At 43.3% G+C, this 72,089-nt stretch overlaps 1 protein-coding gene across 1 annotated transcript; it reads right to left on the bottom strand.

The window, feature by feature from the left end:
- Window positions 1–13,016: 13,016 nt before the first annotated feature.
- LOC137361855 (scavenger receptor cysteine-rich domain-containing group B protein-like) lies at window positions 13,017–38,895 on the bottom strand. The gene is made up of 6 exons (XM_068026457.1): window positions 38,850–38,895; window positions 28,854–28,886; window positions 27,717–28,031; window positions 20,595–20,909; window positions 13,416–13,618; window positions 13,017–13,112 (listed from the first exon to the last, which is right to left on the bottom strand). The coding sequence occupies exons 1-5, from the start codon at window positions 38,893–38,895 to the stop codon at window positions 13,455–13,457; spliced, it is 873 nt and encodes a 290-aa protein (XP_067882558.1). The 3' UTR covers window positions 13,017–13,112; window positions 13,416–13,454.
- Window positions 38,896–72,089: the final 33,194 nt, after the last annotated feature.

The raw sequence follows: 72,089 nt of genomic DNA, 5'->3' as shown, positions 1-72,089 counted from the left end.
GGGAGGACGTCCAAGGCAAGGGAATATACAATGGATGGTAGGACCCGAGGGAGTTCAGAGTGTCTCAGGGACCTTGGTGGACTTGTTGTTAAATCGCTGAAGGCGCAGGGAGATACGGTGGTTCGGAAGGACATATGGGATACTTGCCTTTATTAGCCGAGGCATAGCATATATGAGCAGGAAGGTTATGATCAAGCTGTATAAAACGCTAGTTAGGCCACAGCTGGAGTACTGTTTACAGTTCCGGGCAACACACTATAGGAAGGATGTGATTGCACGGGAGAGGGTGCAGAGGAGATTCACCAGGATGTTGTAAGGGCTGGATTATTTCAGCTATGTCGAGAGGCTGGATAGGCTAGGGTTGTTTTCTTCAGAGCAGAAAAGGCTGAGGGGGTCCTGACTGAGGGATACAAAATTATGAAGGGCATTGATAGGACAGATAGGAAGAAACGGTTTCCATTAGCGGAGGGTTCCGTTACCGGGGGGCATGGATTTAACATTAGGGGCAGAAAGTTTAGAGGGGATTTGAGGAAAAAAAATATTCACCCAGAGGATGGTTGGAGTCTGGAACACACTGCCTGAACAGATGGTTGAGGCAGGAACCCTCACAACATTTAAGGTGTTTAGATGAGCACGCAAAACACCATAGTGTAGAAGGCTAAGAGCCAAGTGCTGGAAAATGAGATCAGCATAGATAGGTGCTTGATTGTTGGCACAGACACCATGGGCTAGAGGGCCTGTTTATGTGCTGTATAACTCTATTACTCGATGACTCTATGACCTGATCTCGTGCTTTTTATCATTTGTAAACTACTGCTAGTCTAGTGAGGTTACAAAGCTTGATCTTATCCGCTTTAGGACTGTCTTGTTTCAGAACCTGTTCTGGTTCGGTCCTTGGCAGAGATACCAGGCCTATGCTGTCCTAGCTACAGAATCTTTCTTCATAAGAGAGAGAGAGTGCTATTTCTATAAAAACTCTATATTATTATGAATCATCATGAAAAAACATGAATAGGATGGGAATAGAGGAGTATGGTCCTCGTAAGCGCAGAAGGTTGTAATTTAGACAGGCATCAAGATCGGCCCAGGCTTGCAGGGCTGAATGACCTGTTCCTGTGCTTTACTGTTCTTTGTTCTTTGTTGTTCCAAAAGTGTTTTTTATTAAGAGGCCCATTACTTATAATAAATCAGGAGTGAGTAGGATGGGTGAAATATGACTGGAAGCGTTGTTTTGGATGCAGAAGGTCCTATACAAGTATCACCTGTCAAAATAACAGACAGACCCGGTTAGACAGCTCGTGATTGGATGCCCACAGCCAGAATCTGAAGGGATGGAACTGCTGCCCGATGGATGAAGGAAGATTAACAGTCAAATAAATAGCTTGAATGCACAGCCCTAGAATGTCAATTAAACTTCCTGATCCATTGTTACAAGAAGTAAACTCTTCCAAAGTTTCATGTATTATGTGCTCTACTCTTCAGTGAATGTAGACACTTCAAATCACTCTCCCTTTTAAATGTCAGATTTTACTAATTCCGCAGCACATTGAATGGAGAAAGTCAGCAAAAAACAGAAAGAAATACAATGTATTTCCAAGAAGGCCACTTGACAGTCCACAGAAAGCTGCAGTGGACATAGAGTTTTGCAAGTATATGACACAATATCTGGGATTTTGTGTTGGATCCGCGGTAAGATATAAGCCTCACCTCTTCTGATTGACGTTTTCTGTATAATCACCATCAGTGAGATCAACACACAGATTAGCAGAACTCCGAAGAAGACCGCAACTAGGATGGAAGTAGTTTTATATCCCTGTTCTTAATGACAACAATACAGAAAGGTTTAACACAGACACAGTCTGGCTTGCATGATACAGTATTTACAGTACGTATTTAATAATTATATCCATTGCGTCTGGGCAATGAGTCGGGCTGAAGATTCCCCAGTATGTGTGTTGTACATTGCACAAGAGGAAAGTGTGAGCCAACCTAAATTACAGAGACAGTGCCCCCATGTTTCTGATGAGTACAGGGCAGTTCAGGTACAGCCAGAGACTGGGATTAGCGGAATTTCAAACAGACCATTTGAAATATGCGGTGAGGAAAAAAAATGTTCCGGTCAGTGAGAACGTGCTCATTGTATCTTCAGACAGTGACAACAATAGCAATTCAACGAATGCAAACCCTAACACTAGCTGGAATAGTAATAATGGTAAGTACCTGCAGATGTGGATGGGAAAGCATTTGGAGGCACATCGAGCCCTGTGGAATATATTGTACAAAACGTTCAGGAAGATGAAATTTCAGCACTTTCCATTTAAACGATAAATACTGTTCTTAATTTCCCGAATTAATGAGTCAATTTAGCCATACAAGGAACCCTAACCCCACTCTCCAAACCCTGCCACCCTCACCAGAACAAATCACACTGGCATCTTCCTTATGATCACAGTCAGATTGAACCGGCGATGAGGAAGGACAGTCGGCCAGAGAAGATTCGCTTCCAGTGCACTTCACCTCATCCAGCCAGATAACACCGTCACCCTGGGAAAAAGTAGCCCCTATTGGCGCCAATAGAGCGTGACCACAATCCAGCTGTCTGCAGACAACATTGGCATCGGCCATGTTCCAGGAGTCATCACACACCGTGCCCCAGCTGTTATTGCACAATATCTCCACTCTCCCGGAGCAGTTGGTGTTACCTCCAAACAGGCGCAACCATTGTCCCGAATCTGTCAAAGAGAATCAATTATTATTATTGATGTAGTATAAGACAGGAGTACAAGTCAGATAGTTGGTATAATAAAGAGGAAGTAGCACCTGGTGAAAGCACACGTTTACAATCATATTCTCGAATGCAGTCCTTTGCTTTGTGGGGCTGCTCCTTAGTTACTTTTGCTTCTGTTGAGAAGAGAAACATGCTGACTGTATCAGACACAAATGTTTTAAATGACACTGGCACATTGAGAGGTTTGTTGTGTTACCTGAACAAACAATGCCAGCATCCTCCCTGTGTTCACAGTTGTGTTTACCCCACGGTTTTGTTTGACAGTGCCAAAGGAACGATTCGTGTGAAATACACTCGATTCGATCGAGCCAAATGGGTCCGGATCCTGCTCCGAATGACTGAGCGGAATAATCGATAGAACTGAGGGGACCGCACTCTAACTGTTTACAGATCACTTCTGCATCAGCTCTATCAAGTGTATCCGAGCACACTGTTCCCCAGGTGCCATTGTAGAACACTTCCACTCTCCCCTCACAGCGATGCTTCCCATTCACCAGCCGCAGCTCTTTGTGCTCTGTCAATGACACAAGAAATATCCCGTTGTTTAGATTGATAACTCGTTGTTTGTTTATACTGCACAACTCAACACATGCTGCACCGGTTGTGTTCACTGATTGCCGGTACGTATTTCAGAAAAGTGACAGAAATACACTGACAGCCCATAATGTAATAAAGAATAATCAACATAGATTTCGCAACAGAAGGACAAACAAGGTTATTGAATGCTTTGAAGTAATTACAGAAAGATAATGGTGATAATTCAGTCGACGCAATATGCATGTTCTTTTTTTTTCCAAAAGGCCTCTGACAAGGTAGCATATAGTCAGATCATGACTGGAGACAGAGCATTTGGAGTCAAGAGATCAGTGGAAGAATGGTAGAAAACTCGCTGCAAAGCACACTGTCATTGTTAAAGCTGGGAACCCAGAATGGCGGAAGGTGGGAAGTGGTGTTACACAGGGCTGGGATTATTGCTGCTTAATATTTACATGAAAGATTTGGATTTAGACAAGGGAGACATCATTTCAAAATTTAAGATGACAGCAATTTGGGGATTTAGTTAACACTAAGTAAGACAGACAAAATATGGGAATACGTTAATAAGCAGGTCGAATGGGCATACAATTGCCAAATGAGTTGAATACAGATAAGTCTAAGGTGGTCAGTGTTGATAGGAAGAATAAAGAGGCCACGTACGTCTTGTAAAATAAGAGTGAAAATTATGTAGAGCAGCAAAGAGATCTCGGGATAAGAGACACTAATCACTAGTTAACTGACAGAGATCGAAGCTAGTGATCATAAATATAGGATAATCATGAATACATCTAATAAGAAATTCAGGAGAACTTTTTTATTTTTACCCAGGGAGTGGTTTGAATTTTGAATTCCGAACACATGCAATTGTTGAGGTGATTAGCAGTGATGCCTTTCAGGTAAAGCTGTATCGGTACATGACGGAAAAAGAAGTATGTGGATATGCAAAGAGGGTTAGATGCAGTAATTTGAGAACAAAGAGAACAAAGATAATTACAGCACAGGAACAGGCCCTTCGGCCCTCCAAGCCTGCGCCGATCCAGATCCTCTCTCTAAACATGTCGCCTATTTTCTAAGGTTCTGTATCTCTTTTCTTCCTGCCCATTCATGTATCTGTCTAGATACATCTTAAAAGACTCCATCGTGCCCGCATCTACCACCTCCGCTGGCAATGCGTTCCAGGTGCCCACCACCCTCTGCGTAAAGAACTTTCCACGCATATCCCCCCTAAACTTTTCCCCTTTCACTTTGACCTCGTGTCCTCTAGTAATTGAAACCCCCACTCTGGGAAAAAGCCTCTTGCTATCCACCCTGTCTATACCTCTCATGATTTTGTACACCTCAATCAGGTCCCCCCTCAACCTCCGTCTTTCTAATGAAAATAATCCTAATCTGCTCAACCTCTCTTCATAGCTAGCGCCCTCCATACCAGGCAACATCCTGGTGAACCTCCTCTGCACCCTCTCCAAAGCATCCACATCCTTTTGATAATGTGGCGACCAGAACTGTACGCAGTATTCCAAATGTGGCCGAACCAAAGTCCTATACAACTGTAACATGACCTGCCAACTCTTGTACTCAATGCCCCGTCCGATGAAGGAAAGCATGCCGTATGCCTTCTTGACCACTCTATTTACCTGCGTTGCCACCTTCAGGGAACAGTGGACCTGAACACCCAAATCTCTCTGGACATCAATTTTCCCCAGGACTTTTCCATTTACTGTATAAGTATACTGTATAATGTGGGGTGATACTCGTGGGCAACATAAACACCACATTGACCAGTTATGCCGAATGGCCAGATTCTGTGCTGTCCATTGCATGTCGTTCGATGTAATATCTTCCCTGTGAAGCCACGTGCACAACACTACGGAAAATGGGCACATGGAAGCACCGTTACCTGAACACATGATCCTCACATCTTCTTTATGAGAACAGTCGTGGTTACCCCACGATGCTGAGGGACATTCCCAGAGAAATGATTCGTTACCGGAACACTTCAGTTCATCCAACCAAACTGGCCCTGAGCCTGGTCCACAAGATGTAGGAAGTGCCATGTCCAATGCCTTTCCACAACCCAGCTGTTTGCAAACCACGTCAGCGTCCGCCAGATCCCAGGAATCATCGCAAACTGAGCCCCATGTCCCATTGTAATAAATCTCCACTCGGCCAGTACATGGGCTTCCACCGTCAGACAGCCTTAACTGCGCGTGTTCTGTTGGACAATAGTACAGGAGGATTATACTTTCAATACACATTCACCTCATCACTCAATACAACTCATTGTACCATCACCAGCTGAAAAAAAGAACTCGTTAAATGTGCCGTTGACAGGTAAATAAAACTTTTCAACTGAATTGTTTACACTACTTCTTACATTGATTGTAAAGAACAGAAATGGTTCAGTTAACCTTCTACATCTGACTTTGACAAGTTATGGTCTCCAGTTCCCCTTTTATGTTTTAAACATTATGTGCGTTGTTGTACAGGCATTCACTCACATGATTAACAGTCAATTTATACTCATGTACTGTTACTGTATCTGTTCCTTGTCCATGTATGTTGCCCTTATTTGGTACCTTGGACGGACATTTACTGCCATCTCCTATTTCCTTGATTTCGAATAACAAGTGAATTGCATTTATCTAGCGCCGTTAATGTGATAAAACATCTCAAGGCACGATACAGGAGTGATGTCAAAGACATTTTAACATGGAACACCTAAGAATATATTTAATATATATAAGATGACCAAAAGCTAAGTCAAAGAGTTAGTTTTTATGGGGCGTCTTAACGCAGGAAAGAGTGGTTGCCAGGCAGAGAGATTTAAGGAATTAATTCTACAGCGTATGACCTCCGCAGCTAGAGACACGGCCGAAGATGCTGTGCTATTAAACTCAGGAATGCTCAAGAAGCCAGAACTAAGAGCTGTCAGACTGGAACCGATGGCAAAGACAGGAGCTGTGAGGTCAAGAAGGGAATTGAAAATAGGGATGAGAATTTTAAAATCGCGCATTGCAGAACAATGTAGGTCAGTCAGCACAGGGCAGATGGCTAAGTGGCACTTGGTCGAGACAGCAGATTTTGCAGAGGTTGTAACTAGGGAAGCCAGCCAGGAGTGCATTAGAATCATCGAGCTTAGAGGGAACAAAGCAATCGACAATACTAGATAAGGGCAAAGTAGGGTGATGTTATGGAGGTGAAAATAGACAGTGTTAATCATTGTTTGGATATGTGATAGAGAACTCACCTCGGGGTCAAATATAATACAAAGGTCACAAGCAGTCTGGCTGAGTAGCACACTGTTGGTATGGAAAGGAATGGAGTTTGTGGCAAGGGAAGAGATGCGATGGGGACTGATGGCTTGTATCTTTTCAATACTGAGTTTGAGGAATTTTTTGCTAATGCAGTACTGAAAGCCAGACAGGAATTCTGACAGTGTACAGGCTGTGGAGGGATCACGAGAGTTGGATGTGAGGTCGAGTTGGATACTGTGAGCTACATGTGGAAACTGAGGCTGTGTTTGCGGATGTCACTGAAAGGCAGCACGTAAATGAGAAATGAGTTGTCGAAGGATAGATCCTTTGGTGACACGATAGGCGACTTTGCAGGAGCGGGAAGAGAAGCCATTGCAGATAAATTTCTGACTATGACCGTATAGATAAGACTGGAACCAGCTGGGTGTTAATGGAAAGGGCTTGGAGCAGAATTCCATGATCACTCATATCAAAAGCTGTATGCAAGTCAAGAATGATCAGAAGGCACCGGTTACATTTGTTACAATCACTTAGGAGGTCATTTGAGAAATTAAAACATGCAACTCCATAAAAGATGAGCATGGATTTGGGTGGCGTCAACACATTCAAAGACTTTGGCGAGGTATGAACAGTTGGAGCCGGGGCAGTAATTTGCATGGACAGGTGGTCAATGGCTCCTTTTTGAGGAGAGGTTGATGACTGCTGATTTGAAGGACATGGGGCTGAGCATGAAGAGAGAGAAAGAGAGAGAGCGAGAGAGCGAGAGAGCGAGAGAGAGAGAGAGAGAATCGTTAATATTGTCAGCTAACATGGGGACCAGGAAGTGAATGTGTGTGTTCGGCAGTTTAGTAGAAATAAGGTGCAGGCAGCAATATGTGGATTTCATCAACAGCACAGGTACAGAGAGAGCGTGGGGAATTCTTGGAGAGAAACAAGAAATGCCAAATCAGGGTGATGGTATGGGGTGGGGGTGGGGAATTGATAGGAAGTTAGGCCTGGTGGGTTGGGGAAGAAAGGGAAGCAGTGGAAGGCGACTGAACTGACATTTTTGAACTTTGTAACAAAAAATCCACGAGCTCCTCTCACTTACTTTTGGATTTGAGGGTGGACGAGGCAGGGGAGTGGTTCAGGAGGAAGATTTGGGATGGAGAAGATATGCTTTGCATTTTCTTTGCCTTCCTGGATGATATTTGACTAACGTGTGGTTTTAGTGAAGAACAGTTGGACCCGATGATGCTTTATGCAATTGATCCATTCAGTATTATATTACCAGATAGTTCACCAGATGTCACCGTGCCTTTCTGGTTTTTTATTTGATTCTTTCAGGGGATGTGGGTGCCACTGGCAAGGCCAGAATTTGTTTAATCCACCCTACATATTTCTTTCACTTCATACTGGAGAATGTAACGTCTACAAGTTCTACCCTTGAACATCAGCCTTACAATATGCAGTATCTTCGTGTAGAACTATGTTCTAGGGTTGCGTTGATTATAAAATTATCATAAATCAATTTGATATTAATTGCATAAAAGAATCACTTACTTTTGCAAGGATGGGAATCTGCCTTTGACAATGAAGATATTTGTGTAATTTGAGAAACGTAAACCGCATGTCTGAACAGAGAATATGCAGACCTCTCTGTCCAGACAGGCTGGTGCTATTATTTTCAATGAGCAAACAAAACTTGTGAGGCACATTAGCAATTGCTATTGTCTGTAAAAGATCAATGTACTAAACTACTAATTATGTCAATATATGACTGTTGGACCGGACCAAAGAGGATAGAAAACAAGATCTCTCTGCAAAATACTGGACAGGATCAGGAAATGTCCTCTGGACAATTGAAATCCAGATGTGTAGACCTTCTGGTTGAGCAGCAAACCAGTATTTAAACTGGCGTGGAGAAAAATGATTGGACTAATTGCGTCAGGCACTTTGGAGAATAAAAATCAGCGATGTGACCCATCAGACAGAGAAGTAGAAGACAAGGAGAAGACACATGGCTTCTGTAGGTGGACATAAATGCTGGGTGGAGCTGAACATCTACCTAACTGAAGAACAAGATGAAATACTCCACTGTGTCCAGTGACTGAGTGTGTAATAACCATTCAGCACTGTAAACCTCTGACGTGAAACGCTGGAATACATTGATTTCCGCTGTGTCCGAAGCAAATACTTACTGTAAACAAACGGTATCAAATCTGAATCATTAACTGTCTCATATGTTGTAAGTTCCACTCTGTCATTGGTAAATAAATGTTCGTTGGAACCACCCCAAAGCATATGTCCATACTTACATTCAGCATAATGCAACATCCCTGGAACATATGCCCGCATTGACATGCTGCACAATGGAACTTTCAAGCATCGAGTCTGAAACATCTGTCTACTTTTATACACAGCCTAATGAAACTTACACCAGCTCAAATCCCACACAGCTACCTCCACTTATATACTGTACAATGGAACTGATTGCAAGCTCGGCGCCGGATTTGATACCAGAGCTGAGATTCCAATTCCATATTCTATTTATCACAAGGGCGTTATCTTTCACCTCTATCATCCTTCAGCTCCATTCCTGCCTCAGCCCATCTGCTGCTGAAATGCTCACCCATGCTTTGTTGCCTGCAGAACCGACTATTTTAATGTTCTCCTGGGCCATCACCCGTCCTGCACCCTCCATAAACATCAGCTCATCCGAAGCATTGTTGCCTGTCCTACATGAAGCCTCTCTCAGGAGCGCCACTGTACTCACTGATGTAGACTGGTTTCCCTGCCACCAATGCCTCGAGTTTTCAATTATGATCTTCATGTTTAGACCCTTCATGCTCTCCCCCTGCCATCAGTATAACCTCCTCCAGCCTGAATCATTTCAAGAGCTCTGCTTTTCTCCAAATCCAGCTTCTTGTCCATCACCCACTTCCATCTCCACAACTTTCAGTCTTGCCTTTAACCATCTAACCCACCAGGTCAGAATTTCCACCCGACATATCTCTGTGTCTCCGGCTCTTCAAATCCAACCTTCTGCCAAAGAATTTAGTCACTCACTCCAACATCTCTTTGTTTGGCTCTGTGTCAGTTTTCTGTCCGATTACACTCCTGATAAACTCTTTGTAATGTAGGTGTTTACTGAAAGTTCTGTCATAAAAAGTTCTTGTTGCTTAATTGTGCCCGTGTCCTCTCTCTCTCTGCACACCACCCCCATCCAGCCCCAGATCCCCCAGCGCCCACCATCCTCACCCCCACTACCTGAATGAAATTACTGGTTTGAGACACCCAGGAACAAATGACCTATATTACGAATTTTCTGAGCAGATTAGACATTTCACTTTTATGTTTTTGTAAAAACGGTGAAGAATTTGTTCACCTGCACACAGGACCCCGACATCCATACTGTCAGTCAGAGACGAATTCAATGTGAATAAGCTGCAGTTCTGGAGCTGCAATTCGTTTCCTTCACATTGGACATCATTCACCCAGACGGGTCCTTCACTCTTTCCATCCTTTGAATAGTTATAACTGGCTGTCGCTTCACCGCAGCCCAGCTGTGTACAGACCACGTTGGCATCATTCAGGGTCCAGTGTCTATCCTGCAATCTCCCCCAGCTGCCGGTGTAGTAAATCTCCACTCGCCCATCACAATGGCTTGCCCCGTTAGTCAGCCTCAGTGACCAATTTTCATCTACGATATGAAACACATTGAGAATGATGAAACTGAAGCAAAACATCTCATAACTTACTGCCACCAGAAACGTTATTAATTTGAATGGTTACTGTTTCTGTCATCATTGTTCAGACGGCTTGTCAGAAGATCTTCTTCACCATTACGTTTTCTCAGTAAATACATTTTAATGACATATCTTGCACTGACTAAATTGAGCAAAAAAGGTAAAATGAACTGTGGTTGAGCGTGGCAAATACCGCCTATTGATAAGTGATGAGACCGAAGGGAGGAGCAGGGGCTCTAAATGGCTCCTGACAGATGACAGTTCCTTTTCTTCCATATGGAGAGAAACAGACAAGTTTAAGTTGACATAATGCATCCGATGAAGTCTCAAATTACCTCACAAGCAATGAAACACTTTTGATTTGTAGTCACTAATGCTGACAGGTGACTGACACGAGGGACTGAAGGTCGTTCCCCTCTCCACATGTACTGATATTTCCTGCTCTCGCCTGGACCTGAAAATATCATCAACGATTCTTCCAATTTCGCCTCCTTATCTTCACATGGTTCATCTTCAACTCTTCCATTCCCTTCCTCAACATCACTGTCTCTGATTTTGGGGATAGGCTATTAACCAGTATAAAGAGTTACTCCAGTGACCCTCACAGTTACCTTGTCTATGATTCCACACACCCCGATTCCTCTAATGACTCGATCACATTCTTCCACTTTCTCCATCTGCATTGTATCTGTCTGGTGATGCAACCGATCATACCAGTGCTTCCAGATATGTCTTCCTTTTTCCTCAAACAAGGACTCTCCTCACCTCATCATCCACCCACCATGGTTGATTGGGCCCTCAAGCACGTCCATTCCATTTTCCATACTTCTGCTTTCACCCTTTCCCCCTCCCAGAACCATGATAGGATTCTGCTTCTCCTCACCTTCCATTCCACCAGCTTCCATACTCAATAGATGATCTTCCACCATTTCCACCACCTTGAATGTGATGCCACGAGCAAGCACATCTTCCCCTTCCCTCCACTTTTAACATTCTGAAGGGACCATTCGCTCTGTGGTACCCTGATGCACTCTTCAATCATGCTCAACACCCTTTCCCACAGGAACATTCCATGAAAGCGCAGGAGATGCTGCCACTGCCCTGTTACCTCTACCTTTCTTACCATCCAAGCCTCCAAGCACCTCTTCCAAGTGAAACAGCGATTACATGTACTTTCACTGCATTTACTGTATTGACAGATCATAATGCTGTCTCCTGTACATCGGGAGACCAAACACAGTTGAGTGATTACTTTGAAAAACACCTTTGTTCAGTCTGCAATCTTTACCTTCAGCTTCTGGTTGCCTGTCATTTTCATTCTTTATTCCACTCCCACTCTGAACTCTCCCTCCGCTTTCTCCTACACAATTCCAATGAAGGTTAACATAAGTTTGAGAAACAGCCCTTCATCTTCCCACGAGCTTCTTTACAGCGTTTGGATTCAACACTGTGTTCAGCAGTTTCAGGTCTGATTCCCTCCCCCTTTTCCTTCTTTTGGGACGATATTTTGCCTTCCAATGTAGACCACCTCTATAAATGTGCTTTTTACTTGACCCATTCCATATCTTTTTGCCTTGCATTGTCCCTTTTGCCATTTAATCTCTCCTGTCTTATTCCATATCACAGACGGTTCCTTTCGTTCTTTCCTTGTTTTCCCCTTTCATTATAAACATGTTAAATCTCTATGTTCCGATGGAAGATCCGCAAACTGAAAGATCGATACTGTTTCTCTCAACATACATGCTGCCAGATCTGCTGAATATTTCCAGCACTTACTGTTTTTATTACCTATGTTTTAAATTGTGAAACGTGGGAGAACGTTTGTGTTGAGCAATGTCCCACGTACAGTGATCTAATAACTGAACAGATAATCTGTTATATGAGGAAGCTGATTGATGGATAAATGTAATCCTGGAAACTGGGAGAATTGTAATTTACATCAAGTTTGTTAAATAATCAAAGAAATAACACATTGGTGAAATAACGAGTTACTTCACTCACTATCATTTTATTGCACTTGGTGTAATAGAAATTCAAATTTATCTCACTACTTATCTGGAAACAAGTTCACAGTGTTTTCTATTGTACAGCTGATCTTTGCAGAGAATTCCATGATAATTCATATTTTAACTGCCAACATTAATAACAGTTTCAATGCTCGAGCAACATCTCCATTCTATGGCAGTGGTGCTGAGAGCAAATTGCTGATTCTATAGCCCTTGAATAATGCCCCAGATTTACCCGGAAAGAGATATTATATGACGAGAATTACTAAGAACAGGACATTGTATGTATTCAATGTTTATTGGACTGAAACTCTTGGATTCATTTGTAATTTCTAATAAACCCACAAACACGTCTTTGGATCTTAGTGTCAAAGGAAGCATGCGATCAGAAAAACTAGTGAATCAGCGACCTGTGGAAATAGTCAATGATGCTTGACAGCAGAACAGTTGGTGTATTTCAGTTCAATTGACTGAGATGACTCACCAGTACAGATGACACTGGCATCATTTTCATGTGAGCAGCTAAACTGTTCCCAGGATGAAACAGGACAATCCCACAATCGTGTCTCGTTCCCCCGACACCTGTAATTTTCCTTCCACACTGGACCGGTTCCCTTTCCAAAGTGAGATCCTCTCGGGATTGAGTTTACTGCCCCACACTGAAGGTGCTCACAGACCACGTTGGCGTCTTCCATATCAAAGTAAAGGTCACACAGCGTCCACCACTGGTCTCCATGTAGCACCTCCACCCGGCCAGAGCATCTGTTCATCCCATCAACCAATCGAGGTCCATATTTCCCTGTATTGGAAACAAATCCAGATCCAAGTAATTTATAAATCATTCTCCACATAGAAACAGCAAAATAGAGAATGGGTAAAAAAGTTGAATCTTATCTACCACGATCATCTATCCATACTTTACACAAATTATCTATTCAAAACAATTAAAATTACCACAGCAGATCAAAAGCAAAATACTACGGATGTTGGAAATCTGAAATAAAACAGAAAATGCTGGAAATACTGAGCAGGGCTAGCAGTATCTGTGGAGAGAGCAAGAGAGTTATGTTTCAGGTTTGTGTCCTTTCATCGCAATACTTACTACAGGGCCTCGTGAAGAAGTTGGCTGAACACTCAACAATTAACAGGTCTTCTTGCAAACGCTAATCGATTGTTGGTCTCTATCTCTTTTGTCTTGGAATATAAAACTCAGAAGGATGTGATGTTTCTGTTGTATCTGTTGTCGCTTTTGGGCACCGCACTTCACAAAACCATTGGCTTTGGAGGTGGTGCAGGATAGAGTCACTAGAATGACAACAATGCTTAAAGCGTTACATTCTGAAGGCAAGTTGCATAAACTTTGTTTGTCGCAGATTGAGTTTAGAAGAAGTACAGCTTATCTAGTTGATGTGTTTAGAATGTTTAAGGGGTTTGATAGATGAGCTGTAGAAGACCAGAAGAACGAATATCAAACAAGGCCATTTAGGAGCTGCTTTTCTTTATGAGGGATGTGGGCATCTCTGGCAGATGTGGCAGTTATTGCTCAACGCTATTTGCCCTTGAAACCGTTGTCAGGCCCTTCATTTTGAAATGCACTTGTCCGCATACGGAATGTTCTTCTGCAACGCTGTAAGGTAGTTAGAGTTAAGGCAAAGTGTGCAAGCATAATTTGTACCTTTAGCTGCATCTGTTGTAAACAGAGTGGAACTTTAGAATGTGGCAATTTTTGGGTAAGACTGAACTTTAGCCTTGACATTTAGAATTTAACTTGAAATTCAAAAAAAGTTGCAAGGCAGTTCACTATTAGCAGTTAACAGTGCAAGTCAGGTTGGTAGTAAGTAATCAATCAGCTGTGATTGTCCGAATGGAGATAATTACTGTGAGCTGGAAACTGTCTATACCGTTGCAACTTGAATGTTCCTGAAAAGACCGATGAGATTAAACTTCTGGTAAGGCACAGAGAGTAACCATTGTTCACAATGTTGATTGAATTCATTAGGAACAACGTTTGGAAATTGGAATTTGCTAAGAGTAAGATTTAGGTGCAGAGGGGGATTTTTTTTTTAATTCTTTCACAGGGGATAGGGTGTTGGCTAGGCTGGCATTTACCATCCATCCCTAATTGTCGTGGCAACGATGGTGGTAAGCCGTCTTCTTCTACCTCTGCTGTCCAAGTGCTCTCGCTCCACCCACAGAAGGGAGTTCCATGATTTTGACCCAGCGACAGGGAAGGAATGGTGATATAGTTCCAAGTCAGGATGGTGTTTGCCTTGGAGGGAAACCTGCAGGTGGTGGTGTTCCCATCCACCTGCTGTCCATGTCCTCCTAGATAGTAGAGGGCCTGGGGTTGGATGGAGGTGCTTTGTTTTGTCTGTTAAGCTTGAGTAAGTGAGTGGAGTCACCGATTTAAAACAGCACCACAGCCAGAAGCATGAAAGCCTATTGAAAGAGGCAGACACCAGACAAATAGAGGGGAAAACTCATTCAGTGAAGCAATTGTTCTGTCAGAGTATGACAGGGTGTGGGTAAGTTGCAAATATGTATTAAGTTAATTGGTGAGTGCTTAGTGTTTTGGCGTTAGCTAACCAGTAAAGTAGCTTTCAAGCTAAAAAGCAACTGCACATAATTTTACCTCTAAAATAAAGACAGACTAAGTTCTGGCACAGCAGTTTTTTCTCTGGATATAGGAATTTGTGGGTAACTGAACTGTCCCGAGAGAACATGTCTGTAGTAGATGTCTCCACCTAGAAACTCTCTGGCTCAGGGTCATAGAGCTGATGTGGCAATTGGAGAAAATCCAACGGGAGGAAGAGGAGTATTGGACATAAAAACAAGAAATGCTGGAATCACTCAGCAAGTCTGGCAGCATCTGTGGAAAGAGAAGCAGAGTTAACGTTTCGGGTCAGTGACCCTTCTTCGGAACTGACAAATATTAGAAAAGTCACAGATTATAAGCAAGTGAGGTGGGGGTGGGGCAAGAGATAACAAAGGAGAAGGTGTAGATTGGACCAGGCCACATAGCTGACCAAAAGGTCACGGAGCAAAGGCAAACAATATGTTAATGGTGTGTTGAAAGACAAAGCATTAGTACAGATTGTCTTTCAACACTCCATTAACATGTTGTTTGCCTTTGCTCCGTGACCTTTTGGTCAGTTATGTGGCCTGGTCCAATCTACACCTTCTCCTTTGTTATCTCTTGCCCCACCCCCACCTCACTTGCTTATAATCTGTGACTTTTCTAATATTTGTCAATTCCGAAGAAGGGTCACTGACCCGAAATGTTAACTCTGCTTCTCTTTCCACAGATGCTGCCAGACCTGCTGAGTGATTCCAGCATTTCTTGTTTTTATTTCAGATTTCCAGCATCCGCATTATTTTGCTTTTATTATAGGAGTATTGGACAGTTTGCTGCAGATTTCAGTCACACCTTGTGGAGAGCGGTAGGATCAGAATGAGTTTGTTGCAGCTTATAGTGCACAGTAATTGAACTCCAGATGTAATGGAGAACGAGGATATGCAGAAAGTGAATCTATCCAACAGGAACAATGTACTGGCTATTTGTGAGGATAAGGATGAAGACTGTCAGAAGAACAGCCAGAATGTTGAGCATGATATATTGGGATCGGAAGCTGTTCAAAAGGAGGAGGAGTGGAGCATAATGTGATACTTTTAAGTGATTCAATAATTAGGGCATTAAGAGTCCCACACAATATTTGCCCAACTTGTGCGAAGTGAGGGATATCTCAGATCAGATTGCAAGAATACAGTGGAAATATCTAGTCGTTGTGGACCATGTAGGGGCCACCAGCATAGGAAAGAGTAGGCAAGAGGTTATTTTCAGAGAGTACCAGGAGCTGAAATATAAAAGAATATCTCAAGGATTATAATCTCTAGATTATTTTGCAAGCCGCTTGTACATTGGCATCGGAAAAGAAACGATTCGGGAGATGAACACGTAGTTGAAGGTTATGTTGTTGGAAAGAGGTGTTACATTTCATGGGACCCTGGCACCTGTACTGGGATATTAAAGAACTGCTGTGTTGGAATGCGATTCACCTGAATCCGGTTGGGATCAGGGTCCTTGAATAAAGGATAAATAGGGTTGTTACATGAACCTTAATCTAGTAACTGGGTGAGGGGAGGCTGGTGGGTGGCGGGGTGAGGGGGTAGAGCACAGTTGTAATTGTAGCATATCTAGGCACTACAGGGGAAGGGAATACTGAAGATGCAACATTTGAGTAAAACCAATTTACGGTTTTACGTTACGTGCATTTGCGCTGAAAACAGTGGTTGCTTTCTTGAAAAAAGAGTTGTTAGAAATACTGTCAGAAATACTGGAGAAATAATTGGAACTAGTGGAAGCTGTCGGTTTATATGTAGTGCAGAACGGAAATGTGGGCAGAATCATACCAGTGATAGGTCATTGCATGTTCCTGTTCTGGCTGTAATGGTCATTTAATTATATTCCATGATAAGACAGTGCACGCCATTGTTCTTGTCACTGATTGGTCAGCTATTGTGCATCATGGCAAGTCAATCCATACTGCTGTTCTGGTCGTGGTATGTTGGCTGCACAGTAGGTGATGGTGCGTTTCTTGAGTAGAGAAAGCCAGATATTCACTGAGGAGCAGGTCACTGTTAGAGGGACAATATGGTATTTATCGCTCTCCATAGCGTCCCTGACACAGTGAATGGGACAAGCTTGCCATCAAGCAAGCTCAACTTAAAGACCACCGCATTGAATGGTCCAATTCCAAACTCAACCTCATCTGTTATGGACTGGCATGCAAGACACAGTAACATCATAATATAAAAGAGACCACAAACATGCAAAAATGTAAAAAATAAATGCACAGATCTTCGTGAATGGCAAAGATACAAAGAATAGCAAAGGATGACAAAACAGACCGCAAGAGCTACAAAACTTTTACAATAACTTCAGAAATATATTGTCATTAAAAGCAATGTGGTCTCATTACAATGACAGTTGTGATATTATAAATGAAAATAAGGAAATGGCAGGAATTATACATAATTACTTTGCATCAGTATTTGCATGGACACAACTTTTATTCAGGTTTTTTGTTGACGCAGTCGGCCAAATGCTGCCCTGACATTCAGGGCAGTCACTCTCAGCTGGAATACAGCTGTATCATACATGTTTGTACAAAGGGTGTGATGAGGTCTGAAGCTGAGTGGTCTGAACAAACACAAACTGAGCGTCAGTGAGTAGTTTATTGGTAAGTACTGCTTGATAGCGCTGTAAACAACACCTTCCATCACTTTGTTAATGATAGAGAGCAAACTGCTGGGTCAGCAATTAGAACATTGCAATTGTCACACTGCTATTTAAAGAAGGTTATCGAGTGAACCGAGGGAATTACAGATTGTTTCGCCTAACAGCTGTTGTCAGGAAATTGCTAGAGTGTACATTTAAAGATGGAGTATCTGATCACCTTGAAAAGTTACAGCTAATCAGAGAGAGCCAGCGTGGATTTGTAAAAGGCAGATCATGCCTGATGAACCTGATCAAATATTTTGTGGAGGTAACTAAAGTAGAGGACAGGGGAACTTCAATGGATGTTATTCAGATGAACTTCCAGAAAGCACTCAACAAAATCCCTCGTAACTGATTGTTGGCTAAAGTTGAAGCTCATAGAATTTAGGGAAAATTATTGACCTACTTAGGACGTTAGTTTCGTGACAGGAGATAAGACAGCAGGGATAATGGGCAGCTCCTCCAACTGGCAGGATGTGATGGCGCCGTCCCACAGGAACCTCAACTATTCACCATATTTATTAATGATTTAGATGACTGAATATAAATCCACACATAATTGACATACTCAGTATTGCCATTGAAAGAAACCATCAGCCATTTTGTAATCATGTATATTTTAAGCATAACTTAACAAAAAAAAAAAGATTCCATGACTATTTCAATATTGGTGAGTGTGAGGTGTCCAATTTGGACTTAAAAAGATTACAGTACTTTCTAAATGGTGAAAAGCCGGACGCAGCACAGGGAAAAGAGACTTCAGGGTCATGGGCAAGTACAGGAACGGAAAGCAAAACAGCCAATGGAATGCTGTGCTTTATATCTAGTGGAATGGAATACAAGGGGCGAGAAATGATGCTACAGCTAAAAAAAACTGGTCAGGCCCCATCTGGTGCAATGTTAAGCTATGGGCAATTTGCTTTGGGAAGGATATGTTGACCAGGGAGAGTGTGCAGCATAAAAGATGCTAGAATGATTCTTTGGCTTCAAATGTTTCTGTTTTTTATTCATTCATTTGATGTAGGTGTCGCAGGCAAGGCCAGCATTCATTGTTCATGCCTCGTTACCTTTCACAACTGGGATATGTAAGAGGACAGTCAAGAGTCAACAGCATTGCTGTAGGTCTCTGGTCACATGTCGGCCAGACCAGGTAACAATGGCAGATTTCATCCCCTAAGGATATGACTAAACAAGATTTTTTTTTAATAACAATCGACAATGGTTTTATGGTTGCCATTACTGAGACTAGTTTTTAATTCCAGATTTATTAACTGAATTTAAATTCCACGAGCTGCGATGGTGGGAATTGAACCAGCGTCCCCAGAAGTAGCCTGGAACTCTGGATTGCTAGTCCAGTGACATTAGCACCACGCCATTGCCTCCCCTCATTATGAAGAAGGATTACACAAACTGTGGCTGGGTTCCCTGAAATTTATAAGAGTCATGTCCTTTCACATTCCCAGCCTATGTCTTCCAGCTGCTGGAAAGTCTTTGGGAATTCTGCAGGTGAGCTACTTGCCACAGAATGCCGATCATCTGACCTGCTCCACTCGCCACTACATTATTGTGAATGGTCTAGTTCAGTTTCTTGTCAATGACAACACCCAGTAGGATTTGATGGTGGTAGTGAATTCACTGATTATAATAGCTAGGGGAGATGTTATTGTCTTTCTTGTTGGAAATAGTCATTAACTGACACGGAGGTGGTGAGTGTGTTACTTTCTACCTATCAGCCCAAGTCTAAATAATGTCCGGATTCTTGATGTAATTGGGCATGAACTGTTTCTTAATCCAAGGAATTGTGAATGGAACTAAAGACCATGCAATTCTCAGCAAAAAGCCCAACTTCTGACATTTTGATGGTGGGAAGGTAACTGACGAAGCACCAGAAGATAGTTGGGCCTCAAAGAACAATTAGGAAACACATTTTTCTATAAAAACAGCGGCAATCTGGAACTTTCCCTAACAACGTCCAAAGTAAAGAGCTGTGGATGTTACATCTAATCTAAATTTTCAAGACTAATATTGATAGTTTTTTGTAAGCTCGGTGTATCAAAGAATCTGGTTCAAAGCCAGGTAAAGAGACTTGAAGAACATATCAGGTATGATCGAACTGAATGATCGAACAGGCTGGTGCAACTGAAAGCTCTGTACTGATAATGTGGATATGTGTCCGATCCTGTCATATTTAGGGGGTAAAATGCACACATTCTATAAAATAACTTTGTAATCTTTCACTTCTGGCCTGATTGCACTGAGCAGTGCTAGAGTACAGCCGTTATTTTATACCCTGCCGTTCAGTTAGTGTTAACGTGGGCACAGTGGAGCAGTGGTTTGCTTCACAGCTCCAGTGACCTGGGTTCAGTTCTGGGTGCTGTCTGTGCGGAGGTTGCACGTTCTCCCTGTGAGTGCGTGGGATTCTGCCGCGTTTCACCCGACAGCGAAAGACTTGCAGGTCGAAAATAAGTTGACCATTGTAAATTAAACCTACTGTGGGTAGGTGCTAGGAGAATGGTCGGTAATGTAGGATTAGCATAAATGGGTGGTTGCTGGTCGACAGGCACTCGGTGGGCCGAAGGGCCTGCTTCAGTGCTGTGTGATAAGAATAATAACGTGGGCAGGGAGGGTCAGAAGGCTATTGTAATGTCGGATCATTCGTGGTGTTCAAATTAAAGTATCGAAATAGGCCAGTGCATATTCATTTAGTCAACTCCCAACTGTTGCAGCCAATATTCAATTCTAAATATACATTCGGTGCAGTGGTAAACAAACTTGCGAAAATTCTGCTTCTTGCAGAATGAATGTTAAGATTTAGAACCATCTTGTTTACCAGTAATTGCAGGTATTTTGTACCACATTACACCAGACCTTGAGTAGTAATAGTAAACTATAATGACTAGTTTAGATATGAACCTTTCAGACAGAAACATGGGAATGCCACCTTCCTCAGTTTTCCACATATTAAGCAGGGAGTTGTCTGCCTTTCAGTAAGTCTGTACTCACCGGAACAGATCACACTGGCATCGTTCCTGTGGCTGCACTCCTGCTGTGTTCCTTGAAAAAGACGGCAGTCCAATAAACTGGATTCGTTTCCAGTGCATTCAAAGATATCAGTCCGTACGAGCCCAGTGCCCTCTCCAAAATGAGCATATCTTGGCACAGACACGGCGACTCCACACTGAAGCTGACTACAGACCACATTGGCGTCTTTCAAATCCCAGTCAAGGTCACACACTGTTCCCCAGGTTTCAACGTACTGGATCTCCAGTCTGCCTGAACATGGGGAGTCTCCGGATGTTAGTCTAGGAGATCTGTGATCTGAATAAGCGTATTATATCATAATTAGCATAATACGTTAAAAATCACAATAATACAAATATTTTTATTTCAATACGCATCTGATTAATCACAGATCTGGCAACATTCTTCTCAGATTCTGTTCAAAACTGATTATGCTGGATTTCCTGTATCACTACTGCTTATAATGTGACAGAACTGTCATGTTTAAAATGTTCCTTTATTTATTTATAACTTCCCCAGTCGCCGTCACTGTCACTGAGAAACATGCACTGTGTCAGCAGTTAGAACTAGGCAAGAAGTATTGTGTGACAAGAACTGGTGCTAGGAGTACTGTTGTTCATATTTAACATAAAAGATTTCGAGTCAGAAAAGGGACGGACAATTGTAATATTCACTAATGACATCTACTTGGAGCAATAGTTAGTACAAAGGCAGATTGTGAGAAAAATATTTTACGTTAACGAAATTGCAAATGAATTTTAATGGGTAGGAAGACTGAGAACCCATATTCCTTGGACAATGATAATCTAAATTGCATCGAGGAGAAATGGGACTTAGGAGTACAGACATAAAAATCAATAAAATAGCAATGCAGGTTAACAAAGCTCTAGAAAATATAAAACAGATTGAGGTTTGTTTTTGAGAGATACGTTGAAAGGGGAGTCACACCCAGCACAAGGAAAGATTTGGTGTTGATTGGGAGTAGGTTCATTGGGTGCTAACTAGTCAGTGTTTCCCTACTTTAATAGGCACTGTATAACTGAGCAACTTTGCACCATATCAGTTGAATCCTAGTGCTGTAACTGCTGTAACTTTACTGGATCAGCTTGGCTCGAGTTGTTGCTAGTTCCAGAGCACTGATCTTCAGCACGACAACTGGAGTGTTAACGGGCCCTTAATTTTTGCTTTGTGCTGTGTGCTCAGCCGCTTCTTAATGTTGTGTGCTGTAATCTTCGGAATGGACTAAACAATAGAACGCATTTCCACAGCGCTAATCCATTGACATGAATTGTCACACAATACTTCTCACCTTTTGTCAGTCTGAATAACTACCTTTAACCCGCACTTTGTTGTCTGTTTTGTGGCCAGTTTTCGACAGTCTGTCATGATCACCCTTCAAAGCCCTTCGTATGCAATTCATTACCTTGAAACCACATTCACAGTTTCAAGTTTAAAAACTGGACAGACACATTGTGACCAGCAGCAGTCAGCATATAATCATAGAATGTTTATAACACAGAAGGAGGCCATTCAGCCCGTTGTGTCCATGCTGGTTATCTGAAAGAGCACCTCGCTAGTCCTATGCTTCTGCTCTTTCTCCATAGCCATGCAGAGTTTTTCTCTTCAGGTGCTTGAGGATTTCCATATTGAAAGCTACAATTGAATCTGTCTCCATCAGACTCGCAGGCAGAACATTCCAGATCCTAACCATCCTCATGTCACGGTTGGTTCATTTGCCATCCACCTTATAACAGTGTCCTCTGGTTATTGACCTTTCCACCAAGAATAACACTTCCTCTCTATCTACACTGTCTGGCCCCCTCAAAGTTTTGAACACCTCTATCAAATTTCCTCGCAGCCTTCTCTGTTCACAGGAGAGCAACCACAGCTTCTCCAATCTATCAATACAACTGAAGTCTTTCATCCCTTGAACCTTCCTTGTAAATCCTTTCTACACCTATTCTAAAGCATTCACATTCTTCTGAAGTGCCATATAAAGAATTGTATACAATACACCAGTTGAGGTGAACCCAGTTGTTCATAAAAGTTCATAATAACTTCCGAACTTTTGTCCTCGATGCCTCTATTTAAAAAGGCCAACATCCCATTGACTTATTAACCACTTTCTCAACCTGCCCTGCTACCTTCAACGATTTGATCAGAAATACTCCCAGGTCACTCTTGACTGCAGCCACTTTAGAATTGTACCCTTGAAAAGAGACCAGCAGCTAGCATTAAAATAAATCCCAAAGTTTTCTGAAGCAGAAAAGTAGTAAAAGGGTGGTAAAAGGAGGAGTGGGGACGATGAGGGATCAGAAAGGGGATTTATATATAGAGGTAGCAGGCATAGTTGAGGTATTAACTGAATTATTTGCATTTGTCTTTACCAAGGAAGAAGATGCACCGCAGGCAATGGTTAAAGAGGAGGTCATTCAGATACTATAGGGGTTTAAAATTTATAAAGAGGATGTATTAGATATACCCTGTTATTTATGAACATACGCGTGAAGATACAAATTAGGACCAGGAGTAGGCCACTCAACCTCTCGAGCCTGCTCCACCATTCAAAAAGTTCATGGTTGAACTGATGACTCTGCATTTCCACCTACTCCCGATAACCTTCCACCCTCTTGGTTATCAAGAACCTACCAACCTCTGCCTTAAAAAAAATCAAAGACGCTGCTGCCACTATCTTTTGAGGAAGAGAATTCCAAAGAGTCACGACCCTCTGAGAGAAAGAAATTCTCATCATCTCTGTCTTAAATGGGCGACCCCTTATTTTTAAACAGTGACCCCTTGTTCGAGATTCTCCCACAAGGGGAAATATCTTTTCTACAACAACCCTGTCAAGTCCCCTCAGGATTTTATTTGTTTCAATCATATCACCTCTTACTCTTCTAAATTCCAGAGGATGCAAGCCTAACCTGTCAAATCTTTCCTCGTATAGCAGGTCACCCATTCCAGATATTAGAATAGTAACCCTTCTCTGTACTGCCTCCAACGCATTTACATCATTCCTTAAATCAGGAGACTAGTACTGTACACAATATTCCAGATGTGGTCTCACCAATACCCGGTGTCGCTGAAGCATAGATTCCCTACATCTGTATTCAATTGCACTCACGGTAAATGATAACATTCTCCTCGCTTTCTTAAGTGCATGCCGTACTTGCATACTAACATTTTGCGTGTCATGCAATAGGGCACCCATATCCCTCTGTATCCCAGAGCTCTGCAATCTCTCACCATTTAGACAATATGCTTCCCTTATATTCTTGCTCCCAAAGTGGACAATTTCCCACTTTCCCACATTATACTCCATTTGCCAGTTCTTTGCCCACTCACTTAACCTATCTACATCCGTTTGCAGACTCCTTATGTCCTCTTCACAAGTTACCTATCTTTGTGTCATTAGCAAATTTAGCAAGCATGCCGTCTTTCCCTGCATCTACGTCATTTCTATAAATTGTGAAACGTTGAGGCCCCAGCACAGATCCCTATGGCACACCACTCGTTACATCTTGTCAACCAAACAAATGACCCATTTATGCCTACTCTCTGTTTCCTGTGAGCTAACCAATCTTCCATCCATGATAATATGTTACCCCCTACACCATGAGCTTTTATTTTCTGCAATAGCCTTTGATGTGGCACCTTATCAAATGCCTTCTGGAAATCTAAGTACAATACCAGTTCCCCTTTATTTACAGCACATGTAACTCCCTCAAAGAATTCCAATCAATTGGTTAAACATGATTTCTCTTTCACAAAGCCATGTTGACTATGCCTGATTACCTGGAATGTTTCTAAATGCCCTGCTGTAACATCTTTAATAAAAGCTTGCAACATTTTCCCTAAGGCATGTGTTAAACTAATTGGCCTGTAGTTTCCTGCTTGCTGTTTCCCTCCCTTTCTGACTGAAGGAGTTGCAATCGCTATTTTCCAATCTAAATGAACCTTCCCCGAATCTAGGGAATGTTGGAAAATTACAATTAACGCATCAACTACCTCACTTGCCACTTCTTTTAACACCCTCGGATGAAGTCCATCAGGTCCCGGCGACTTGTCAGCCTGCAGCTCCAACAATTTGCTCTTTACCTTTTCCCTGGTGTTTGCAATTTTCTTGAGTTCCTCCCTCCCTTCCATTTCCTGACTTACAGCTAAAACTGGGATGTTACTTTTATACTCAATAGTGAAGATCGCTGCCAAATATCTGTTCAATTCATCTGTCATCTCCTTATTTTCTATTATTAATTCCCCAGACTCACATTTTATAAGTTCAACGCTCACTTTGTTACCTCTTCATTTTTAAAATTGTATATATATATATATATATATAAACTCTTACTACCTGTCCTTATCTATCTATCTAGCCTTCTCTCGTCCTCTAATGTTTCCTGCCTTATCAATCTTTTAGTCATCCTTTGTTTTTTAAAAAATATTCTGTCCAATCTTTTGACCTGCCTCCCAGCTTTGCGCAATTACAGGCTTTTTCTTTAAGTTTGATACGACCTTTGGCTGTTTTACTTCACCACGGATGGTGGGCCCCACTCTTGGAATGTTTCTTTCTCGTTGAAATATGAGAAATTGTGTAATCTGAAATATTCCCTGAAATGTCTGCCACTGAAACTCTATTGACCTATCCCTTCACCTGATTTGCCAGTTCACTTTAGCTAGCTCTGCGTTCATGCCCTCATCATTGCTCTTATTTAAGTTTAAAATACTAGTTTTGGACCCCCTCTACTCTCCCTCAAACTGAATGTAAAATTCAATCATATCATGATCGCTGCTACCAAGGGGCGCCTTAACTGTGAGGTCATTAATTATTCCTACCTCATTGCACAATACCAGGTCCAGTATATCCTACTCTCTGGTTGGCTCGACAAGGTATTGTTCCAAGAAATTATCCCGAAAATATTCTATGCAGTCCTCATCTAGGCTATCTCTGCCCATCTCATTTTTCCAGTCTAAATGTAGGCGAAAATTCGCCCCTAATTATCACTGTACCTTTCTGACAGGCTGCCATTATTTATACATTTATACCCCGTCCCACAGCGTGGTTATTGTTAGTTGGCCTTTTCACCACTTCTGACAAGCAACTTCTTGCCTTAATGATTTTTCATCTCTACCCGAACAGCTTCTACATCCTGGTCTCCTGAACTTAGATCATCCCTCACCATTGCGCTAATACCATAATTAATTATCAGAGCTACCCCTCCACCCATTCCTGGCTTCCTGCCCATCCGAAATACCATGTTTGCTTCAATATTCAGGTCCCAGTCAAAATATATAAATGAACTAAACCGTGGTGCACAGGGCTCAATTTCACAGTTTGCAGATGACACAAAACTTGGAAGCATATTGAATTGTGAGGAGGATAGTGCAGATCTGCAAAAGGACATAGACAAACTGGTGGAATGGGCAGACAGTTGGTGGATGATGTTCAATGCAGAAAAATGCGAAGTGGATCATTTTGGTCGGAATAACATGGAGATAAAATATAAAATGAAGGTTTCAATTCTAAAGGGGTGACAGGAGCAGAGGGACCTTGGTTTAATCGTGCAGAAGTCACTGACGGTGGCAGGCGAGGTTGACAGAGCGTTTAATACAGGGTACTCTGTCCTGGGCTTTATTAATAAGTGCATAGAGTACAAGAGCGAGGGAGTTGTGTTGCACTTGTCGAAGACACTATTTCGGCCTCAGATGGAGTATTGCATCCAGTCTGTGCGCCATACTTGAGGAAAGATATGAGGGCGTGGAGAGAGTACTGAGATGTTTCATGACAATGATTCCAGGGATGAGGAATTTCAGTTATGAAGATAGATTGGAGAAGTTAGGACTGTTTTCCTTGGAGAAGAGAAGGCGGAGAGGTAATTTGATAGATTTATTCATAATAATGAGGGTTCTGGACAGTGTAGCTGGAAGGAAACTGTTTCCACCGGTGACAGGGTAGAGAATGAGAGGGCACTGAGTGAAACTATTTGGTAAAATAAGCTAAAGTGACATGAGGAAACTCTTTTTCATGCAGCGAGTGTTTCAGATCTGGAATGTTTGTCTGAGAACGTGGCAGAGGCTCGTTCAACTGCAGCATTCAAAAGGGAATTAGACAGTTATATGAAAAGGATGGACGTGCAGAATTGTGGAGAGAAGGCAGGGGAATAGAACTGAGTGAATTTCTCTTTCAGAAAGCCCATGCAGACATGATGGGCCGAATAGCCCCCTTCTGCACTGTAATAGTTCAGTGATTCTGTGAAGTTGCCTCTCCACCGTGTTCCAAGCAGAATGTATCAGTTCACACTTCTCTGCATGAAATTTCATCTGCCACCTGTCCGCCCATTTCACCAGCCTGGCTTTATCCTCTTGAAGTCTATTACTATCCTCCTTACTGGCCATGAATTCAGGAAAACTCGCCGCTTTTCTTCGAATAGTTCAACTGTGTTGAGTTTAATCGTTGCAAATGCTTCCTGATTTATCGAAGCTCTTTTGTTTAATATACTGTGCATTTTACTTTCTCAATATTGCCCAACATTTAAAAGGCAATGCACAGGCGGCGGTGGAATCTTACAACGCAGTTTCCTCTTGAGATACCCACAGTAACTGCAGACCCATTAGATTGGCTCCCCGAGGCTGAGAACCTTCATCCCTCCCTCCCCTGCTCCCCAGGCTCAGCTTCACAATCTGTGTAACATATCAGATCTGAGGCCAAGCTATCATTGCAGGTGGACAGCCGGGCTGACAGTGCATGCCGGGTAGTGGCTGCTGGGTTGATGAATTGCGAGTTGGATTGAGATTGCGACATTTCCAACGGTTCAGATCATTCACTGTGGCGTTAGGGAAAATCTCAATGGAAACTGCTCTGTCTGTATTGTAAATGTGCTGAGTATCAGGTATTTGCTGCATCTGGTGGAGAATGGTTCTAAATTTGAGACTAATGATATGATTTTAAATAGTGATCCGAATATTAACATTCATTCTAACCGGAGTTTACTGGAATTATTATCATCTGACTTTCCAGCTAGGGACCTTCCTGGATTATTTTACTTTCACTTCTTCCCGGATTCTATCAGCTGCGGTGGGAGATGAGAAACTGACAAAGAATTTTACCTGAGCAGATGACGCCGGCATCATAGACGTGTGACCAGGAATAGTGATCCCATTGATATGATTTGCAGTACCGCAGAGCGGCCTCGGTCCCGCTGCACTCTACATTAACCGTCACGACGGGTCCGGTCCCTTCCCCAAAGTGAGCTCCACCCGGTGCAGAGACGGCGGTCCCGCAGCCCAGCTCCCGACATACAACAGCGGCCTCCGGCAGGTCCCAGAAATTGTCATACACAGTCCCCCACTGTCCCCTGTAGTGAATCTCCACTCTCCCAGCGCACCGACTGCCCCCATTCGCCAGTCTCAGCTTCGCCGTCTCTGTAATAATCAGAAATATCATCAAGCAGTTCTAGTGTGTTAAACCCACAAGTTCCCAGTGCATGGACCCTCCCCATTCACCAGGCATGAATTGATAAGAACATCAGTCTGCACTCAGAACCCTAATAAAACCCGGAGAAAATATTACACATGAAAAAAAAGAAAGGGAAATACTAATGAATGGTGCAAAGGAGCAGGGAACCGTATATTTCCACCAACACAGCTGCTCCAAATGATCCGTATGGCGACCGGCTCAGAATATATTTAACCTGAAGAAGTGGAGGGATGGGCGTGGCTGTAATGAACACATTTTTACGTGCTCAGTACTGATTGGGCGAACACAGTGAGATCCCAGAACAAGGGACGAGCAGAGGAAATTGCCACCTCAACCAGAACAGCCAATAAAGTAGGGGCTCAATGTTCATGTGATCTGGAGATCAGCGCATCTTGGTGAGGTGGACCTTTGAACCGGCAACAGTGTGAGTGGACCTGATCCTTCACGCTCTGCTCTACAGAGAACGTCAGTTATTGTCCCTCCGCTTGAAGACAGCAGTCATCTCTCAGCTTGGTAACAGAGTGAGTGGAGCTGATCCTTCACACTCTGCTCAACAGAGAATGTCAGTTATTGTTCCTCCACATGATGACAGCAGCCATCTCTCAGCTAGTAACTCTATGAGGGACACACTCCCCTTCTGACTTGCAGCCGGGGAGCGGGTTAATCCATGATCAAAAAAGTACTGAGTGTGCTGTCCATGCTTAATATTTAATGGGATGGATTAGAGCAGAGAGATAGCAGATAGTGTGAAAATAAAGGGCGATTACCTGACGGGTTAGCCTGACTGTTACCAGGTCTGCCTGAAATGAGAAGTTAACAATTAGAGTTCACTGGGACAAGAAATGAATGAAAATGTCAGAAAGAAACGACACAAATACAACTAACTGCAGGGTCATTATTCCCAATGCTTTGCAGAAGAAATTGTACCCGGATCTGTGATTTCATTTCTTAAAACTGAAAATACAATTTCTGCAACAAATTAATATTGGTAATGGGCCAAGATGTATCCAGAATTGTTTTCACATAGACACACGCTGACACCCGGATACACTCTCTCCTTTTGATGACGGTGGGTGGGTTCCATGTGTTACCCATGTCAAGGTGCTCTGAGAAGGCGGTGGTGATGGTCCTCTCCATTATAGAATCTTACAATGAAACAGCACAGAGGGACGCCATTCGGCCTATGGTGCCTATGCTGTCTCTTTGTAAGAGCTGTCTACTTAGTCCCATTCCCTTTCCCCATCGCCCTGTAAATTTGTGCTGATGGTGCTCTGACCATTGATGACCCGTCTGTAGGTGCCCTGAGAAGAGGGTGCTGATGGAACTGCTTTTAAACCCGCTAGGGTTGGCTCTCTCAGTGAATTCAGCATTCTGATCTAAAGTTCGAAAAGGAATAGGAACATTTAAATTCAATTAAAGATTTTCCGATCCTGTGGTAGATTTCGATGCCTTGTAATTTACTGCAACGTCTTCCAAATGTAACTTTCAAAGCTTTTCTAAAGCTGTAATTGGGCCTTTCTGCCGTTCAATAAAATATATAGCTTCCTCGAAGCAAACAAATCAAAATGAACGGCCTGTCAGTCTCTTAACTCCGTGCTGACTGTTTCTTACTAAGTTCCTGCTGTTCTGATTCTCTTGTAACCTGCCCTCGCCGACGTGCCCTGTTCCGAAGAAGGGTCACTGACCCGAAACGTTAACTCTGCTTCTCTTTCCACAGATGCTGCCAGACCTGCTGAGTGATTCCAGCATTTCTTGTTTTTGTTGCCCTGTTCTTTTACCCGTTAATGATGTTCCATCAATGGTCCTCCCGTTTACTGGTTAAGCGTTTCTGCTTTTTAGAAATGCAGTCTTTCCGTTGACCTGAACCCAAACTACCTGATCACAATGTGTTTAATAGATCTCGAGGTATTTTTCTATTCACAACATTATGTACCACAGATGGTGTGTTGACATGCACCCAATCTCCCTGATCACAATGTGTCTCATCGATATTCATGTATTTTCTATTCTCAATTTTATATGCCACAGACGGTGTGTTGACCTGTACCCAATCCCCCGATCACAATGTGTCCCACAGATCTCCAGGTGTGCTTCTATTCTCAACATGATATACTGTAGATGGTGTGTTGACCTGCTCCCAATCCCCCTGATGATAATGTGTCTCACAGATCTCCAGGTGTTTTCTATTATAAACATTATATACGACAGCTGGTGTGTCATCCTGCTTCCCACCTCCCTGGTGATGATATATCGCCCATGTATTGTTGTCTCTTTGTACACTCTGGTGATATATTATAGACAACGGGACACCAATTCTTGTGTTCAGCTGTGCTTACCGAGCAATCTTGAATGCGTTGCAGTTTCCCATCTATAATCTCACTGGTTCCTTGATGCTCCTAGTTCTGTAATATAGATAGTGTGTGACGTCTTCCCAGTCCTGGAGCCTTCGCATTGCTGACAACTTTCCCTGATATTAGTCAGTTCCCGCAAATTCCCCTTTTCCAGTGACCGAGTCGGAGGCGAAATAATCTTTCAGTATTGACTGAAAAACGGTTCCAATCTCAGTGTTTCTGCAGTGTCCGTGAATCTTCTTCAATCCACTCAGTCATTTCCCCTACTCTTCATGCATTTATCATTTCAGCCTGTAACCATCCCTGTTTTACCTGATTTCTTTTCCAGATAATCCAGTGGTTCAAGGTGAAAACACAAGAACACCTTCGTAGGGAAACGAGGGATGGACAATACATGGGTGGAGGACAACATCGCCAACATGACGACAGTGGTTCAAGAAAACTCCCCGTCTGGCTGAGTAGGGTTGTTCAGTAAATTGCGTCTAGCCAGCGAGCACAGAACCCGAAAATGAATCTAAACAACCAGTAATCGAGACTCCCATTCTTTATCTCTTACCGTCTCAGATAAATGTTCCGTTGTTCCCCTTTTTCACTCATTACTATTTTCTCATTTATCGAGACTCATATCTGCTGATTCTACCATTTTGCTCTCGTATCCTTCCTCACAATTTGTAATTGCTCTCATTGCTGCTCTTGAAACAGTTTGAATGCATTTCTTTGTGTACCGTTATCCAAATCATCTATCTATACAGACAAAATGCCCACTATTCTCACACTCTTCTGGTCGACCTCCTACCTCAGGTAAACTTCAACAGATCTAAAACTCAGCTGCTGCTGTTATTCTGGCACGGACAGTCCCGCTCACCCATTTTCCGTGCTCTCACTGACCTACGGTAACTCCCGGATCCCAACGCCTCAAATTTCAGTGGTCGCACCATTACCTACCTGATGTTGAGACTAATGACTTTGGTGCAAAACTGTTAAGTTATTTTAACATTTTATACTTATGTTAACTTGCTATTGTACCGTATTACTACAAACAGGAATATAGAATTATCAATGATAATTGACAATAAACTCAAAGGAGGTGCACTGAAAAGGGACAAACGTGGAATATTCACGGCAGAGAATTTAAACTCTTGAATGAGTTACACAACCAGGGATATGGCTGGTTTAGGGGATACAAAATACAGTCAATACAGGGAGTTTATGAGTACATGTTTATCACGGCAGATTACTAGGTGGTCAAGAATCAAAATGATTATATCAAACAATTTTTGGTCCAATTTGAGCTACTTCCACAATTAAGTGAGTTCTTGTAGATTTCAGAAGCACATTAATTGATGAACTTACAGTTATTGTAGCTTACACTCACAAGCAAAGCGCCTGACAGAAGCATCTCAGATCAAACAATCGGATTCTGTGCGCCCATGGCATTCTCAGTAACTTTTAACAATCTATCTCGACAGCACATGTGTTAGTGCCTGAAGAAACGTTACCCCAGTTGGAAATAACCAAACACGCACCGAACATTTACAGTATTGAGACAAATTGTTCTTGGCACTGTCTGTTAAAATTAAATATGGAAAAGAATTCTGGACTTGTTCCACTTGGCGATCAGAGTATGGGACATGTGGAAGGACATTAAAGAATTTAATAGGAGTAGGATTAGGCCATACTGCTAACCCAGCTTACGTCGCCGTACAATAAGATCATGGCTGATCTACTGCCCCAGATCCACTTTCCCACCAATCTCCAGAGATTGGGAAACGTCTCCGGATCTTACATTAAACACTGCATCGCACCATATTAAAACATATAGGACATGTGGGAAGAGATTCAGAAATACGTCAGGATATTTTAAATACTACATCAAATGTATGAATCATGTTGAAAGATACTGAGAAACACTGCTTCTTACACAACATCGTGCACATAGATGTATGAAATAGAAAGAATGATTTAATGTAAAAAGGTATAGTTTTGAAGATTGTGAGTGACTAAATAAAACTGTTCATACACCAAATCCTCTAAAATCAGTCTCATCATTTCTGGAGGGTGTAATTGAAAACTATTTAAGAATCAGTACAAACCAAGCAATTTTGATTCCACCCCCAGTTAATACATTATACAATATTTATTGTCCTTTCTGAACATTTAAAACGCTGTAACAACTATTTAATCTAATTCTCTGTATCAAACGGCACTTCACCGACAAATTCCGGGGACAGAAATCTCAATGTGGGATGAGTTGGCTAGATGCAGATCCCGGTATTCTGCAGTTCTGACTCGCATACACTTGATTGCAACACTGAGTACTTTCTACTCCCAGTAGTCTCAGTTTTGATGCACTCCCTGGTGTGCAGCAAGGTTAGACTCAGACCAAAGACGTTGCATCATTCCAAGCAGAAGGGCCACCCGCGCATCAACACAAGCAGAATTTCTCACCCACAGCTGTTACAAAAATTTCTAAATTCACTTGTAACAGCCCTTCAAAACACTCCAACAAGGGATTCTGAGACCAAATGGGCCCACATCAGAGACGCCATCTATGAGTCAGCTTTGACCACCTACGGTAAAAGTGCGAAGAGAAATGCAGACTGGTTTCAATCTCATAATGAAGAGCTGGAACCTGTCATAGCCGCTAAGAGCATTGCACTGTTGAACTACAAGAAAGCCCCCAGCGGTTTAACATCCACAGCACTGAAAGCAGCCAGAAGCACTGCACAAAGAACAGCCAGGCGCTGCGCAAACGACTACTGGCAACACCTATGCAGTCATATTCAGCTGGCCTCTGACACCGGAAAAATCAGAGGAATGTATGCTGGCATTAAGAGAGCTCTTGGGCCAAACATCAAGAAGATCGCCCCACTCAAATCTAAATCAGGGGAGATGATCACTGACCAACGCAAACAAATGGACCCCTGGGTTGAGCACTACCTAGACGTTACTAAAGTGAGAATGTTGTCACTGAGAAAGCCCTCAATGCAGCCCAGTCTCTACCAGTTATGGATGAGCTGGACATACAGCCAACCAAATTAGAACTCAGTGATGCCATTGATTCTCTAGCCAGTGGAAAATCCCCTGGGAAGAACAGCATTACCCCTGAAATAATCAAGAGTGCCAAGCCTGCTATACTCTCAGCACTACATGAACTGCTACGCCTGTGCTGGGGCGAGGGAGCAGTACCCCAGGACATGCGCGATGCCAATATCATCACCCTCCATAAAAACAAAGGTGACCGCCGTGACTGCAACAACTACCGTGGAATCTCCCTGCTCAGCATAGTGGGGAAAGTCTTTGCTCGAGTCGCTCTGAACAGGCTCCAGAAGCTGGCCGAGCGCGTCTACCCTGAGGCACAGTGTGGCTTTCGTGCAGGGCGATCGACCGTTGACATGCTGTTCTCCCTTCGTCAGATACAGGAGAAATGACGTGAACAACAGATGCCCCTCTACATTGCTTTCATTGATCTCACCAAAGCCTTTGACCTCGTCAGCAGACGTGGTCTCTTCAGACTACTAGAAAAGATTGGATGCCCACCAAAGCTACTCAGTATCATCACCTCATTCCATGACAATATGAAAGGAACAATTCAACATGATGGCTCCTCATCAGAACCCTTTCCTATCCTGAGTGGCATGAAACAGGGCTGTGTTCTTCACCCACATTTTTTGGGATTTTCTCCTCCCTGCTGCTTTCACATGCGTTCAAGTCCTCTGAGGAAGGAATTTTCCTCCACACAAGATCAGGTGGCAGGTTGTTCAACCTTGCCCGTCGAACAGCGAAGTCCAAAGTACGGAAAGTCCTCATCAGGGAACTCTTCTTTGCTGATGATGCTGCTTTTACATCTCACCCTGAAGAGTGCCTGCAGAGTCTCGTAGGCAGGTTTGCGGCTGCCTGCAATGAATTTGGCATAACCATCAGCCTCAAGAAAACGAACATCATGGGCAGTACATCAGAAATGTTCCATCCATCAATATTGGCGACCACGCTCTGGAAGTGGTTCAAGAGTTCACCTACCTAGGCTCAACTATCACCAGTAACCTGTCTCTAGATGCAGAAATCAACAGGCGCATGGGAAAGGCTTCCACTGCTATGTCCAGACTGGCCAAGAGACTGTGGGAAAATGGCGCACTGACACGGAACACAAAAGTCCGAGTGTATCAGGCCTGTGTCCTCAGTACCTTGTTCGATGGCAGCGAGGCCTGGACAACGTTTGCTAGCCAAGAGCGACGTCTCAATTCATTCCATCTTCGCTGCCTCCGGAGAACACTTGCCATCAGGTGGCAGGACCGTTTCTCCAACACAGAATTCCTCGACGTGGCCAACATCCCCAGCTTATACACACTACTGAGTCAGCGGCACTTGAGATGGCATGGAAGCTGGCAAGATTCCCAAAGACACATTGTACAGCGATCTCGCCACTGGTATCAGACCCACCAGCCGTCCATGTCTCCGCTTCAAAGACGTCTGCAAACGCGACATGGAATCCTGTGACATTGATCACAAGTCATGGGAGTCAGTTGCCAGCGTTTGCCAGAACTGGCGGGCAGCCATAAAGACGGGGCTAAAGTGTGGGGGGTCGAAGAAACTTAGTAGTTGGCAAGAAAAAGACAGAGGCGCAAGGGGAGAGGCAACTGTGTAACAGCCCCGACAAACAAATTTCTCTGCAGCACATGTGGAAGGGCCTGTCACTCCAGAATTGGCTTTTATAGCCACTCCAGGCGCTGCTTCACAAACCAGGCGCTTTCATTGATCTCACCAAGATTCAGGGAATCAGCTACATTTCATACTTTCTCTCCGTTCTTTGGTTTGCAGAAAATATTCTTAAATTACCTTCAAAATCAGGATTTTACAATGCAATCCATTTTACAAAAGGAAAAGAAAATTCATCATGGAAGTATGCAATAACATTTAGGGAGTGTTTCCCTGACACGAACCAGCATTTGCTGTCGATAGACATTAACAAATGTAACCAAACCCGCACTGGAAACAGTGAGAAACTGAATCGAATGATCGACCGAAAAACTCCGCAAAAATACCGAGCAGGTGGAAGGAGACTATTCATGATATCTCATTAAACACTTCACGATGCTTTACATAAAAGGAGCATGTGGAAGTAGACTTTGTCATATTAATTATTACTTGATGATGGACATATGAATGTGCAAAATAAGGTGATTAATTTACAATACAAAGTTCTAAATTTTCAAGGTCATCATTAAGTAAATAATAATAATTGGAAAATCCTCCGGAAATTTTGGAATATTCAGTAACATTATCTTTTGGAGAGGCACTTCACAATTACAGTAATAATTAATGCGAATTGAAATATTATTGGTTCTGCCTCTAGTTAATGTATTATACAATATTTAGAGATCATGTGCAACACTCTAACGTGGAGCAAACTATTTAAATTATTTAGGTTCCATTCAGTATATCACACAGGGTCAGACAGCACTTCTACTGTGAAATAACTGTGAAATGCCCGTGTGGGTTCAGTCAGCAGTAGATTTAGCTTTGACTGCTGTTCTAAAATCCCTGTGTTACCATCGACCCCAGACCCAAAACCCCAAGAACTTATATAAAATCAAAATACTGCGGATGCTGGAAATCTGAAACAAAAACAAGAAATGCTGGAACCTGCTGAGTGATTCCAGCATTTCTTGCCCAAGAACCTATATTCTCGCTGTGATCACGCTTTACTGCTAGATTGCTGTGTTTAAAGAATCTGCTTAGAATTTCAACTCCAGTCAGTTGTGTCAGTACCAGAGCTGCAGAGGACCAAATAAAACAAATTGCCACGGTACTTGTTTTCAATGTTGCATTTAAATCAAAGTTTCACACATGTCCCACCTGGGAATTTAGAAGACCGTGTTAATCAGAATTAAGATATTATAAAAACAATGTTTTCTGATGGAGAAAAAATGGATAATTCTTCCCTATTTAAGATTGATGGAATGTAAAATCAAAGCAACAGCCCAAGATTCAATGTGAATTCTACAAATGAGATAAACCATTTCAATATTCGCTCATTTGATATCAATAGCATTGTTTTCTGTCATAATGCATTCCTGCTTTTTAAAAATTATTCTCAGCAACTAGCGATTGGAGAAACGGATACAAGGATTCATGTGCACCTCATTGTTTATCTTTTCTGTGGCTTGAATAAAATGTTCTTTAAATAATCCACAAAACAGGATTTTACCGTCTAATTAGTTGATATTCACGGAAATATAATTCGCTAAATACATAAAGAATCGGATAACACTGGGACTAAGTTGTCCTGTCAGTAAACCAATAAAGGTTTTAATGGACTGAGATTAATAAATGTAACCAAACACACAGGCGAAATAGTGAGAAACACAATGGAATCATCAATGGAATAAAACAACAAATATCGAGCCGTTGGAACAATAATAAAGAACAATATCCCTATCTCATTACACACTACATGGCACTGTGTTAAAATATGTGATTGGGAAAACTGAGCTATCTTTAGGCACTGTACATACAAATGGAGGAAATAGAATAATTAATTTAATATAAAAGATACTAAGTTTAGTTTTTAGCTTAGTTTAGAGATACAGTACTGAAACAGGCCCTTCGGCCCACCGTGTCGGTGCCGACCATCAACCACCCATTTATACTAATCCTATACTAATTCCATATCTTTACCACATCCCCACCTGTCCCTATATTTCCCTACCACCTACCTATACTAGGGGCAATTTATAATGGCCAATTTACCTATCAACCTGCAAGTCTTTGGCATGTGGGAGGAAACTGGAGCACCCGGAGGAATGCCACGCAGACACAGGGAGAACTTGCAAACTCCACAAAGGCAGTATTTTGAAGATCATCACTAACTGATCAATAATACAGAGCAAATTCCCCAACGATTTAGGAACTTTCAGGAACATCATTTTTTGCAGAGTGCACTTGATATTTATACAAATAATGAAAACGAATTGAAAAAATATTGGTTCCATCTCCAGTTGAGTGGTTATTATAGTTTGAAGGTAACACTTCAACACTGAACAAATTACTTTAAAATATTTATTTTCGTGAACTGTATCACTTGGAGAGCACGCAACACTTATTTTGAGAAATATCTGTGACAGAAATGTATGTGGCGATTCATGTCGGCAGTAGATGTACTTTTGACTGGAGTTCTACACTCAGTGAGATAACTTACACCCAGACTCTGATACACTCTATTCAAACAAAGACGTCGCTCTACTTCTATCAGACTCGCTTTAAATAATCAGATTAAAATTTCAAATCCAGCTGGCTGTGTGAGTGTCAGAAACGTAGGGGTGGTGGGGTGGGGGGGGGGGGGGGGTGCGGGGAATAAAACAATCTCCCGCGGTCTTTGTGTTCGACACAAATTCAACTGGGAATTTAAAATACCCGTTAATTAGATGTAGAATATTCCAAACTCGTTTACTGTCTCCAAAACAATATTACTATCAGCAATAACTCAATTGCTAGCACTCTCGTCTCTGAGTCTAGAGATGGTGGGTTCAAGTCTAATTTCAGAGACATTAGCACACATTCTGGGCTGCCACTCCAGTGCAGTATTGAGGGTGTGCTGCATTGTCCAAAGTGCTTTCAATCGGAGGAGAATTTAAACCGAGGTCCCGTCGGCCTTTTCAGGTGAACTATTTGGAGAAAGGGCAGGGGAATTATCCCTCGTGCTCTGGCGAATGTTCATCCCTCAATCAATATCACACACACAAAAGAAGTACTCTGGTCATTATCACATTGCTGTTTGCAGGAACTTGCTGTGTGTAAATTGGCTGCCACGTTTCTTACATTACAGTATGGTCAACACCACAAAACAGTACCTAACTGACAGTAAAGCCCTTTGGGACGTCCTGACGTCGTGAAATGTGCTATGTAAACGCAAGACATTTAGATATAAATGGAGGTTTATTCCTATTTGTAGTTAATGGAACTTAAAATGGAAACAATCAATCCAAAATTTGTATCAAATGAAACCTCCACAAATCATATAAACCATTTCAGTATCCATTTCATGCCATCCCAATGAATGACAACTGTAAATAAAATAGATCCGTTTTCAGTAAACTGATCCCAGACACTGACCGATTCTATTCTAGCAGCGAAATGGCTCTTTTTCCAACAGACCCTGCTTAAATAGACCCATGAGGTTTTCAACTCCAGTCCGCTCTGTCTGTACGAGCGGCAGGTAGAAGGCAATAAATAAGTTTCGATATTTCATTAAACTCGACACAGAAAATGAAAATGTATAAAGCATTATTTACTTTCGACATCTCCTGAATCTATTCTTTAGTAAAGACAATAATTATATTCATAATACCCATCTTGCAATAATAATCAGTGTATCAGTAAATAACATAATGCATTCAATAATCTGTAACTCACAGTTCAAAAGCTGCAGTAGAGACAGGGTCAGGAAGAACCGCAGCATCGTTCTGGCGCCGGGTACAGCGATGTGAACAGAACATTAACTGAACGCTGTCCTCAGACACTGAGAACTCCTTCCAGCAGCTTCCAAAACTCTGGATGCTGTGGAAATTAATTCTTTGACACAAGTTTCAACACAGACCAATGTTTCCTTCCAAATAACCAATAGATTTTGACTTGTTTGAACTGTGAATTACAGTCAGGTAAAATACACCAATAAGAAGAAATGTGACCATTAATGGATAAAGTCAACCCAGGTTCCAAGTACCAGCCTATCTTGCGATGACAATGACGTGTGACAGTGTGAAAAGTAAATGAATCATTGATCTGGCGTCCAGATCATCGAATAATGGATGCACAGGAAAGGCTGTTCAGCTTCTTTAGTCAGAGTAGTCCCTTTTAAAGAGCTGTCGAAGTTATTGTCAAATATGTGGCTTTTTCTCACAATCCTGCAAATCATTCCTCTGCAAGCAGTTTAATTGTCTTTAATTGTCTATAGAAATTCCTCTGAAATCTGATGTCATCATTCTTTCAGGTCGTGCTTTCCAGATATTAACAAGCCTCTGTGTGAAGAACTGTCTCTTCATTCCCCCTCTAGTTATTCTGCCGGTTCTATAGAAGGTCTGGGACACAGGCGAAGAGCCGGAAGCCCAGAGAAGAGGTAGGTGAGGCGGGGGTACTAAAGTCACTTCGTAAGGCCCCGGTGAAAAGGCCTGGGCGCTGTTCTTGTGGTGTAGGAGGAGGGAGGTCCCGGCGATTGAACTGCTTCCTGGTGGGGGTGCTCTGTAGCTCAAAAATTAGCCACGAAGGAGGCAACGTCCCTCCCCACCCACAAGGCCACAGAGAGAGTGCTTCATTCTACAAGTTGTCCTCTCCACGTGGTGAAGGACCTCGCGGCTGTTAAGATCCCAGCGGCGGTAGAATGATCCCCTCATTGTCCTTTAATAGGCCACTTAAGATCCTCAGACTGCCACTGGGAGAGAATGCTGTTGTTGGTCTATCCCACCCCGGGATCACTGGACGGTGGAAAGGCGATGGGATCTCCATCCTACCACATCCCCTGCCACCCGCTGCTTTTCTCTGTCACCCCTCCCCACCACTCCTGGCTTCCAATCACGCCTCTGGGCGGCAGTAAAATCCTGGCTGTGATCTCTGATGTCAAACGTATTCATGAGAGGAAATAATTTCCTCATTCTTACTCTATTACAACACCTCAATATTTTGAGCTTTGTCAGATCTGAGATGGCGGGGCTGACGTATGAGGAGAGACTGAGTCAGTTAGGATTATATTCGTTGGACTTCGGAAGAGTGTGGGAAAATCTCACAGTATCCGATAAAATTCTAACAGGACTTGACATGGTAGATGCAGGAAGGATGTTCCCGATGCTGGGGCAGTCCAGAACCAAGGAGTCATAGTCTTAGCATACCAGGTAAACCTTTCAGGACTGAGATGAGGAGAAATGTCTTCACCCAGAGAGTGGTCAGGCCTTGGAATTCGCTACCACAGAAAGCAGTTGCGGACAAAACATTGTACATTTTCAAGAATGAGTTAGATATAACTCTGGGGTCTAAAGGGATCATAGGGTATGGACGAAGGTGGGAACAGGTTACTGAGTTGGCTGATCAACGCATGATCATAATGAATGGCGGAGCAGGCTCGAAGGGCCGAATGCCCTGCTCCTGCTCCTATTTTCTGTGTTTCTATTTTCTATCCAACTGAACCTTCTCTGCTCTAAGGAGAAAAATCCAAGCTCCTGCATTCTCTCCAAGTAAATGAATTCCCTCACACGTGGTGTCTTCTTGCTGATCCTCTTCTGTACCCTTTCCAGGGCCTGAACATTCTTCCAAGGTATTCGTGCCTGGAATTTCACACAAGACACCAGCTGAGTCATAAAAATTGATTTGTAAAGGATTAACTTGATTTCCTTTATATTTGTATCCAATAACCCCAATTTCAAAACAAGTAGCCCAAATAATTTCTCAAGCAGCTTCCCGACTTGTCCTGCAATCCTCAAAGATTTATGAACATGCATTCCCCGGATCCCTCTGTTCTTGCATCCCATAAAAATGGTAGCATTTATATTATACTGACGTGATACTTTCCCAATGAGCATCACTTCTGACTTGACCACAGTAAATTGCATCTACCATGGATCTGGCCATTTCAGCAGACTGTCTACCCTGAAGTCTGCTATTATAATATTCACAATTTACTACAGATCCATGTTCTTCACCATCCACAAATGTCAAAATTATGCATTCTAAAACCAAGTCAATGTAATTTGTATGTGGAGGAAAAAACAGTAGTCTTAAAACCATCTCCCAAGCAACCCCCACTCTCTCCTTTCAGAAGAACATCCATTCACAACTTATCCCTGCCTCCTATCTCTTAGCCAATCGACTACTCGAGCTGACATCGTCCCTTTAATAATATGTATTCCTAGTTTCTGAATAAGTCTGTTATGAGGCACTTCGTCAACATTGGATGCCCGCATACACAAGGCCTACTTCAGTCTCTTATTTGATTGAAGAACTCAATCAGGTTAGTTACACACAATTGACCTTTAAGAAATCCGATATGGTTTTCTCATCTTACCCCATGCTTCTCAACTTTCCGACATGAGATAGATTAGCCTATAGTCACAAGGCTTACCCTCTCTTTTTTTGAAAAGGAGTCTACCATTTGCCAATTCCAGTCCTCTGGCCCCAGTACGATATAAAAGGAGGATTGAAACATTATGGTCAGAGCTCTTGTTATCTCCAACCCAGATTTCTTTCGCAATCTAGGATGCTTCACATCTGGACCAGGGGAGTTGTCGACATTTAGTGATGTTAAAATATTTAGCACCCCCATGCCTTCTATCTTATCGTATGCAAGATCTCAGCTTCCCTCTCCTTGAATGCAAGATTAATTTCAGCCTCTTCTTTTGTGAAGGCAGTTGCAAATAACTCATTCAGTAACTCAGTCACGCCCTCTGCCTCGATAGGAGTATTTACTTCTTTCTCCAAAATCAGCCCCACCAATCCTTTAACTATCCCTTTTACTTTTCTCAGTTTTACAAGATTTGTGATCCCCTTTACTGTTAGCTGATAATCTTTTCTATGCTCTCTCTTTGCCCTTTTTCTATTCTTTTTCTATTTCTCCCTGTACACTCTGCTTGCTATTTGGTTTTAAATCATATTCTTGAATTGGAATTTGTAATTAATCTATTCTTTCTCTTTTCCTTGAACTGGCAATTCAATTATCATCCAGAAAGTGCAGCATTTGCTGCCCCATCTTCACATCTAGACTTGACTATTCCAATGCAGTCCTGGCCAGCCTCCTTCTTTGCATCCTCAGTTAACCTGAGGACATCCAAACCTTTTCAGCCTATGTACAACATACACCAGGTCCTGTTCATCCATCACCTCTGCACTGGCATTAACTTCTGGTCATGCACCTTAACAATATTGAAATTCTCACGCTTATTTTATAATCCCTCCATGACCTCTTCCCTCCCTATCTCTGTAATCTCTTTCAGCCCTATCAGATATTTGTGCTCCTCAAATTCTGGAATCTTGCTCACTCCCAAATTTAATCGCTCCACCGCTAGTTGTCTTGTTTTCATCTGCCAAGATCCTAAATTTTGGAATTCTATCCTTAAACCTCTGCCTCTCTACATCTTTTTCCTCCTTTAAGATGCTGCTTAAAACTTACCACCTTGAAGAAGCATTTGGTCATCTGCCATAATATCTGATAACGTTGCTCGCTATCAAATTGTCTTTGATAATATGACTTGGATATTTTAACTATGGAAGGATACTACATAAATAAGAAGTTGTTGATCTTGTTTTCCACCTTCTCCTTTACTATGGTCTGTCCCAGACTATATTAGTGTAATTGAAGGTGAAACCGTTTTTATGCTTTTAGGCAGTTCTCTGATAGAATATCTCCATAATCTAGTGCTCACTTTCAGGGGGTGTAGAATAAACACTAAACTATTTAACACTCATTTTCTGAATGGATTAGTGAATAGATTCACTTGTTGAATCCCCCAGTATATTGTTCTTCTGTTGCAAACATACCCACTTCTGTCCTTATGGAGGGAAGGTTATTGATGAAACAGCTGAAGATGGTTGGGCCGAGGACACTACCCTGAGGAACTCCTGCACTGATGCCTTGACACTGAGATGATTGACCTCCAACACCCACAACCCTCTTGCTTTGTCCTCGGTATGATTTCCACCAGTGGAGAATTTTCCCTCTGATTCCCATTGACAGCAGTTAATCCTCGTTAAAGCCTTTCCCAGTAATGGTTCATCGTGGAGTGACGATTACATTTTAAATTGACTTCTCCGAGTCAGCGAGGCGAATGTGAGATGCTTAACTACTCCGGACAGTCGATTCGCGAGTCCGTCACCATCCCCCTAGTGATCTGTTCCAGCCGGGCTTCAAATGGATGGACAATTACATTTGGATAGATCAGGAGTAGCAACTTGTCAGTTCACACATTAGAACAGCAGTTTATTTAAAATATAAACTATCGTGGTAACTATATTTTACACTTCACAATGAAATAGTCCTTCATTCCTCATAAATACTGGGATTGATATTCAATGCGCAGAATTCTATCCGTTTCTGTTGCGACTGCAAGGTGCAGCTTGATATTAGTGAGCAGACCGAGAGCCGTGCAGTCACCATATGTTTCCATGGAAACTGCATCTAATTGTTATAAATAGTTGAAGCTGCACTCTGCACACAAGTGGAAAATATCCTTCCAGCTCCTGAGTTGTGCTTTGTCGATGGCGAAATGTCTTTGTGGAGCCAGTAGATGAGTTGTTGGCTGCAGTATACCGAGCATTTGACCTACTACTGTCGCCACAGTATATAAATACCTGCTCCAGTCAAGTGTCTGGTCAATGGTAAGCCCCAGGATGTTAATGTTGTCGTATTCGGCGATGGTATTGTCGTTTGAATTCGAGAAGAGGGGGTTGGACTCTCTCCTGTTGGACAAGGCAATTGATTGGCATGTGTGTGGTGCGAATGTTAATGTCGACTTATCAGGCCTGGCTGTATCAGAAGGACATCTTACTTGAAATGTAACGAACATTGTAAAGCAAACGGGATTATTCTTTTCCATTTAGAAGTGTGTTTTAGAATGAAGTGTATTTAGCTCATTGCCATTGTGGCTGAAAGGGCATTCGAACCTCTCAATCCCAGTTCCACTATCTTTCTTTCCATCCTTCCTTAACCATAAAGAAGTTGCCCTTACCCTCAACTTTCACTCCACCTGCCTCTCCATTCAATGAACTTTCCTCCATCACTTCTGCCAACTTCAGTGCAACGCTACCACCAGTCATCCTCCTCTCCATTTTCACCTCCTCTCTTTCAAACGTCAGGCCCACAAACAGTGATTTACTTGTACTCTTTATCTAATCCATTGTATCCATTATTAACAATTGTCCTCTGCACTGCGATGACGAAGCACATACCGCAATTGCTTTGCTGAGTACTTCCATTAAGTCCCTTAGCTTCCATTCACTTGCCATTACAATTCCCTGTCCCACTCCCAGCTGCCCCATCTGTACTCAACCTCCGACACTGTTTGAATTTTCCTGACTCAGCATCAACTTCAAAAATAAAATCACATGGGACCTACTGCCCCCCATTTGTTTTTGACAGCAGGTTCTGGTAATGATTCTGCTCTTCATTTAATCACTACTGCCTTCCACCCCATCACAATTTCTCTCTTTATCACCTTCCTCCGTTCCCCTATTCCCAGCCTCTGTGCTTACTGAAACACTGCTACAGCACAACATGTTCCAGTTCTGAAGAAAATTCTCCAGAAGGGAAGGTTACGTCTCTTTCTCTTTTTAAAAATGCTGCCTCGCCTATTAAGTGGCTCCAACATTTTCTGTTCATATTTTAGATTTACAGCATCTGCAGTATTTTGACTTTTTAACGAAGATGATGTCATGGGGAAATGGGGTGAGGTTACAATTGAATGTAAAGACTTACACACAATAGATAAATAACTTTGGAGAGGCTGGGAAAAGGGAATATGATGGGATCAGGAAAGTTATCTACTTCAGCACACACTTGGTCAAATGTTGCCTTGATGTCGAGGGCAGTCACCTTGATTACCATGACCACCATGATCAGCAATACAGCAGTCACTGCTTTTCTGCTGAGTTTTGCTGTATTTGCCCACTGTAGAACAGCAGAGTGTATCTGTACCATTCCTCTCAAAACTGCTGCACTCCATGCAAGGACTGTGCAGCTTTATCAGGAAACCTGCCACCTATTTGAGGAAATGTAATCACTCATTGAGACTGTCGAGAGACGGGGAACACACACAGCCACACTGACTGGTCATCATAAGTAGCGAATTTTCACCATCGTTAAACTATACAGGGAGTGATGTGATGTGTTCCCTCAAAAAAAAAAGGAATCTGTTTTCTGGAAGGTGATCACTTGGAGTCAAGAACGGTTTTCCATGACTGAAATATGTAAAAAGCAGCTCACAGTCTGCAGAGCCTCAGAACAGCCACTGCGTGTTTTTCTGTTGAACTGAGAGGAAGCACCTGGCGTTGTGGTGATTTCTCTGCTTCTGTTTTTCTTGCCTGCTGCTCTGTAATGTCAAGATACTGCAGCAGCATATTAAAACTCGGAATTTGAAATTACGTTGTTTAAAATCCAAAAGGACAAAGTATTGGGGGAAGCATGTCTGGGCAATATCATTAATTCATTGGAAATATTTGACAGCTTAGCGTCTGCAAATAAACGTATCTCTGTTCACAAAGACTGAATCACAGCACAGAATATCTGTAATCGGTGTACAATTTCCAAATGTATAACGCACAATATCAACAGGTCACGATAAATCACTCTGAGTCCAATCCAAGTCAGATACTCCAAAGCATCAATTCTCGCTGTGGTTTTAATTTAAAATAGAAGATCCCATGAGATGTTGAGGCTGTTTCCTGTATAGGTTAATGAAGCAGGAATACTGTTAAGAATCAAATACAATCAGGAGGTTTGAGCCTATGTTAATGTAAAGCGTTAACTCGCTGTGATCTGATCACTGGAAATGCAGCCTCTGTCAATGTCAGTGGTTAACTTGCTGTGATTCAATTCAAAGAGGGGATCTGAAGGCAGAGGGTTGCTTCAATAATGTGCCACATTATATCACATTTAATGTCAGCCTGATTTCTTTGGGAGTGAAAGTAGATCTGGGCAATGAAAAGAGTCTCAAGAACTATAACAGATCAATAAATTTATATTTTTATTTAGAGATACAGCACTGAAACAGGCCCTTCGACCCACCGAGTCTGTGTCACCCAAATATGCTACCCTACTATGTACCCAAATACCCACCTGCACTGGAGGCAATTTACAACAGCCGATTAACCTATCACCTGCAAGTCTTCGGCTGTGGGAGGAAACCGGAGCACCCGGCAAAACCCATGCAATCACGGGGAAAACTTGCAAACTCCGCACAGGCAGGACCCAGAATCGAACCCGGGTCACTGGAGCTGTGAGGCTGCGGTGCGAACCATTGCGCCACTGGGCCGCCCCTGAGCTGCCACTATAGAGTTATCACAGGTAGAAAATTCTCAAATGATTAATTCCTCCGTATCTCACTTAGAATGAAACAGAAACTCCCCAGAAATGGACATTTAATCAATGAATTCCACAAACTGCATTTTCAATCTCGAACAAATATGATTTCAAACAAGGTAAAGACCGCCATAACACTGCCACAAACTGTTTGGTTTCTGTGGCTGTATCCGGTCTTTTTCCAAACTGATAGACTTGTCCCCCCAAGGTGTGTTTTGCAAATATCACAGACTGACAATTTCAGTATGAGCCATGGGTGTTGACCGCAACAGGTTGTCAGAGAAACATGAAACACACGCACAGCGTGGTGGAGATTGAAGATATGTGGGTCAATCTCTTGTATCTGTGAAGAGCTAATCAGTCCTGCAAACAGTGGCAATTACACATGAACAGATTGAAAATTGTTACACTAACCAAGGAACTTGCAGAAACCACTGATACTCAACAAAGAACAGATTTAAATTATATTACACGTGCAGGATCTGCACAGAATTTCTCAAATACTGAAGGGAATGCAGTATAAAAGTAGAGAACTGAGGATCTCTCTGCCAACACTGTCATTTTCTGATATCCCTGTTATTAATGTGTTACTCAGTCAACCTAATGAACACTGACCATAAGTCGGAAAGTGCTGGAAATACTCAGCTGATCTGACAGCATCTGTGGAGCCATAGTTAGAATTTTCGGTCTATGACCTTTCATCAGAACTGGAAAAGGTTAGAAATGTAACAGGTTTTTTTTAGAAAGTGAAAAGAAGGGGGCAAGAAGAAATAAAGTTAAGATGTGCGATCGGAGGGAGGGCAGGTGAGATTTTTTAAATTATTATTCATTCATAGGGAGTGGGCATCCCGACTAGACCAGCATTTATTGACTATCCTTGATTGTCTTTGAGGTGGTGTGAGTTGCCTTCTTTAACTGCTGCAGTCCTTAGGGTGCAGGTACACAAACAGTGCTATAAGGAATGAAGTGCTGGAATTTTAATACTGCGGCAGTGAAGGAATGATGGTGTTGTTCTAAATCAGGATGGTGAGTAGCTTGGAGGGGAATATTACGGTGGTGCTGTTCATATGCATCTGCTGCCCTTGTTCTTCTAGGTAGTATGGGTAGCGACTTTGATATGTGCCTGGTGTGTTGCCACAGTGCACCTTGTTCTTGATGCACACTGCTTCCACTGTATGTCGGTGGTGGAGGGAGTGAATGTTGAAACTGGTGAATGGGTGCCATTCAAGCGGGCTGCTTTGTCCTGGATGGTGTCGAGCTTCTTGAATGTTGTTGGAACAGCACCCATCCAGGCAAGTGTAGGTTATTCCATCATACTCCTGACATGTGCCCTGTTGATGGTGGACAGGCAGTGGGGAGACAGGATATTAGTTATTTGCGGCAGAATTCCTGGCATCTGACCTGCACCTGTAGCCACAGCGTTTACCTGGCTGCTCCAGATCAGTTTCTGGTCAACGGTCACCCACTGGATATTGATAGCGGGGGATTCAGCAATTCTCATACCAGTGAACATCAAGGGGAGATGGTTAGATTACCTCTTGTTTGAGATGGTCACTGACTAGCACTTGTCTGGTGTGAATGTTATTTGCAACTTATTAGCACAAGCCTTCATGTTCTCCATGTCTTTCTGCATATGAACACAGGCTGCTTTAGCATATTATGAGTTGGTGTTGAACATTGTGCAATCATCAGCGAATATCCCCACTTCTGACCTTATAATGGAGGGAAGGTTATTGAGGAAGCAGCTGGAGATGGTTGATCCGAGCACACTACCCTGAGGAACTCCTGCACTGGTGTCCTCGGGCTGAGATAATTGACCCCCAACAACCACAACCAACTTCGTTCGTGCTGGGTACCACTCAACCAGCGGAGAGCTTTCCCTCTGATGCCCTTTGATCCCAGTTTTGCTGGGGCTTCTTAATGCTATACTCAGTCAAATGTTGCCGTGATGTCAAGAGCAGTCACTCTCCCCTCACCTCTAGAGTTCAGCTCTTTTGCCCATATTTGGACTAAGGCTGTAATGAAATCAAGAGCTGAGTGGCCCTGGCGGAAACCAAACTGAGCGTCATTGAGCAGGTTATTGCTGAGCAGGTGCCGCTTCAAAACACGATTGATCACCCCTCCCATCACTTTGCTGATGATCGAGAGTAGACTGATAAGGCGGTAGTTGACCATGTTGGGTTTGTCCTGCTTTTTGTGCACAGGACATACCTGGGCAACTTTCCACATTGCCAGGTAGATGTCAGTGTTGTAGTCATAATTCAACAACGTGGCTCATCGTCTGGCTAGCTCTGGAACACAAGTTATCAGTGCTCTTGCCAGAATATTGTCAGGGCCCTGAGCATTTGCAGTATCCGGAGCCTTCGGCTGTTTATTGATATCAGGTAGAGTGAATAAGATTGGCTGAAGACTGACATCTGTGATGCTGGCGACCTCAGCAGGAGGCCGAGATGGATCATCCACTCTGCACTTCTGGCTGAAGATGGATGTAAATATTGCAGCCTCGTCTTTTGCATTGATGTGCTGGGCTCCACTATTAGTGACGATGTGGATGTTTGTGGAACCTCTTCCTCCTGTTGGTTGATCATTTGTCCACCAACATTCGCGACTGGATGCGACAGGACTGCAGATCTGTTTCAGTTTTATTGGACCTGCACTCATCCAGACAAGTGAGTGGGAACAGTATGAAGAATGATTTTTTAACAGTTAGCTTGTCGGTTTAAGAGAGTACACGAAGCTTGTGGGAGGGGGGTGGAGGGGTTTCATATGAACTGTGGGAAAAATGGAGTTCATCGACCAAGGTACTTGCCTGTTTTCTCTACAAGTTATTATATCTGGTGTGTCATGTGGCTGGAAGTCTTGCCTGTTTCAACAGGCTGAATTTTTCAAGCCTTTTGGCAATAGACTGGGAGTCAGGAGAACTGGCAATATGGGTGGGGAAGGCGTCGGTTTGGGAGCTAATCATGTGTTGTGGAATTGTTTAACTCTGTCTATCACATGTTGCTTCCATTGTTGGGTATCCAAGTAGTCCTGTGTTGTAACCTCACCAGGCTGACACCTCGTTTCAAGGTATGCTTGGTGCTGCTCCTGGGAAGCCCTCCAACAGTCTCTTTGAACCAGGGTTGATCCCGTGGCTTGATGGTAATGGTAGAGTGGAGGATATGCCGTGCCGTGAAGTTACACATTGTGGTTGAATGTAATTCTGCTGTTGCTTATGGCCCAAAGTGCCTCATGGATACCCAGTTTTGAATTGCTAGATCTGTTTTCAATCTATGCCAGTTAGCATGGTGGTATTGCCACACAGCGCAATGGTGGGTATTCATAAAATGTAAAGACAGGACTTGGTCTCCAAAGTTACTGTGCGATGGTCAATCATAGAGTCATAGAGTTATACAGCACAGAAACAGGCCTTTCAGCCCAACGTGTCTGTGCCGGCCATCAAGCACCTAACTATTGTAATCCCATTTTCCAGCACTTGGCCCGCGGCCTTCTATGCTATGGCGTTTCTAGTGTTCATCTAAATACGTTTTAAATGTTGTGAGGGTTCCTGCCTCTACCACAGCTTCAGACAGTGCATTCCTGACTCCAACGACCCTCTGGGTTCAAATTCTTTTCCTCAAATCCCCTCGAAACGATCGCCCCTTACTTTAAATCTGTACCCTCTGGTTACTGACCCCTCCCCTAAGGAACATGTGTCTTTCAATCTAACCTACAAATGCTCCTCATAATTTTACATGCCTCAAACATGCACCGCCCCCACCGCCCCACCCCCCCCCCCCCACACACACTACCACAGCCTTCTCTGCTCCATGGAAAACTACCCGAGTCGATGCCGTCTCTCTTCATAGCTGAAATTCTCCAGCCCAGGCAACATCCTGGTGAATCCCCTCTGCAACCTCTCCAGTGCAATCACATCCTTTCTCTCGTGTGGTGCCTAGAACTGTACACAGTACTCCAGCTGTGGCCTAACTTGCATTTTATACAGCTCCATCATAATCTCCCTGCTCTTACATTCTGTTCCTCGGCTAATAAGGCAAGGCCTTCCTAACAACCTTATCTACCTGTGCTGCTGCATTCAGTGATCTATGGACAAGTACACCAAGGTCTCTCTGAGCCTCTATTTCCTCGGGTCCGATATCCACATTATAGTTCCTTGCCTTGTTATTCCTCCCAAAAATGCATCACCTCTCAGGATAAAACTCCATTTGGCAAAGAACCGCTCATCGCACCAAGCCATTTATATTGTCCTCTAATCTAGAACAGAGAACAAAGAACACTGCAGCACGGAAACAGGCCATTCAGCCCTACAAGCCTGCGCCGATCTTGATGCCTGCCTAAACTAAAACCTTCTGTACTTCCGGGGACCGTATCCTTCTATTCCCATCCTTTTCGTGTATTTGTCAAGATGCCTCTTAAACGTCGCTATCGTACCTACTTCCACCACCTCTCCCGGCAGTAGGTTCCAGGCACTCACCACCCTCCGTGTGAAGAATTTGCCTCGCACATCTCCTCTTAACCTTGCCCCTCTCAACTTAAACAATGTCCCCTAGTAACTGACTTTTCCACCCAATGTTGGGAAATGGCTTCTGACTATCCAATCTGTCCATGCCATTCATAACTTTGTAAACCTCTGTCATGTCGCCCCTCCACCTCCGTCGTTCTAGTGAAAACAATCCGAGTTTATCCAACCTCACCTCATAGCCAATACGCTCCAGACCAGGCAACATGCTGGTAATGCTCTTCTCAACCCCGTCCAAAGCCTCCACGTACTTCTGGTAGTGTGGCGAACAGAACTGTACGCAATATTCAAAGTGTGACTGAACTAAATTTCTGTACAGCTGCAGCATGACTTGCCAATCTTTATACTCTATGCCCCGACCGATGAAGGCAAGCATGCCGTATGCCTTCTTGACTACCTTATCCACCTGCGTTGCCACTTTCAGTGACCTGTGGACCTGTACGCCAAGATCTCTCTGCCTGTTCATACTCCTAACCGTTCTGCCATTTACTGTATATTTACCACCTGCATTAGACCTTCCAAAATACATTACCTCACATTTGTCCGGATTAAACTCCAGCTGCCCAAGTCTCCAGCTGATGTATATCCTGCCGTATCCTCTGACAATCCTCATCACTGTCCGTAACTCCTCCAGCCTTTGTGTCGTTACTAACTAGACCAGCTACATTTTCCTCCAAATCATTTATATATACGACAAACAGCAAAGTTCCCTGCACCGATCCCTGTGGAACACCGCTATTCAAAGCCCTCCATTCAGAAAAGCACCCTTCCACTGCTACCCTCTGTCTTCTATGACCGAGCCAGTTCTGTATCCATGTTGCCAGCTCACTTCTGATCCCGTGTGACTTCACCTTTTGTACCAGTCTGTCATGAGGAACCTCGTCAAAGGCTTTACTGAAGTCCATATAGATAACATCCACTGCCCTTCCTTGATCTATCATCTTCGTCACTTCCTCAAGAAACAAAATCAAATTAGTGAGACACGACCTCCCCTTTACAAAACGATGCTGCCTCTCGCTAATAAGTTCGTTTGTTTGCAAATGGGAGTCAATACTGTCCCGAAGAATACTCTCTAATAATTTCCCTTCCACTGACGTAAGGCTCACCGGCCTATAATTTCCTGGATTATCCTTGCAATCCTTCTTAAACAAAGGAACAACATTGGCTATTCTCCAGTCCTCTGGGACCTCACCTGCAGCCAATGCGGATGCAAAAATTTCTGTCAAGGCCCCAGAAATTTCTTCCCTTGCCTCCCTCAATATTCTGAGGTGGATCCCATCAGGCGCTGGGGACTTATACACCTTAATGCTTTGCAAGACACCCAACACCTCCTCCTTTTTGATAATGAGATGACTGAGACTATCTACACCCTCTTCTCGAGGCTCATCATCCACCAAGTCCTTCTCTTTTGTCAATACTCATGAAAAGTAGTCATTTAGTCCCTCGCCCTTTTCCTCTGGCTCCACACATCGATTCCCTTCTCTGTCCTTGAGTAGGCCAACTCTTTCCCCAGTTACCATCTTGCTCCTTATATATGTATAAAAAGCCTTGGGATTTTCCTTAATCCTATTTGCCAATGACTTTTCTTGACGCCTTTTAGCCCTCCTGACTCCTTGCTTAAGTTCCTTCCTACTGTCTTGATATTCATCAAGGGATTCGTCTGTTCCGAGCTTTCCAGCCCTTATGAAGTATTTCTTTTTATTTTTGACAAGGCTCACAATAATCCCCGTTATCCAAGTTTCCCGAAAGTTGCCAAACCTATCCTTCCTCCTCACAGGAACATGTGGGTCCTGGATACTAATCAACTGACGTTTGAAAGATTCCCACATGTCAGATGTTGATGTCCCCTCAAACAGCCGCCCCCAATCTAAATTCTTCAGTTCCTGCCTCATAGTGTTGCAATTAGCCTTCCCCCAATTTGGCACATTTACCCGAGGACTACTCTTATCCTTCTCCACAAGTACCTTAAAACTTTTGGAATTATGGTCACTGCTCCCGAAATGCTCCCCTACTGAACCTCCGACCACCTGGCCGGGCTCATTCCCCAATACCAAGTCCAGTAAGGACCCATCCCTAGTTGGACTATCTACATATTGTTTCAAGAAGCCCTCCTCGATGCTCCTTACAAATTTTGCCCCATCTAAACCCGTAGCACTAAGTGAGTCCCAGTCAATATCGGGGAAGTTAAAATCACCCACCACTACAACCCTGTTACATTTACATCTTTCCAAAATCTGTCTACATATCTGCTCCTCTACCTGCCACTGGCTGTTGGGAGGCCTGTAGAAAACTCCCAACTTCGTGACCCTTCCCACTCCTGAGCTCCACCCATATTGCCTCGCTGTATGACCCCTCCGAAGTGTCCTCCAGCAGTACAGCTGTGATATTCTCCTTAATCAGAAATGCAACTCCGCCACCCCTTTTTCATCCCCCTCTATCCCGCCTGAAGTTTGTAAATCCTGAAACATTTATCTGCCAATCCTGTCCTTCCTTCAAACAAGTCGCTGTAATAGCAACAATATCATAGTTCCAAGTCCTAATCCAAGCTCTGAGGTCATCTGCCTTACCTGTTATACATCTACATTGAAACAAATGCACTACAGACCGCCAGTCCCGCTGTGCTCAGCAACATCTTCCTGCCTGCTCTTCCTCTCAGTCTTACTGGCCTTATTTGCTAGTTCCCCCTCATTTCTTCCACTTGCTGTCCTACTGCTCTGGTTCCCACCGCCCTGCCACACTAGCTTAAACCCTCCCGAGTGACGCAAGCAAACCTCGCAGCCAGGATATTAGTGCCTCTCCAGTTTAGATGCAACCTGTCCTTCTTGCACAGATCTCACCTATCCCTAAAGAGATCCCAATGGTCCAGATATCTGAAACCCTCCCTTCTACACCAGCTTTTCAGCCACGTGTTTAGCTGCTCTATCATCCCATTTCTAGCCTCACTGGCACGTGGCACAGGGAGTAATCCCGAGATTACAACCCGATAGGTCCTGCCTTTTAACTTTCGACCTAACTCCCTAAAATCCCCCTGCAGGAACTTTTCACCCTTCCTGCCTATGTCGTTGGAACCGATGTGTACCACCACCTCTGGCAGATCACCCTTCAACTTCAGAATGCCCCCTGTCCGTTCAGAGACATCCTTGACCCTGGCACAAGGGAGGCAACATGCCCTCCTGGGGTCTCTTTCACGTCCACAGAAGCGCCTGTCTGTGCCCCTGACTATAGAGTCCCCTATAACTATAGTTCTTCTGTGCTTTGTCTCTCCCTGCTGAAAAACAGAGACATCCGTGGTGCCACTGCTCTGGCTGCTGCTGGTTTCCCCTGATAGGCCATCCCCCGCAACTGCATCCAAAACGGTATACTTGTTAGAGAGGGAGATATTCACAGGGGATTTCTGTACTGACTGCCTGCCCCTTCTCGCGGTCACGCCTCTATCTGCCTGCACCTTGGGTGGCATCACTTCTCTAAAACTCCTGTCTATGACGCGTTCTGCCACCTGCATGCTCCTAAGTGTCCTGCGGTCTGTGAGGAGCTTCAATTGGGTACACGTCCTGCAGATGTCGTCGTCTAGAACGCTGGAAGCGTCACGGACCTCCGACATCTCACAGGTTAAGCACTTCACCCCTCTAACTGACATTTCTAGCACTAATTAATACATCAATTTAAAATAAGTAAATACTTATTAAATCCTTACTAACTTGTTGTAATTAACTATATGGTCCCTAGTGCTGGATGCTTACTATAAATATTAAATGCTAAATACAGTAATCTCCTCCCTCTGGTTTAGTTACTCTACTTATTTGTTAATTAGGCTTTTAATCAATTTTCATCAATGTTTTATTTTCAAATTCAGTAAAAATGCCCTGCCAGCCACTCAGGTCACAGCTTTCCTGTGAAGTCTCTTTCATTGTTTTTCACCAGAGGTAGATTTTTTATGCTTATCGTCACGGAAATCCGCCCTCCGAATCTTCTCCCAGTCAACTGTGCTCTTTGGAAGCTCTCGGCCCCCCTCACTCTGAGGACAGGTAGGAAATGAAAGGAGCTCCTCACTCCCTCCTTACCGAACTTCCTCAGTTACCAAACTTCCACTGTCGCACTCTAATGCAACCCAAGTGAGCACTCCAGTACAAACAAAGTCAGCACTGTAAGATGGCTCACTTTTATACGGACTGACTCCAGCACCTGAAAACTGATTAAGCCAATTCTCTAATTGACAAGTGAAGCTGCAAGCAGAGCCTTAGTGAACCCTGTTTAAAGCTTCTCCAACCCTAACAGCAACTGTTAAGTTAATCTGCTAAATAAAAGACAGATTAGATTTAAGATAAAATTAACCCTTAATGATCCTCAGTTCCCAAACTTCCATTATTGCACTCTATTGCAACCCACGTCAGCACTCCAATGCGAACACACTTAGACTTGTTTGTGGTTTGATGCAACTGAATGGCTTGCTAGACTAGCTCAGAGGACATTTTATGAATCAACCGCATTGCTGTGGGTCTGGATTCTCCTGTAGGCCAGACCGGGTTACTGCAGCAGATTTCCTTTCGGAAAAGACTTGAGTGAACCAGATGGGTTGTATCAACAATCGACAATAGGTTCACGGTCATCATTACACTAACTTTTAATTCCAGATGTATGAAATAACAGAGATAGCACGGATTAAAAAGAAAATGGAGTGCTAAGAGTAGTAGTAGAATTGCATTGTATTACTCCAGAGAGGGTGTTAATTGCAGTGTAATGATAAGCTCCATCCAAAAGCAAAAGCACGCAAAACTGACCCATGGTTAAAAATAAAATGAAATCAAATAAATAAAAAAAACTAATGGCAGTCATGATCTGAGATTGTTGAACACGATGTTGAGCCCAGAAGGCTGTCGAGTGCCTAATCAGAAGACGAGGTGCTTCCTTCGAGCTTGTGTTGAGCTTCACTGGAGCACTGCAGGAGGCCAAGGACAGAAATGTGGGTGTGAGAGCAGGGTGGGGAATTCAAATGGCAAGTAATAGGAAGCTCGTAGTCAAACAGCAAAGACAATAATGTCACAAGAACTGTGATTTCTTTGTATTGAATGCTGAGAATTCTGTGTGATTTTAAATGTTTGAGCAAAAGGATTTTCTGTGAACATTGGATGCTGAAACTTGGTGTTGGAACTGAGTTCAGATGGCCGGCACCTGTTGCCAAGCAGCTCAACAGGGAAATGACAAGAAGATTTATGAATGTCACATGACTTATTGTTCGGGTTTTAGTTTCACTTTGCACTGTGAGAGATCAATGAGCTGAGCAGCATTGCAGCGAGCTGGCAGGCACCGATGTTGCAGACAAGGGAAAAGAGTTATTATCTGAAAAAATAAGATTTTCCTCACTTGGAACAAAAAATCTTACTTTTGCGGTGTGGTTGTGATGTGCTTGGAGAGGGATAAAGAGCCCTGGAGAGAGAAAAGACCTAGGAAAAGAGGAGTTGTTACATTCTGTCGTGGAAAACTACTTTGCAGAAAGGACGCCCTGCATTGTTAAAGGAATAGGATAATATTGCCCCCAATCTCTGAAAACTCTCTGCCTCAAGAGTGATTCCTGTTGCCTCTTATATTTTAAAAGACCCAGAAAGCTCAAGAAAGCTTATAATGCTAGACAGCTACTTCAAAATACAAGTAGGCCTGTTGCTACACCCTTTGCTGAAAGATATGTGGGACGCCTACTGTAGACGAATTTCCATGAACGCCAAACCATCACAGACTGTTCATTAAACCCGCCTGGAGAGATTTCAAGTTGCATCCGACTATTGGACTCTGGGACACATCACCGACCCGGGAATATCCGACCAGAATATTATGACCAAGTTATTTTATTATTCTCAGGAAACAGTTCAAAAGAGAAAACCCTTTTTCTCCGGTTAAGCGGTGTTTGAATGTATATGTGTGTGTGCATAAGAGTTAGGAAGAGTAAGAAGTTATAAAATCTTATCATATGCAGATTTGTTTCATTATTGTTTAGGACTTAATTTATTAAAATAATTAATTCTGTTGTTTAAGAAACCTGGTTTGGTATGCTTTATTCTTGGGGCGTTGGGGGGTTGTGGGGGCTTGTGTTGCGGGAGTGGTGCAAAGAAAGTGTTTAATGTGATTATTTTTCTGGTAGCTGGAAAGCTTTACTGATATGTTGTGAACTGTGGAGCTGTGAGACTGAATTAACTTTTGGTCATAACGCTATTCTAAATTGAAAGAAGTACAACTAAATCGTTGCTTCACTTGGAAAGATTGCTTGCAGCCTTGGATGGTGAGAAGAGAGGAGGTAAAAGGTATTACAAATCGTGCTATTGCATGGGAAGGTGCCGTGGAAAAGGGAATAAACCTGACGGGTTGATGGATGAGTGGACCAGTGTGTCTCAGAAGGAATGGTCCCTTCGGAACGCTGACATAGAAGGGAGGGGTAGATGTGTTTGGTTGGTCACATCACGCTGGATGTGGCGGAAATTTGAGGGAAATAAGATTTTGGATTGGAAGCTGCAGGAGTGGAAAGTGGGGGCGAGGACAACCCTGAAACTGTTCTGGGAGGGAGGGGTAGGGGTGAGGTCGTAAGTGTGGGACATGGGTTCGATAGATGCAGACAGATGCCTGATCTGTAAATTCGTAGACATTTACATTGCACCCCCCGCCCCCCGAAGATACATCTAGACTCCCAGAGATCCTGATCAAATACTGTCAATTCCATGAATACCTGGAAATATCGATACACAATCCATAACCGTCTTTATTTCTATTAAAATTTAGAAGCATCAATATGTGTACATCGGGTCTCAGAAGGAACACCAGCATCAGCGAGTTGGATACAGTGCAACCAAAAACTGCAATATATATCCGAATTTCAAATGATGGTGTGTGGTCGTTTGACTATACATATTGAAGCTTGCAGATCATACTCTTCCAAAGTAACCTCAGACGTTGATCCGTTCTCTCCCTCCCTATGGAGCGGCTGATACATGTCTGTCCCCGATTTGATGATGTCACTGATGTTTGGGGAGAATAACATAACAACGAAACTCTGATTCATAGCAAAGAAATTCAATTGGGCTCCATGAAAATTGACATTCATTGCAGTCACTAAGTAAACAAGTTCAGCGAAAGATTTCCATCTTTCATATATATATATATATATATATATATATATATATACACACGAAAATAAACTTAACCAGATATAATGCAGACAGAAATTCTAACTTCCCAGATATAAGTTGGCTAACTGCCACACTGGTTAAAACTGCACAGCGCAATGTTTACATTGATTCAATAATGTCCACATCTGACTGCGGATTCTGCACAGAACCACGATTGCAATAATGCCTCCCTCTGCTGGTCAATATTGCACAATTCATCGGCTGTATTAATGCAGTAATATGTCCCTCTACTTGTGCATAAACAATTCAATATTTGCAGTTATAGAGATGATGAATGCTGAAGACTGCAAGGCGTAATTTGATACGTTAATATCTCCCTCCATTGATAAGTCTTGGTTTTTACGTCTGGGGAATTCTGAACAGTGCACGGTTACATTTACACAGTGATAACCTCATCCTCTTTTGAATACTGGGCATTAATTGGTTATACTTACACCATAATGCCTACATGCACTTTCAGATCCTCCTGCATAAACAGCGCCTTTGGCTCCAACTGACGCAATATGTGCTTTCACATCTCTGAACCGTACACCCATCCAGTATTTCTGCATTTCCTCAAGATCAAGACAAGAAATGCAAATAATAGCGAGTGAATGAAGCATAAACCAACTAATGGCCTGCTAACCATAAACTTATAGTTTTCATAAATTGACCTCCTTGCGTACAAACTCAATTAGTTGATACAAACTGACCCACGCCATAACTCGAACTTATACATTAAATGACCTGTGACTTATCAACTGAAGACCTCTCCAAAGATAACACATCGGCAATGAAGTACGTGACCGTCCAAACCGATCTGAATTGCGATTGGCTCTCTCCTCTTCTATTTGTTCTGCTAGCGAATCTCTTTCAGGAAACGTCCCAAGTTTTGGATGCCTCACCACTCCCAGATCGAGCAAGCTGTATAACCTGCCCAATGGTTTCCATTCGTTTATCCTTTTTTTCTGTTTTCACTGGTTAGGCCCTTCAGAATGTGGCGAGCCCCACCAGCAACACCAATATGTACCATCACCCCCTCAGTCTTCAGCACGCACCAACTCAGAGATTATTATCCCGCGTGGGAATGATAGCGAGTCAGAGGAGTGTGTTCAAGGTAAAGTTCACATCACAGTTGCACAGTACCGACAGCGGTGGAAGGTACAACGGAGGACTGATGTGACTCGAAGGTAAGCCTGGACCCAATCATCACTGAAGATTCCGGGATAAACAGATCATTAACCCATCTTTAACAGAAGGATAGTGTAGTTACACCAGTAGATCACGGATGCATGAACTACCAGCCAAGGAGCTCTGATTCTTTGCTAAGATTATGAATATGTGTATTTATAGTGCGAGAATCAGGTTTTCAGTGGTCTACTATGAACAATGCATATACTTAATAAATATTTAGTATACATAATTAATACTTAATATCAGTGTTCACACAGGAAGTGGAAACTGACAAAATGTCTGCAGAAGCAAGGAGAATAGAAGTATTAGGTAGGATAAATATTGAGAGGGAGAGGTACTAAAAAGGTTGGCTAAGCTTAGGGGCGATAAGACACCTGATCTGGATGACTAGGTTCCCAGGCTGCTTTCGGAAGCGGGGATGGCGGTAATGGAAGGGCTTACTATAATCTTTAAGGTAGAGACGTCCCCAGGACCTGATGGGATCTACCCCAGAATACTGTGGGACGCACGGGAAGAAATTGCTGGGGCCAGGCCAGAAATCTTTGCATCCTCATTTGCCACAGGTGAGGTCCCAGAGGACTGGAGAACAGCCAATGCTGTTCTTTTATATATATGATTATATGTACCGCCTCCAAAAGGATATAGACAGGCTCGCAGAACGGGCAGACAGGTGACAGATGGAATGCGATACTGACAAGTGTTAGTTGATGCATTTTGGCAGATGGAATAGTGAGAGTCAATATATACTTAATGACACAGGTCTAAAGAGTATGGGGGAAAAGAAAGACCGGGGTCTCATATGCTTCGATCTTTGAAGATGGCAGAACATATTGAGAGTGTGATTGGTAAATCATGTGGGATGTTGGGCCTCCTGAACAGAGGCATTGAGTACAAAAGTAGGGACGTTATGCTGAACATGTCTTAAGCTCTTTTTTCGGCTCCAACTGGAGTATCGTGTCCAATTATCATCACTACACTTTTGGAAGAATGTGTCGGTTTTTGAGATGATGCAGAGGAGATTTCCCAGAGGATGGAGGATTTTAGTTATAAGGTTCGGTTGGAAAAGCTGGGCTGCTCTCCTTCGAACAAAGGAAGTTGAGTGGAGATTTAATGGAAGTGTACACGGTTCTGACAGGCTTAGATACGTTAGAGAACGAAAAACCTTTCCCTGCAACTCGTGGTAAAAGGACAGGAGGACACAGATTGAAGGCTTTAAGCAAGAGGTGGAGGCTAAATATGATTAGGAACTTTTTTTACATAGCGAGTGGCAATGATCTGGATCCTGCTGCCCACAAGGGTGGTGAAAGCAGAGACAATCAATGACTTCAAATTGAAATTGTACAGCAACGTGAAGGAAATAATCCTGCAATGCTATTGGGATTGAGTGGGGGGACTGGGAATGATTGGATAGCTCCATGAATAAACAGCATGGACGCAATGAGCCGATATACCATCTTTAAAGTGCTTCACTCTCTGTCCTACTTTTAATACACACCTTAAAACGTCCCTCTTTGATCAAGCTTTTGGTCATTTGTTCTAATATCTTCTTTGGTCATTTGATCTAAATATCCACTGTCTTAGTGCCAATTGTTCTTTGATAATGCTCCTGTGAAGTGCCTTGGGACATTTTGCTGCCTTAAAGCTTCTGGATAAATACAAGCTGGTATACTGTGCAATGGCTTCTCCGGACTCGTCTTCTGTTGAAGCCACTAATTCCACTGAATTCCAATTTGACAGGTGTTAGTAGTTTTCCACCACCTTGCTCAAGTATCTGTTCTTCATATGTTAGTCTTCGAACTGAGTAGTTGTAGGCTATTCGACTAGTCGATATTGACTGCTAATTTTGCATCTGAAGCCCACACATGACCACTTATTGAGCTGCAAGGCTTGTATCACATGGTGTGTTTACCCTGTGTACAAGATGAGTAATCTGCAAGCTGTAGGCTGTGGGGTCATTATGAGCGTATGTCATTTGGGTTCATGTCTACAACATTACAGGCATATCACCAGTACCAAGCTACCCCAAGTCTTCCATACACTTCTCCCCATAGATCACTGTACTTGTGTTGGGGATAGAAAGACGTTCGGTCTGTTAGCAGTGGTGGTTGGGTGATGAATGCTAATACAACTTACTTTGCTCTTAAAGTCACCAACCTGCTTCTTTGGGAGGTAACTGGCACCCAACGGAGACATGGACAGCTCACCTCCCTTAGTGCTGTGGCGTTCTGTACTGGCCTTCTGAGCTCGGGAAGCAACACCGGTAGTGCACTCTAGTAGTTCTGGCCCTCTTGGATCATATGCCTTGAAAAGTATAGAAGGAGATTCAACTCTACTATATGAGCAAACTGTTCACTTCCAGAGTTGGTATAACTGGTACGCTCCAGCAGTTCCCACCAGGCTCAGAATCTAACCAGTGGCCATTTTCTTTACGAGAGGGAATGGTAAGAGCACTGTGCCGGTAAACTCCGGGCCCTTTGTTTAATCTTGTGCCTATTCACCTTGTGGCTTCACCTCGGACTCTTTGTTTAATCTTGTGAATACTCACTGTGCGGCTTCCCTCGGGGGCCCTGTGTTTAGTCTTGTGACCACTCACTGTGTGGCTTCCCCCGGGGCCCTGTGTTTCATCTTGTGCCTATTAACTGTGCGGCTACCTCCCCCCCCCCACCCCCCGAACCCCGGGCCCTGTGTTTAAACTTGACACGAATCACTGTGCAGGATCCCCCGGACCCTGTGCTTAAACTTGTGACTATTCACTCTCTGGCTTCTCCACGGGCCCTGTGTTTACATTTGTTACGAATCACTGTGCAGGATCTCCCCGGGCCCTGTGTTTAACCTTGACACAAATCACTGTGCAGGATCCACCAGAGCAATGTGTTTAAACTTGACACGAATCACTGTCCAGGATTCCTCGGGCAGTGTATTCAATCTCGTGACTATTCACTGTGCAAGTTTCCCCCAGGCCATGTGTTTAAACTTGTGCCCATTAACTGTGCAGGATCCCCCGGGCCCTGTGTTTAACGTTGTGACTTTTCAATGTGCAGGATTCCCCGGGCCCTGTGTTCAATCTTGTGACTATTGACTGTGCAAGTTCCCTTCAGGCCATGTGTTTAGTCTGGTGACTATTGACTGTGCAGGTTCCCCCCAATCCTGTGCTTCAACTTGCGACTATTCACTGTGCAGGTTCCCCCCGGGCCCTGTGCTTAAACTTGTGTCCAATCACTGTGTAGGAGCCCCTGGTTCCTGTGTTTAATCTTATGATAATTCACTGTGCATCTTCCGCCCAGGCCATGTCTTTAAACTTGTGACTATTCACTGCACAGGTTTCCCTGGAAGCTGTGTTCAACCTTGTGACGATACACTGTGCACGACAGCGCCTCTAATATGTTTTCTTTTTTCCATAACCAAGGATTCCTCGCCACTGTGGGTGACAGCGCCCTCAATCGTGTCCAGCCTAATTCCTGCACCGGAGCCCTCAGCCCTTCCTCTGCCTCCCAGAACCGCGACAGGGATCCTCTTGTCCACATTTTCCACCCGCCAGCCTGCACATTCAGATGATTATCCTCCACCATTTCCACCACGTGCAGCGTGATTCCACCTCCAAATACATCTTCCTCTCCCTGTCAGCCTTCCAAGGGGATCGTTCCCTCTGCAACACACTTGTCCACTCCTCCATTACCCCCGCCACCTCGTCCCCGTCCTACGGCACCTTCCCATGCAATCTCAGGATGTGTAATACCTCCCTTTTTATCTCCTCTCTCTTCACTATCCATGGGCCGAAACACTCATTTCAGATGACACAGCCTTTTACTTGTACATCTTTCAAATTAGTATACTGTATTCGCTGCTCACATTGTGGTCTCCTCTACATTGGGGAGACCAAACGCAGATTAGTTAAGCGCTTTTCTGAACACCTCCACTCAGTCTGAAAACGTGATCCTGATCTATCTGTCACTGGCCATTTCAGCACACACCCCTGCTGTCATGCCCACATCTCTATCCTCGGATTCCTGCAGTGTTCCAGTGAACATTAACGCAAGATCGAAGAACATCACTCCATTTACCAGTTTTAGACACTCGACAGCCTTGCGAGCTGAACATTGAGTTCAATAATTTCAGAGCATGACTGGCCCCCCATTTTTTAAATTTTTAACTTTATCTTTCATGTTTACTTGTATTATTTTACTTTGTTTCATCATTCAATTTTTTCAACATATTCCTGCCCACTGTGTTTATTCAGGTTTGTGCTTTTGGCTGGAGCTTTTGTTATTCAGTCATTTAACACTGTCTCTGCACTGACGTGTTGTCTTTAACCACGCCATGAACACATTCTCTTTGCCTTTGCCCCATGACTTCCTGCTCAGTTATTCTCTGTGACCCTCTAGCCTATCAACACCTTCCAGTTTGATCTCTTTTGCCCCACCGCCGCTTTATTTGCTTAAACCCTATCACATTTCAAACCTTTGCCATTTCTGATCAAAGCTCACTGACCTGAAACCTTAACTCTGTTGCTCTCTGCACAAATGCAGCCGGACCTGCTGAGTATTTCCAGCACTTTTAGTTTTTATTTTATAACCCTTTCTTAAGTCCATTTCCAAACTCAGTTTTCATCCCAAGCTCTTGCCTTTGCATGTTGCCTCCGTACTTTGAGCCTATCTTTTCCAAAATTCCATGATTGAAGTCCTCCAATCAGAGGACTTGTCACTGCCACAGTACCATATCAGCTCTTATAAAAATCACAAATGGCATCCTGTGTGACTGAAATAAACATCAACTTTTCCTCCTTCAGTTCTCGACTTGTCTGCAGCAATTGACTGAGTTGATCAGTCAATCCTCCAAATCTCTCCACCATCCTCACCGTGTCTGGAACTGCAATCACCTGTTTCCATTCTTATCATTATAATCATCGCCAGAATATCGACATCAGTGGATTATATTCCAATTTCTGCAGCAGTGTCCCTGTTTATCCCGAAAGGTCTATTTCTCACTTACATTCTGTCTTCCAGTGACATCACCCAGAAAGATAATGTCAGTTTCAATATTTGTGCTTATAACACCAAACTCCACCTCACCCTCACATCTCTCGTTCCTCAGCTGTCTCTGGATTGTCACACAGCTTGTCAGAAATCTGGTACTGGGTGAACAACAATGTCCTTCAATTAAATATTGGAAAGGCAGAAGCTATATCCTTTGTTTCTTGCCACAATCTTCACTCTCTAGCCAGAATTCCTTTTCCTGGAAACAGTAGATGACTGAACCCTATTTTTCGCAACCTTGGTCACATAGTAACCTCGAGATGAGCTTACAACCACAAGACTGCGCCATCGCAATGACCCATTCCGCTGCCCCCGTTTCACCTCAAATGCTGCTGATAACTCATCCGTGCCTTTGTCAGCTACTGATTTGAATGTTCAAACACACTCCTGACCCAGCTCCCATATTCTGCGCTCGTATTTTTCTTCTATTTATTTGGAGGAATCATACTCACTGTGTCCGTTGTCCAAACCAGCTGCTGCCCAAGTTCACTAAAGCTCATGAATGGTAACCAGGGAGGAAATCTGATCTCAAAGCATGGAGCCAATCAAACAGCAGCCAGTACAAGTTACCCAACTGCCAGTAAGACAGGTACACATGACTAGGCTCTGCACCTGGTCAATTCCACTATCCCTGTCTCCGACTCCAGTTTTTGTCTACCCACGACCAAATCAGGAGCACAGCCTAAACGGCAGGTATCCCGAGTGCCACAGCTCAATTCCTGGCCAGGATTAATACCCCAATCCCTGTCCAGTACCTTTCCACTAAAATCCCGTTGTCCTCATTACTCCACTGAAAAAATTTGAAGAAACTTGGACGACCTTAACAATCCTGTTGTAGATAACACCCTGTTAATCACAACAATCTGCCAAGCTATAAATCACTGTGAACTGACTCCACTACTCCCTTGTCATCTGTTGTCGAACAGTATTTGCTATGCACCACTGTTTCTGCTGCACCGTCAGCAGGTGTTTCCCAATAACCTGTACCAGGGCATCGGGAATTCCAGCACTACATCATTTCGACTCTCTTCTTGTCTTCAAAACCCGTCAGAAATCGATATCACTTACTACGTGCTTATCAATCTCGCACTCTCTATACTTTTCCACTCGCTCTTGATGTCACGTTGTTTTAACCTGCTCTATTTTGTCTTCTGATATGTCTCTTTGGATGTGTGCAGCGTTTTGTTAATGTAAGTTGTCATGGTTTTGGTCGGCGACCATTTCGCTTCAGGTCACCGGTTTCTTGCCACCCCACCCTCTACTGTCTGGGTCCACCCACTTCTTTCCTCATTGCAGTGGAATGTATGTTGGTAAAGTGCACAAGCAAAGGAGGAGAGGAACCATCACAAGTCGAGTGATACTGATCAGCTGTCCTATAACTGCTGGAGCCTGCTTTTTTGGAGGACCTGTGCAATGGGATTTTTGTCATTTTTTTTCAATATATTTGAGCACTAATATCATCTTCCACAATTATTGCCATGCCCAGTAGGACCATGTCAAATTCATATATTTTAACATAGAACTTCACTGAGTGTGTAGCATTTTGTAACTGACCTCAAGGACAAAGGAGGAAAGTTATGCGTGGAGTCAGAGAAAATGGGTGAGATTCTAAACGAGTACTTTGCATCGGTATTTACCGAGGAGAGGGACATGACGGATGTTGAGGTTAGGGACAGATGTTTGATTACTCTAGGTCAAGTCGGCATAAGGAGGGAGGAAGTGGTGAGTATTCTAAAAGGCATTAAGGTGGACAAGTCCCCAGGTCCGGATGGGATCTATCCCAGGTTACTGAGGGAAGTGAGAGAGGAAATAGCTGGGACCTTAACAGATATATTTGCAGCATCCTTAAACACGGGTGAGGTCTCGGAGGACTGGAGAATTGCTAATGTTGTCCCCTTGTTTAAGAAGGGTAGCAGGGATAATCCAGGTAATTATAGACCGGTGAGCCTGACGTCAGTGGTAGGGAAGCTGCTGGAGAAGATACTGAGGGATAGGATCTATTCCCATTTGGAAGAAAATGGGCTTATGAGTGATAGGCAACATGGTTTTGTGCAGGGAAGGTCATGTCTTACCAACTAATAGAATTCTTTGAGGAAGTGACAAAGTTGATTGATGAGGGAAGGGCTGCAGATGTCATATACATGGACTTCAATAAGGCGTTTGATAAGGTTCCCCATGGTAGGCTGATGGAGAAAGTGAAGTCGCATGGGATCCAGGGTGTACTAGCTAGATGGATAAAGAACTGGCTGGGCAACAGGAGACAGAGAGTAGCAGTGGAAGGGAGTTTCTCAAAATGGAGACGTGTGACCAGTGGTGTTCCACAGGGATCCGTGCTGGGACCACTGTTGTTTGTGATATACATAAATGATTTGGAGGAAAGTATAGGTGGTCTGATGAGCAAGTTTGCAGACGACACTAAGATTGGTGGAGTAGCAGATATTGAAGGGGACTGTCAGAGAATATAGCAGAATATAGATAGATTGGAGAGTTGGGCAGAGAAATGGCAGATGGAGTTCAATCAGGGTAACTGCGAGGTGGTGCATTTTGGAAGATCCAATTCAAGAGTGAACTATACAGTAAATGGAAAGGTCCTGGGGAAAACTGATGTACAGAGAGATTTGGGTGTTCAGGTCCATTGTTCCCTGAAGGTGGCAACGCTGGTAAATAGAGTGGTCAAGAAGGCAAACGGCATGCTTTCCTTCATCGGACGGGGTATTGAGTACAAGAGTTGGCAGGTCATGTTACAGTTGTACAGGACTTTGGTTCGGCCTCAATTTTAATACTGCGTGCAATTCTGCTCGCCACATTACCAAAAGGATGTGGATGCTTTGGAGAGACTGCAGAGGAGGTTCACCGGGATGTTGCCTGGTATGGAGGGCGCTAGCTATGAAGAGAGGTTGAGTAGATTAGGATTATTTTCTTTAGAAAGGCGAAGGTTGAGGGCGGTCCTGATTGAGGTGTACAAAATGATGAGAGGTATAGATAGGGTGGATAGCAAGAAGCTTTTTCCCAGAGTGGGGGATTCAATTACTAGGGGTCACGAGTTCAAAGAGAGATGGGAAAAGTTTAGGGGGGATATGCGTGGAAAGTTCTTTATGCAGAGGTTGGTGGGTGCCTGGAACGCGTTGCCAGCGGAGGTGGTAGATGCGAACACGATAGCGTCTTTTTAAGATGTATCTGGACAGATACATGAATGGGCAGGAAGCAAAGAGATACAGACCCTGAGAAAATAGGCGACATGTTTCGGTAGAGGATCTGGATCGGCGGAGGCTTGGAGGGCCGAAGGCCTGTTCCTGTGCTGAAATTTTCTTTGTTCTTTGTTCTTTGTTCTTTCTTTTAAAATGGATCATACGAGCAGCAAATGATGGCCACCAAAGGTCACCTGACCTGATCAGTGAATTTCTAAACAGCCATACTGTCTCGCAAGGACAAAATAATCCATCCCAGACTAAGAAGTGGCAACTCCACGTGTTCTGAGACAATCCAAGAGGCAATCCTGAATTGAATGGGGCTTTCTGAAACAAAGACTGTAATCAAGCAAGAATACAGATAATGAATAATCACCATAATTCCAACACCATATTTGGGAAAGGGAAATGTGACAATGCACATGGTATGGTAACCATGTTGGTTTATTTTTATCATTTAAGTGCATTCTGAAGAAAGATGCAACAGCAGCAGCAGAAAGGGCAGCAAAATCTATGCCTTAATAATTGGAGACTCTAACATGGTGAGGATTCCAAGCCTGTTCCATTTCGAATCCACCAATACTGCGAAGTGACCTCGTGGTAACGAAACTAAAAGCAAGCAAGTTTGTGGCCTGCAGAAATTCTGTCCCTTCAAGAGAATCCTGAAAGCCGCTTCAGCACGTGACACCCGCTATTTAACTACACTTCAGGAGTGAAGACGTCTTTTTCATAAGGTTTGCAATGTGTCTTTTCGAGAACGAGCCATGTGAATTATGAAATATTATTTTCCTTATAAATTTTAAAAGTGCACTATTCTTTTCAACTGTACTTTCCTTCAGTGTGTTTGTGTATGTCGCTGTGTGAGTGAGTGCTATAGTGTTTGATTTCGTGGTGAGTGTTGCATGAGGAGTCCAAAGGGTGTGCATTCATGCAATGCAGGACATGTGAAGAGCAGTTCTGGTCTTCAAACAGGAGCTGAAATGCTCACATGTAGCGTGCATATTCGAAGACGAATCACAAGAAAAAGGATAAAGTACAATGGACACATTGATGGACTGGTAATCAAATGCTACTAATGAGCCAATGTTGCAAATATTTTGTTAATTGAGCATGTATAGCTACATGCTCTACTTGTGATGAAGAGCAGCTGATACTAATTGTGGAAAGATCAGGGTACATATGGAATAACCAGTTTTCACCTGGGGAGGGGTACGGGGGAGCTGGGCCGGAGATGGGAAATGTCGTCTGCACTTATGCTGCATGGTGTATTCTGAATAAATCTGTGGGAAAGTAAGACTGGCTCCTGCTTTGTCCTTTGACAGATGCATGTTTACCAAATTTGGTAAATAATGGACCTACAATTTATGCCTTCCCAGGATCAGATCTTGTAATTGGGATCTTGTAATAGGGATGTTTCATGCTCCTTTGTTGATCTCTGTCAGGGCGAGGGAGTTGCCTGACTTCAGGCCGTGCAGGGCAGGTGAACGAAATATTCTGTTAGGCTATGGGTGCCTCCCTCAGGGTAGTTCAAACCAATAAGGAACCCACTCACCGCAAAGTAAAAATCTGCAATAATAATTGCAATTCACGTGAGGCAGAGGCAGAAGGAGGTGGACATGCTTTTGTTGTCAGATTTGCCTTGAAGATTTTTTTGGGGGGGTTTGTTGCTTGTCAAGTTAGTAAGGGTGGAACTGATCCATCCTGATATTGTGCGAAATTGAACATACAATCACATAAATATTTGGGAACAAAATGTAAAACTAGGATGTAGGGGGGTAATAGATCATCCCGACAACGGAAACGAAATTATTGAAAGAGGATTACAAAGGATTGAATCTGATTCACCAGAGAGTCCGTGTGTTTGATTTCTGTTTGACATGAATGTGAAATCTGCGGCAGCTTTGTCTTTACAGCCAACTGGCATAATCATCGGGGGTAGAGATTTCTTGTTGCTGTGTTTAGGTAACCCAGAAGATACAATGAATTCCTGGGGTGGGAATTATATTACTTACTTTCCATGGAACTCATTCAATCTGTTGTCAATCATATTCAGAACTCTTAGCCAGAGCTGTGCTGTTAACAGCTTTCTCAATCACCTACCAACTGGACCCTCAAGCTACAGATCCATCAACAAGAAGGTAACGATAGCCCTCCCATTAACCCGACATTCACCACCGCAATTCCCATGTTGCTATGATGGACTGCCAAATAGTGGGAAGAGATGGTTCATCTCATTCCCCAGAGCAAGGTTTGCAAGCCCCATGGTTCGATGGATAGCAGCATAACTCTCCCTATTGTGTCCTCCCCTTTACAGCATGTAACTAAGTATTGACGGGGAATAAACGAGCCTGTATCAGATCCAATCACCCCTCCTCTTGTCCAAATATGATACAACCCTGCGTATTAACTTTGTTTTCCTGATCATTACAATGTATCTTTTCGTTATTATCACAGCCAATCATGAAGGTTGTGGCTTGATTCAGCAAATAGATCAACGACAGTTTGTACTTCCTCCATCTATCTGTAATTTGCCACTTTCAATTATTCGGTCAAACATTGAAGCCAGGATGAGAAGAAACTTACTCTGGATGAATGACAGACAAGCTGAACCTGTCTTCGTTCGCTACCAACTACAAACACCACAGTTTTTGCATTGTTTGCATCTGGATTGTGCTCATAAAAGGACATTAAAATCACAGCACACATTTACCAGGAAATTGCCAAGAACAACAAGTGAGAAACTAACCACCTCCCTTGATATTCATCCTCGTGGTCACTCCCTAATTACCACATTATCAACATCCTGGGCATTTCCTTTGATCAGAAATTTAACTTTGCCAGCCAAATAAATATTATTGCTCCAAGAAAAGATCAGACGCTGGAATTTATGCAACAAATAACTCATCCACTGCCTCTTACGTTCGCAATCTACAAGGCATAAGTCAGAACTAATGGAATGCTCTCCATTTTCCTGGATCTGTGCCGCTTCCAACAAAACCCAAGCGCCTCTGTAAGATCCAAGCAAGTGAGCTCACTTGATGTGCACCTGATGCACCACGTTAACACTTAACCCCTTCCACCACCAGCACACAGTGGCTGCCGTGTGCACCATACAGAATATCACAATGCAGGAAGTTACTAAATTTACTTCAACAGCTCCTTTCTAGCACGCGACCTCTCACACCTAAAAGGATAAGGGAGTGGACGCATGGAAACATGGACACCTGCAAGTTCCCTCCAAGCCAAACACATCTTGAGTTGGAACGACGTCACCATTTCTTCACTGTTGCTGGGTCAAAATCCTGGAACTTTCTTTCAAATTGCACTGCGGGTGTGCCAAAAGCATATGGAGCCTGGGGTTTCAAGAAGGTGGCTCTCCATCACGTTCTCAAGGCAAACAAAAGATGGATAACAAATCCCAGCCTCGCCAGAAATGCCCTCAACCAAGTATCAAGAAGGAAGAGCCTTCAACATGCTCCCTCAGGCTAAGCCCACATTGGCGCCCTTGCCGGTTCAGAGATCAGCAACCTCCCCTTGTATCCAAGCCATCAGAAACCTGCTGTTGATCCCCCCTGAAATATTGGATGCTCTCACACTTTGCTTCCATAACCGTAATCCAGCCTGCTTCACCTCGACTCTCAATCTCCATATTGCTCTCCTTACCAAGTGACACAATTCCTTCCACCGCAACCTACAGGCATACTGAATGCCACAGCTCAGATCTTAATCTGGTCAAGGACGCATACCCTTAAACTCTGCCTTCTTGCAAAATTCTACATTTTTGCAGTGGTTCCAGTGAATCAATTTGAAGAACTTTGTCAATTCCTAACATTAATTTCGTGGTCCACTCCCCACCCAGCTCAGTGATCAACCACAGCCATAGATCGCTGTGCACATTCTCCACCGTTTATGAATAGGTGGTCTCCCAATTAAAATGGAGATGAGGAGGAATTTCTTCTCTTGAAAGTTCCATCGCATTTGGAATTAACCTTCCCAGAAGGCAGTGGAGTCTGAGTCATTGAATATATTCAAGGCCGGTTTCGACTGACTTTTCATTTCCGAGGGAGTGAAGACTTATTGTTGTCTGGCAAGAAATTAGAATTACAGCCTTGTTCAGATCAGCCATTATGGTATTGTATGGCAGAACATGATCCATGGGCTGAATGGCCTTTATTTCTAAAAACCTTATCATCAAATGTGAGAGGAAAGCTGTTGCATCTCTTGCTCTTGAATGGAAAGAAGCTGCGGGCAAGGAAACTAGATCATGGGTGTGACGGAAGAATGAACAAAGATATTTTGCTCGCGCTTTTCGGTGGACATGGTGAAAATAGAGGTGGAGGATGTGTTGAAGGTGGAGGCATTGGAGTGGAAAGTGAGAATAAGTGAATTAATATCATGGTTCTGGAAGGTAGGGAAGGAGGTGAGGACAGTCACTCGGGTGATGGAACAGATCAAGCTGAGGCCGCTGCAAAACGAATGTGAGGAATGCACGGTTAATGTGAAATGAAGAGAC

Source organism: Heterodontus francisci, unplaced genomic scaffold, assembly GCF_036365525.1.
Source record: "Heterodontus francisci isolate sHetFra1 unplaced genomic scaffold, sHetFra1.hap1 HAP1_SCAFFOLD_101_1, whole genome shotgun sequence".
Lineage (NCBI taxonomy): Eukaryota > Metazoa > Chordata > Chondrichthyes > Heterodontiformes > Heterodontidae > Heterodontus > Heterodontus francisci.
Note: the sequence above shows the minus strand (reverse complement) of the source record. Positions and strands in the feature narration are given on the sequence as shown.

Coding starts and splice junctions, on each gene's coding strand:
- LOC137361855 (XM_068026457.1), bottom strand. CDS start 38,895: ATGCTGCGGTTCTTCCTGACCCTGTCTCTACTGCAGCTTTTGAACT. Junction 28,887..38,849: donor TCTACTGCAGCTTTTGAACT/GTGAGTTACAGA, acceptor TTCTCATTTCAG/GCAGACCTGGTAACAGTCAG. Junction 28,032..28,853: donor CAGTCAGGCTAACCCGTCAG/GTAATCGCCCTT, acceptor TGATTATTACAG/AGACGGCGAAGCTGAGACTG.